Source organism: Salvia miltiorrhiza, chromosome 8 (genome assembly GCF_028751815.1).
Source record: "Salvia miltiorrhiza cultivar Shanhuang (shh) chromosome 8, IMPLAD_Smil_shh, whole genome shotgun sequence".
Classification (NCBI taxonomy): Eukaryota; Viridiplantae; Streptophyta; class Magnoliopsida; order Lamiales; family Lamiaceae; genus Salvia; species Salvia miltiorrhiza.
Genome location: NC_080394.1, coordinates 27,746,253 through 27,818,341, shown reverse-complemented (window position 1 = coordinate 27,818,341; position 72,089 = coordinate 27,746,253). Strand labels below are relative to the sequence as shown.

Below are 72,089 nucleotides of genomic sequence, written 5' to 3'. Positions count from 1 at the left end.
ACTAAATCTCCATTGAATAATTACATAAGTTAGAAATGTGGTACATAATTTCATAGGCCTATGCCTAGCTAGGCAGCTAGAATATATCTCTCAGCTCTTTATCTCTTTGGCCAGATTTTTCATATGTTACAAACCCTAAATATGTGCATGTCAGTCGCCGATAACGACCATTGTTTGTAAAGGCACGTGGGATCATAGAAATATATATATATTGGATTAACATAAAAATTAAAGTTATTACGAGAACTAAGAACTAAATTTGTAAATACACCTGGTTGCATTTCAAAAATTTTATATTTGCATTTTTACACTTTTCACAATACCACTAAAAATTTGCTCATAGCCTATAATTTTAAACCATAGATTATATGTGTTCCGCACTATAGAGAAATCATATATATATAGGGAAAGGCTAAAATAAGAGCATTTCTTAAGATATAAAATAAGAATCATTTTCAGCCCTTAGATCATCAAAATTTACGGTTGATTCGTAATCCTGTTGGATGGATTTATGGTCCTGAGTTCGAATCCCAAAGGTAGCAAAAATTTATTTTTCACAATTCATACCTTTATACAGCGAATTCATACGTGTTCTAGATAAAATTCATACATTAAAAATTGCTCTTATTTCTTATTTTAAGATGTGCTCTCACGGTAGTCCACCCCTATATATATATATAAGATGCAAAATATAAGAGTGCAATAAGATACAACAAGAATTATGTTACTGTGCATTTAAAAAATTTAGTTCTCATTTCTCACAATAATATTGATTTTTATTAAAACTCCTCCTTATATATAGAGTATATATATTTAGTGTGATTTCATGGAAAATGCTATATATCGAGAGAGTGAAGAATAATGAATAAACTCATGAACATACGTTTCTATTTAATATGTTAAAAATCTCGCTCCCTCGAAGATTTGAACCCCAACGAAAATATATGTTCATACGGAAATTCAGAAAAATTATTGACTTATTCGCACGTATTCTCCATGAAACCTTTATATATATATATATATATATATATATATATATAGTGTTCTTAGCGCGTCACATGTACAAAATTTGTGGTCCAGATTTGATAGTAATGCTATGTAAGGACATGAAACTACAAGAACCTTATTATTTACGTATGTGTGTGTGTGTGTGTGTATATATATACACGTGGCAGAGGGCTTCCAAAGCCTTCCAAGGTAAAATGTATGCATGGATAAAATACAAATAAAATTTTAGATATTAAAAAAAATATTAGTATTATTTTTTTTAAACTAACGTGTATTTCATACATAACTTTGCACGCAAAAATACATATGTATAAGCACAATTACAGAAATATGCATAACATTGCATACAAAAATGCATGCATTTTATGCATGATTCAAACGTTTGGAGGGGTGGGGAGGACAGCGGCGAGAAGTCCCTGACCGGTTGCCTAATTCAATGCATTTCTATGTGTAATTAATGTTATGTATTTTTGTGTAGGAATAAAAGTTTTGGATGTTAAACAAAATCGATTTTTTTAATTATAATTTTATTATTATTTTTAAAGGCTACATTGATTTCATGCATAACTTTATACACAAAAATGCATATATATAAACACAAATATACATAATATTTCACACAAAAATACATGCATTTTATGCATGTTTACGTCTCGGGGGGAGGGGGTCAGTAGCGAGAGATACCTGACTGATTGCATAATGTAATGAATTTTTGTTGGCAAAGTTATTCATGAAATCGATGTCAACTTAAAAAAAAAATCAAAAGAAAAAATAAAAAAAATTATTTTCAAAAATGATTTTTTTTAATATACGAAAATTTTATTTCGATCTTACTGCGTGTATTTTTATTTGAAAAGCTTTAGAAGCCCTCTACCACGTCTTACGTTCTTGGTGCTTCACATGAACAAAATGTATGGTTCGGGATTGTGACTACATACTATCTAGATTTGAGTACTATATGATCTCAAATATGGATGTATATAATTAAGTTCTATTGAAAAATTTATTTTTTTCGTGAAAACTAAAATAATAAATAAATTAATAAATTACGAAGAAATCAATATAATTGATGAATAGACTTATCTACGTAATATTTTGAGAATTTTTGCCCTTCAGAATTGGAGCCCATGATATGACCAACATGTTCATTTATAAAAAAATTAAAAATTATCAATTTATTCATAATACCTTCTCAATTTCATAAAACTATTTTCCTCAAAAAAAAAATCATAAAACTATTTACTTTTTCTAAAAGATTTTATTCTTGTCCCAAAAGTGTGAGAATCGAAAAGGTAAAAATTACTACATAGTATATAGGAGAAGAAAAATGTTGTCCAATTGAAGATCATGGGCGTTGAAAATATTCGGATTCACAGTCTCGTGATACATAAATGTGCAGAGAAAAAGAATATTCGGAGAGTCACATAACCACAAATATGTAGAAATAAAAGAACAAAATAGAAATGAAAAAAGCTGCATGAAAACTGAAATGAAAAGATAGTATATATATAAGGGCTCCCCCAACATTAACCTTTGATGTTTGCAGAGCTGGGAGCATCACCAACCCTTTTTCTAAGATATGATTGGAATATTGATTGTTGACCCCTCGTCTATATCTACATGTATTGATAAGGAGTGGTGCAAATTACTCCAGGTTCCAATAATATATGAATTTATTCTGAAAATTAATAAATTTTTAAATTTTAATTTTTTGTATTTTATATTTTATATGATAAGCATTTACTCATTTGAACCAATAATTTATTAGGATTGAGTTATAGTAAAAACTTGATTTTATATAAAAATTATACTCAATGTATCAAGTAAATTTTGTTCTTCTTTTAGTTTAGGGTTAATTGCATGAAAATACACCAATTTTGATTAAAATTTATTTTTTAGGGGGATAATTGCGTGAAAATACACAAACTTTGCCAAAAATTTATATTTGACGCAAAGTTAGGATTTTACATTTCAATACACCAACTTTCGTTGTTGTCCAAATTTGACACGACTTAATTCTTAAAAATTCAAAAAGCAACCTCTTTTTATAAATAATTATACAAAGACCCACTTATGTTATTATTTGGGACATTTAAACCAAAACAAGATATTTCCTTATGATGTTTTCTTTTAATCTTTGATCCGCGCCTAAAATGGTTTAAAAGAAAACATCATAAGGAAATATCTTGTTTTGGTTTAAATGTCCCAAATTATAACATAAGTGGGTCTTTGTATAATTATTTACAAAAAGGGGTTATTTTTTGAATTTTTAAGAATTAAGTCGTGTCAAATTTGGACAGCAACGAAAGTTGGTGTATTAAAATGTAAAATCCTAACTTCGCGTCAAATATGAACTTTTAGCAAATTTTGTGTATTTAGGTGCAATTTTCCCTTTTTTATGCATACCTAGGAAAGTTTAATAAAATATATAAATTTTATTATTTGTTTAATTTTGACTCTGATGAGCCACATAGACGCCATGCGAATGTCACGTAGACGCTATGTCATTTTCAGTGAGCCACGTAGATGCTATGTAGTATTTTAACTTAGGGGAAATGAAATTGAAATCAAAATTGAACAACTAATAAAGTTTGTGCGTTGTATTGAACTTTTCTAAGTACGCGTTAAAAATAAATTTTGGCTAAAATTGGTATATTCATATGTAATTATCCCCTTAATTTATAGGTCAAATACAAATATTTTGTTATCTTTTGATTAAATGATATTTTTATTTGATCCTGATCACCCTATTATATACTCCATCCGTCCCCGAAATAAGTTCTTCTTTGGGGATGACACAGATTTTAAGGAAAAATGGTAAAGTGTATTGATAGTAGAGAATAATTAGTATTGAGAGTGGTGAAAATGTGAAAACGTGTTATAATTAGTATTGAGAGTGGTGAAAAAGTAAAAAGTAAGAAAAAATAAAGTATTATTAGTGATGGGGTAGTTGTCCAAAAATAGAAATAAAGAAAGATGAACTTATTTAGGGGACGTGCCAAAAAGAAAAAAGATGAACTTATTTCAAGGACGAGGAGAGTATATAGTACAAATTATATGTAGAGAGAGAGAGAGAGAGTGTGTGTGTGAGGTCCAAAATAGGGTTCACATCAGAATAGGAAGCATGTACCACCCAACCACCATGCAAAAGCATGTTATTCATCTTTGACCAAAACAAAAATTGAATGGAGTTGAAGAAGAAAAGCTTTTGCTTCAAGGATTCCTTCCCTCTACAGTCCTACAATCTTTGCTGTTTGCAGGTCCTACATCTACATTTATGCGTACTCATTAATGATACATAAATAATTAATACAGGAAATATTCACAACTACAAAAATCGAAATAAATTAATGGAACAAAATATCTAATGTACAAAAGTAACGGTATCGCAACGACTGACAGTCAACGTCCCTCTTCAACCATCTTTTCCATTTTGTGGATTACATTAAATGGCATCGTCCAAACAACAACTTACCAATTTCTTGATTTCTCTTTTATTTTTATTTTGGAATTACTTGAAATAACTTTTAAGAAAAAAAGTGATTATTTTATTTATTACGTAGGTAGGTAAGACTTTAGGATTTTGAGATCATTTCCGAAACTATAACCAACTTTAATTTATTAATATGAGCACGCAGTAGACAAGACATTTAACAATAGGATATATGTAGTGTACATCAATTATTATACGCAATATTTAGTGAAATTAAATTGAATCGCAGTGAGAATAATAAACGTAATTCAAGTACCAAAAAAGGGGTCCAGTGGAATGAATGCTTGATTGATTTTGCTTGTTTGGCTCCCTAAAGTAATATCAGAAGCTCAAGTTCAACTTTCAATTATATGTACACCCTTAATTCATGGGCCTCACATTTCAATTCATTAGTTTCCTACTCACAGTTCCGTATGTTATAATTTTTTATTTGGTCATGAGTTTGACTCGCACAGATATTCCAAGTGTATATAGGATAAATTTTGTTCTTAATTAATTACATTACATATATTTATAAAAGCTCAATCATATGTGACTGAATCTAATGTGACATATTCGATTTATAAGATGTTAGTGGAATTTAATTTGAGACAAATGGTCTTAAGAGTACGTAGCCAATTCGCCAACTCATATTTATAGGGTTAATAGCCGGAAAATACACGAACTTTCATCGAATTTGTATATTGCACGTGATTTTAAAAAATAGTCCCAAAATACACAATCTTTTAATTTAATTGCAAACTACACCCGCATTTACTACCACCTTAATCGGTGGTGACGTGGTTGTCGGATTTTGTTGACGTGGATGATTTTCCAATGTAGGAATACGACGTTGTTTTGTTGTTACATTACAACAACCAAAACAACGTCGTTTTATCAAGTTATTTAAAATAAATAAAAATTAAAAAAAAATTTAAAAAAAAAGAAGAAGAAGAAGAAAAAAGTTGTTGCTTCACGCCGTTTTGCCAAGTCTCCTCCGCCGCTCACTTGCTGCTTCACCCCCACTGCCTCCGCCGGGTGGTCCCACTCGGACATGGGGCTGAAGGTGATTGTTGATTGTTGAGTGATTTGGGGCAAGAAGCCATTGTTGTCGCGCCGGAGTGTGGAGAGAAAAGGGAGCTTTGGGCTGGGCTGGACTGGGCTCGGCGGCGGCGGTCTTCCGGTTGTGCGGTCGCCGGGAATTGACGGGCAGGAGGCCACGATTTGGGGATCTAAGGTGTTGACGGCGGAGGTGGTGGTGGTGCCCTCGTTTTCTCATTCCCAACCACCGCCGCCACTGGTGCTACAACTGCAGAGACTCGCGATCGTCGGAGTCCAAATCTGGTGCGCCTCTCGATTCATACACGAGCCATAGAGCACCCAAATCCTCCGCTACTTCCGCTAGGTCGCCGCGTCGGCGCGCGGCGGAGGAGGATGAAGGAGAGGAGGGTTTGAAGAGGAACAGAGGAGGCCAATCGCCCCTGTCACCGGCGGCTGGTGTTCCAGGTGGTCACGAATCTTCGGCCATCACAACATCATCGCCGTTGCCCCAAATCGGGCAAGAGATTGAAGAAGAAGAACAATGACGTGTTCAAGACATTTTTCTTTATTTTTTTTCTCCCTGTCAAAACGACGTCGTTTTAAACGTGTGACTTGCCACCGTGTAATAAATGCCACACGTAATGCCATGTAGTTTAAAATAGTTTCCACGTCATCGCCGGTTAAACATAAGAGTGGTTGAATTTTCGCCAGGTGCAAATTGCAACTAAATCAAAAGGTCATGTATTCTGGAGCTATTTTTGAAGGTCATGTGCAATATGCAAATCCGAAAAAAGTTCGTGTATTTTTTTCGACTATTAACCCCATATTTATATATTGTATTGGGAAAATAGCGTCAAAATCCTTGAATTTTGGCGTGATTCTCGTTTTTTCCTTGACCTTAAAATCTCGCGTTAAAATTTATGACCGTTGCTCCGATCATTAATTTTCCCTTAATGACGTTTTTCGGCCACTAATTACATGATGTGTCGCCTACGTGGTACACTTATGCTAAGTAGTTTAATTAAGGGCAAAACAACGTCGTTTTACGTCTGAATTAAATAACTCTATTTTACTCTGAAATTCAAAATATTATTTTCAAAGCCTTAAAATTAAATAGTCGCCTCTCCAATGGCTTCCCAGGCAGCCCCAAGGAGTGCCAAACGAGGGCAGAATTCACGGCTTGGGCGCGCCTGAGGACGTGGCCAGAGCCTACCCGAATCAGTATGAGAAAGATTTGAGAGATTTTATGAGCACAAGACAGAGGAGATTGTGAGTGGAGGGCTCATGTTTCCCCTCATGCCTGCAACTCTTGTAGAGAAAAGCGTGATAGACGCGTTTAACTTGTCGATCCATAAGCCAACAGTGGGAGAGATGAGGAAAGTGATAGAGAAGAATGAGCGTTCTAGCAATGAGAGAATAGAGTTAATAAATTCCAAGGCAAGGATTGGGGAAGTGGCTGATGCAGCTATCATATTAGTGCAAATGAGAGTTGTAATGGAGGAAGACATGACAATTCTTCGTATTCAAATCTGAGAGTGTTTTGGGTATTTTTTTTTGTGAGAAACCCTAATTTGAAAAGGGATTTCAGTTGAATTTGATTTAATCCCCAAATAAAAGATAAGACAACCACGTTTTATGGTTTTACTGAAACATGATCGTTCGATTCGCCGAAAAAATTAGCTTACGTGTATTTTCGATTGCCATGTCAGCTTTCTTTTGGGGAAATTTTAACTTTATGGGAAAAGTATAAATCAGGTACAAGTTCATGAATTTTAACGCAAAATTTTAGGGCTAAGAGAAAAATGAGAATCACGCCAAACTTCAGGGATTTTGACGCTATTTGCCCCATTGTATATAGTTATCTATAATATAGCCATGTCAATGGGTGAAATGGTGTGTGGGCCATTTTGGAAACTAAAGCATTGTAATTAAGAATTAAGATAATGCAAACCTAAATAAACATTGATGGGAAATGGACTCAAAAGTAGCTCATTCTAGTAATTGGTACATCCGTGAGCCCAATTTTTAGGGAGTCATGATTATTTATCTTATCTTTTAATTTTTTTTTGAATATGCGATAAGTCTGAAATGAAAATTTTATTGAAAAAAAGAAGTTTGGGAAAAACCCTTGAGAGCACAGGCGCAAACAAGGAAAGGGCCTCAAAATAGGAAGCCGAAAAGAACGTAAAAAATAACAAAAACATAAGCTAAAAAACGGGCAAACAACGCAAAGCCAAAACCACACAAGGAAGCGCTAGCCATCCCTGCATGCAAGGCTGCACCAAGAAGAACAGCAGAGCAGAGCCGCAAAGTCAGATCACGAAAAAGCCAGAGCAGCCAACACCAGAGATGCACAACCAAAGCAAACGCAGTCAGAGCATGCAACGCCAGATTAGATAACTCCAGGGCAGACCATGCCAGGGATGAGCAGACAGAGCAGTCCTCGCCAGAGGAGAGCGGCATGGCCCGAGCAAGCGCCAGAGCAGAGCAGCATGGCCAGAGCAGGCGAGCCAGAGCTGCTGAGAGCAGAGCTGACTTCGAAGTAGAGCTAACTCCAGAGCAGAGCATACCTTCAAAGCAGAGCTGACCTCCAGAGCAGAGCTGACCTCTAGAGCAGAGCAGAGCCGACCTCCAGAGCAGAGCAGAGCTCCAGAGCATATCTGACCTCTAGAGCTGACCTCCAGAGTAGAGCAAACCTTCAGAGCAGAGTTGACCGCCAAAGCAGGGCAGACCTCCTGAGCAGAGCAGAGCCGACCCCCAGAGCAGAGCTGGCCTCCAGAGCAGAGCAGAGCTAACCTCCTGAGCCGAGCAGAGATGACTCCAGAGCTGAGCTGGCACCCAGAGCAGAGCAAAACTCCAGAGTAGCGCAGACCTCCAGAGCAAGCAGAACCGACCTCCAGTTGTAGAGCTGACCAGCCGATCCAGAGCAAACCCGACCGGCAGCTCTGGCAGATCCAAAGCAAGCCCGCAACACCAAAGAACCAGAGCAGAGCAATGACCCGAAACCCAGAACAGCGCCAGAGCAGACGCGTACACACCTGCCAACCAAGAAGCGAAAAAAGAACAGACAAAGCAAACCAAAGCGCCAAAACCACCAAGTAAAAGGAAAAACGACAGAACAGAAAGTCTCCCCCCCAGGGACGCTAGCCAAGGGAAGATCACCACTCCAGTCCGATCACGCAAACCCCAACACATCCTCCGGAACAGCGTAGGCTCCAAGAGGCTCCACCACCAAACCAACTCAAACCAGACCAGGCCTTAAGAACCGCAAACCACGAGGAAAGTGCAGAGCAAGGTCCAGAGAAGCAACATCAAGAAAAACAACCAATCCGGTCAGACCCGATTCTCCACTAGCAGTGAGTCTCCTAATGCAATTACTTTTATGAATCTCAAACTTAAAATTGAAGGCCATCTTCACGGGATGTAGTAGTTGGGGTAACCAAAGACTTCCCGCGAGGTTTCCCATGCTCATAACGGTACGACCATCATAGGAGCAGAGAGCAAGAGTTCAGAACAATAAATCACATTGAAGGCAATCTTCACGGGATGAAGTAGTTGGGGTAACCAAAGACTTCCCGCGAGGTTCCCCATGCTCATAACGGTACGACCATCATAGGAGCAGAGACCAAGAGTTCAGAACAAACAAACCATACAAACCAGAGATAGTAAGCCTATTGCAATGAAGACACTCCTGCTAGCATCTACCGGACAAATCACTTCAAGGAAAGCTGATCAATCCGTTGCCTCCCAAAATCTTAGACTCCTTGCATCACCCCAGGAACGCGCCGAACTTAAGGACCAAGCCAGCCACCAGAACCCAACACAAGCCAGAGCCCCGGGAGCCAACGCTAAACCAAAGCACGGTAGTAGCTCGGAGACACGCAAAGAAGGGACCACCACCCAAGACCAGCGGACCCAGGAAACCAAAGAACAAAAACCAAAAACCAAAAACCAAAAACCAAAGGGAACCGAAAACAAAAACCAAGAAAAGGACAGTAACTTCCCTGGAAAGCACAACACAATTAAAGGACAATACTAACATAAGGCAGGCCTCTTCTATCATCGCTAACCAATTGAAGAATATCCGGGATCGCAAAAGGCCAGATTCCATCCTCCACCACCGAAGAGGCCATGAAGTCAGCAACACGATTCCCTTCCCTGTAAATGTGAGTGATAATAATATGAAGCTCAGCAATGGAAGAAAGTACCTTCCGCCAACGGCTGAAGAATCTCCAAGGAACCGTGTGGGAACGCAAACGGAGGAGATCGACCATGTAAGTGCAGTCCGTCTCAATCCACACATAGTCCCAACCCTGAACCACAATCTGCTCAAGAGCAATGATGAGGGCAAGAAGCTCTGCTTCAAACGCCCAACCACGGCCTGCAGAGAAATGGAAGCACCCCAAAACAGACGAAGAATATGCGATAAGTTCATACACGAATCTAAGGGTATTATTTGGTGAAGTTCGATGCCAAAATAAAATCAAATTAGAGGCAAAATGAGATATACCATTTTTAAAAGATAAAATTTAAAAAATACCCACCATTTACAAAACAATAAATTATACTCATTTAGAATATTTTTACCTTATGTACAATTCGTGCATTGCTCGACACTGAAGTGTCGAGCATTACTTTCCAGTGCTCAAGCGTCGAGTGTCGAGTTTGTCGAACATCGAGTATCGAGAATGTCGAGCAACTATTGTTGTTCTATATCGCTCGACTTGCAAACTTTGCTCGACATGTATGACTTGTCGAGCATGTCGAGCAACCGTCGTTGTTCTATTTCGCTCGACTTACAAACGTTGCTCGACATGATCAATAAGTCAAGCATGTCGAGCAACAGTTCTAAATGCTTAATGGTCGACATGCTCGACTCCAAATGCTCGAGCATGTTGAGTATTTGTTCATATCCCACCTATATATGCTCGACATGCTTGACTTGCCGAGCATGTCCAACGAAGTTCGCGATTCGAGCAATGTAGAACAAACACACGAATCTTCGAAATATATCAACTGCAATTCAAAAATATTGTTCATAAACCATAAAATAGTTTTAATAACAATAACTACTGTATAGAAGAACTCAATATACCTTTCAACCACTGGATTAAGTACGAATCGAAGAAACCCAATATTGAAGAAGAAACTTTCTAGGTTTTGAAGATTATTATTTTGTGTTTGATTTTCAATTTGCAGAAGAAGGAGGTCACAACGAAAGCACGATGCAGCTGGGCGAAGTAGGGGAGGAGAGAGAGAGAGGCGTCTAAGGCTGTGCAATTTGGGGGGAAAGGGGACTTGTTTGAAATTTCTTTTTTTTTTCTAAGGACATCTTAGTCATTTCAACCTCAAAATAGGTACATTTTATATATTTCTTTATAGTGAGTATATTTTTATTTTTGTCTTCCAAATAGGGTAAAGACTACAATTGACTCATCAAATAATATAGTACTGGTTTGATAATTTTGATAAACCAAATCAAATGCTCAAATATAATTTGATTTGATTTGGTTAAATTTGTGATTTGAACAAAATTGTGAATGCCTTTACACGAATTTAAATGAGTAAAAATTTAAAATGCCCACTTCCTTATCATTTTTTTTGTAAAAATGTCCTTTTTTATTATACAAATCATTCTATGCCCTATTCTTTAAATACCCTTTGATTTGATGGGTTTGTTTGGTTTTCTGTGAAAGTCTTACACATTTGACCGATTTGACAACTATCAATCATAAAAGTCAACGATTTGACAGCTATCAGTCAAGAATATATATGAACGATAGGTGGCTAGATCATATATCCGGCCGGGTGGACACATAATTTCACCGGGCGGACACATGATTTTATCGATCGGACACATGATTTGGGTGGCAGATCATATGTTCGGTCGATAAAATTATGTGTCCACCCGGTAAAATCATGTGTCCGGCCGGGTGGACACATAATTTCACCGGGTGGACACATGATTTTATCGGTCGGATACATGATCTGGGTGGCAGATCATGTGTCCGACCGATAAAATCATGTGTCCGCCCAGTAAAATCATGTGTCCGGCCGGGCGGACACATGATCTAGCCACCCACCGGTCAAATGTACCCTTGACTGATAGCCGTCAAATCGTTGACTTTTATGACTGATAGCTGTCAAATCGGTCAAATGTGTAAGACTTTCACAAAAAACCAAGCACACCCATCAACATCAAATGGTAAATTAGGTACTTCACATAATTAGGGCATAGAATGCTTTGTATGATAACTTAGGGCATTTTTACAAAAAAACTTAAGGAAGTTGGCACTTTTGCCTATTAACACAATTTAAATTGTGATTGCTTTAAGAATTCATCACGAATTGAAATTCAAATTACCAATTAAATATTTTATATTAGCCTTGTTAGATTGAAACATATTTGCCCTATAAAAGATTGAAACAAATTTAATGTGCTAAATCTATTAAAATTTTATTTAAAGGTTGTCGACCAACTCCAATTAATAATAACACTTTTACTTGAAAAAATTAGTCTTCATAGATAAAAAATAATAAGGTTAATCTCTTTTTTACTTTGGTGAATTGAAATTTGAGTTAATTTTGCTCGATTCATATGTCATTAAAATAACGAAATTGAATAAATCCTACTATTGGCTATAGCTCTACTTTATTGTCCAAAAATATATGCTTATAGTTATGTAAATATTTTCATAAATAGAAAAAAAAGCTTATTATTATTATTATTATTATTATTATTATTATTATTATTATTATTATTATTATTATTATTATTATTATTATTATTATTATTATTATTATTATTATTATTATTATTATTATTATTACTACTACTTAAGTAAATAAAAAAATTAAAGACTTTATTATTATTTTTTTCTTGAGAAATTACACAAGTAAATAAAGAAATTTAAAGATCGTATGATGGTGGACTCGAATCTAGGACCTATAACCTTGGACATTAACCACTTACCGTTAGGCCAACACACACGCGCACACACAAACCTGCATATTGTTTTTTTTTTTAGAGAAAAGGCGTATCATATAAATCAAACCATATCAGAGTTTACAATATCAAGAAGCCAAACAGGAAAGTCTGACGTCCACGTTTGCTCACCCTGAGAAACCACAGCAGAAGCAGCTAAAGCATGAGCCGCTCTATTTGCACTTCTTCGAGCATGACAAAACTCCAACACCACGTACTTGCGCGCATGCTCAAAGACCTCCCACAAATCATCACAGAGAGAATCAGACCCTCCCCTCTCATCCTGAAGCACATGAATAGCAAGAAGGGAGTCGGAGAAAATAAAGACTGGACCGATATCTTGTTCAAGGCAAAAGCCAATAGCAATCATCATAGCGTGGAGTTCCCCAAGTAAAACCGTAGGCGTGAATCCAATCGGTCGGGCACCGGCAAAAATGATTGTACCTGAGGAGTCTCTGACAATGAAACCCGCTCCCACCTTCTGTCCATCCTCACGGAAAGATACATCCACATCAAGCCGGCAGCTGCCCGGAGGCGGCGCGTACCAGTCCCTAGCACCTTCGTTAGGCAAAATCCGTTGTTTAATAGTCAAAGAGTGCCGAGCATCTTTGAAGACCTTCAACATGGCATCGCTCATTTGGATATCCCTAACAAAAGAGACGCCATCAGTGTTATGCTTGAACTCGCGCAAGCACTTCCACGACGCCCAAAGCTTGAACAACCACTTCTCAACTCCCTCCTCACCCATGTTGTCCCAAATCGCCCCACACATATCCTCCAACGAAAGCCACTGAATTGGTTCGATGAAATCCTAAAACTCGGAGTTCTTCCATGCGTCACGGACTTTCTCACAGAACATAAGGCAATGCGTGGTTGAGCCTTACTCCTTCCAACACCAGGAACAGATTCCGTTAGTCGGGACGTGGTGCCGCAGCAAGTTGACGTCAGAAGCAATAAAGCTCTTAAGAGCTCGCCACGCAAAGTGTCGCACTTTGGGCGGAATGTTGAGGCTCCACACACGCTTCCACAGCTGGGAACCTCGATCAATTCAGGTGGAAGCCGGAGCTTTGTAGAAATCTAAGGAAAGAAGGTAGCCTGATTTCACATTGTATTGTCATTTCTCATCAAAGTTCCAGTAACACTTGTCTGTTCTCGGTCCCTCCTTGAGGTTGATACTCAGAACAGCATTCACCCAGTGTGGTGAGAGAGCCTCCGAGAGCCGTGGGATATTCCATTCCCCATAAACATCAATAAAATCAGAAACCAAAACATTTTCTTTCGTTTACACAGCTTGGCAATGGGAAGAAGTGCACTAAGTTTTTGAAGTCTCTTTGGGTGTGCACAATTTGGATTCTCTGGAGACAAAGAAACGCAAGCAGATTCGAAGGTAAGGGAGGGGATCCATCCAGTTTAATCTTGGAGATCATTGCTAGAATGTGGAGTTGGAAAAAGTTTTTTAACTATTGTGAGTGGGAAACCAATTTCTCTTCTTGGTTCCTCACCGGCCCTCTGGCCGTTCTTGTGTAGCCTCTGACTTTGGTATCTCTGGTATATTTTGCTCTTTTCCTGATCAAAAAAAAAAAGAACAAATGATCAAGCTTCGAACAGATCCCTGCACCTGGCACCCACGGGTCTTTAAAGACGTTAATCTGACTTCCATCTCCAACCTTCCAGCGCAGCCCATGGCGGATCAACTCGCGACCCCAGCAGATAGAGCACCACGTAAACGAGCAGTTGGGATGGGTAGGAGCATTAAGGATGTTGGAGTCTTTATAGTACCTTTCTTTAAGAACTTTGGCGAGCAAGGAATCCGGCTTGTGAATAAGTCTCCAAGTCTGTTTAGCGATCATGGCCTGATTAAAGTTGGCGATCTTTCAAAAATCGAGACCTCCCTGAGATTTAGGCACACATAATTTGTTCCACGACTGCCAGTGCATCTTATTTTTACTTTCTGAATCACCCCACCAGAATTTATTGCATATTCGCTCAATATCCTCGCAAATTCCAACAAGTATCCGGAAGTAGGTCAAAGCGTAAGAAGGGATCGCCTGTAAAACCGACTTGATAAGAGTCTCCTTGCCTCCCGAAGAAAACCAGCGATTGTTCCAGTTGCTGACTTTCTTCTGAATCCGATCTCGGATGTATTCAAACTGGAGCTTTTTCTTTCTCACAATAAAAGTAGGGAGTCCCAGGTACAAGGAATGGCCATTGGTCTCTTTAATTCCCAACCTATCAGTAACCATCTTGATGTTAGCTGGGGTCGTGCTTCCACTGAAAGAGACGATTGATTTGTCGAAGTTAACAACTTGTCCAGACGCCCTCTCATAGATCTTAAGAACGGAGCCACAGCTTTCCACCACTTGTCTATCCACCTTAAAAAACACCAAACTATCATCAGCAAAGAAGAGGTTCGTGATAGTTGGACAAAACTTTGCCATTTTAATCCCACTAAAGAGCCCTTGATTCTCAAAACTCCGGAGTAAAGAAGAAAAGCCTTGTGCACATATGACGAAAAGGAAATGAGAGAGCGGGCAACCTTGCCTTAAACCGCGGCCAGGCGTGAGTAATCCGTAAACTTTCCTATTGACCACAAAGGAGTATTCCACGGAAGAGACACAATTCATAATAAGATTGACAAGTTTAACCGGCAGTCGCATCACAATCATCATAGCCCGGAGGAATCGCCATTCTACCCGATCAAAAATCTTACTCATGTCCAACTTAGCTGCTGCAAAACCCTCTTTTCCGAACTTTTTAGACCGCAACCAGTGCATGCATTCATAGCCCAACAAAATATTATCGGATATCAGCCTACCCGGTATAAACGCGCTCCGAGAATCGTCCACTAAATATTGCAGAAACCCTCTAAGCCGATTAGCCAACATCTTGGCCACAATCTTGTAGCATGTGTTACATAGACTAATCGGCCTGAACTCCTTCACGTGTTTAGGCTTATGTGTTTTCGGGGTCAACACAATTAGGGTCTTGTTCCATTCCCAGATGCTAGCTCTGCCATTCAAAATGTTCAGCACATTACTTGTAACCGAAGTTCCAATAGCACCCCATAATTTCTGATAAAAGAATGGTGGATAGCCATCGGGGCCAGGTGCTTTATGTGGCTGCATCTGGAAGACCGCTTTTCGAACCTCAACTGTTGTGAACTCCGCATCAAGCTCCTCTCTTGCCCCCACACTCAAGAAGGCCGAGAGAGTGTTAGTGACAACATCAATATGCTCGACTAGCGGAGCGATGTGAACAAATCTGCAAAGAAATCTTGAATAACCTCAGCAAACTCTTCATCATTCTTTCTCTCAATGCCATTTTTGTCAATGAGTTTTGTGATAGTATTCTTCTTTTTCCTTTCACTCGCGAAAGAGTGAAAATACTTGGTATTTCGATCGCCCAAGCCGAGCCAGTTAGCCCTCGAGCGTTGCTTCCAATGAATCTCCTCCGCTTCAGTAAACTTATCAATCTCTTTATCTAACTTTTTCAGCTCCTTCGCCAAACTCTTTCGGTCTCCATGGGATAGTAAGTGTGTACGCTTCTTCCGTAGTTTCATGAGCTCTCTCGTGGGAGATTCAAACTTATTTTTTGCCCAAGCCTGTAGGAAGCTCTTGCTCCTCTCAAGGTGGTCATGCAGCTGCATGGGGAGGAAGGATCGCCAATTAGTAAGAAAATCAGCTTCAAAAGATTTATCTAGAAGCCATTTTCGCCAATATATTGGACTTGTTTTTCCGTTTTCTTTTTCGTTGAGGATATACTTAAGCGCATATATAAATATATGATTTTTATCTTTCTATTGGATGATCCCGAAGGGACGAGTTTTATCTTTTCTATAATAGAGCTTCTAAATATCCATTTGCGTTTATATTTTCGATGTATATGTATACGCCTTTAATATCCTTTTTATTTGATCATGACTCATGATTAGGATATAAATCTATTTTAAAATATAAACTATAAATTATGAATAAATGATATCTTTTATGTGAAATATGATGAATTTATTGTAAAAAATAATAAAGTTTAAAAAATAGATTATTTGTCTTCATAAAATTTAAACCCAGGGCCAAAAATTTATTCAAGAAAGTGATGAATTCGCCATAAAATTTCACATCTTAAGACTAAAAATAATTCCAAATTTATATTTTAAAATAAATTTTTATTTAATTCAATTCCCTTTCATCGTAGTTTTGTGTTGGCCAAATTATATTATCGGTTATAATTAACTACGAAACCTATATAAAAAAAAACAATCCACCCAAATGGCCATAATGAAGAATGAAAATCAAATTTTGTCCACCATTTGAAAAAACATAAATTTTGGCCATTTTTTGTATGTCATGACTATTCTACCCTTCTCTCTCTCTTCTCTCTCTTTCTCATCTCCCTCTCTCTCCAGCGGCGCCGAGCTTGGAGAATTCGCCGGAGCTCTCGCGGCTTGGGCAGACTTCGTCGGAGTAGAGAATGAGGCGGCGGCGGTGGAGGAGATCCGGTCCTCTGAAATCGGCGGCGTGGAGGAGGTTGGTCAGGTGGCGGAGGATGAGGCGGCGGCGACAGATCTGATCTGATGAGGCGGCGGTGGATCTGATCTGATGAGGTGACGGCGGTGGATCTGATCTGATCGTTGCGCCGTCTCCTCCATCGGCAGATCTGATCTTCGCCTCCTTCGATTTCAGCCATCGACAGATCCGATCTGATCTGATCTGTGCTGCACGTATGGCACTTATGGCACTAATAGTGCCATAAGTGCCATAAGTGCACACTTCCCCCTAGGGTTTAGATATTCCATTTAGGGTTTAGATTATTCATTTGGGGTTTAGATGTTCCATTTAGGGTTTAGATTATCCATTTAGGGTTTAGATGTTCCATTTAGGGTTTAAATGATGTTGTTGTTTCTGTATTTGTGCTGATGACCATTTTACTTAGTTTTATTTTGAATTTCGTTGGCACTTATGGCACTAATAGTGCCATAAGTGCCAAAATGACTATTTTACTTGGTTTTATTTTGGATTTCCGATGACACTTATGGCACTATTAGTGCCATAAGTGCCTAACCCGACCCGGCACGCGACCCGCGTGCCTGATCCTGCCCAGTCCGCCTCATTAAGGGCAAAAACGTCCAAATGAATAAAAATGGCCAAAATTTGTGTTTTTTCAATGTGTGGCCATAAATTGTGTTTTATGCTTCATTTTGGCTACTTCAAAATTTTACTCTAAAAAAAATACCGATCTTGAAATTTCGTATAAGCCTATTGTCCTAATCTGGTCCTTACACTTTAGGCCTAATTTATTTTCAACTCTCTTTAAAATATCCAAATAAATATAATTATATTCTCAAAACATACTAGTATTTAACTAACACATGCACCCACACATAATTAGTGAAACAAAGCAAACATATTGTTTGATGCATACTGCTACTGATGCAACATGCAACTATAAAAGTTGCATGAATTGATTATTAGAAAAATTATATACTAAAACATGGGACAAAGGAAGTAACACTTATGAGATTAGAAGTTCTAACAATACCACAAATTGACAAACATGGTTTTCGTACCTCAATTCCACATGTTTTGTTGTCATTTCCCTTCATGTTTTGCTTGTGAATGCTTGTTTGTGCCCGAATATTTAGTTTTATGAAGATTTGATATCTTTGTGTAGTTTTGGAGTAATTTCAGGACAAATCAAGGATTAATTGGAGGATTTTGAAGATATGATATTGAAGTACGTCTCGAGAGGAATCCGTGAGCGCAAACGGCGACCAAATCCGAGTCCGGACGAGGGAGAACGGAGCAAAACGAGCGGACTGTGCAAAACGCCCAGTACCCCGCGGTCACCACCCGCGGCCGCGGGGTAAGACCGCGGGTCAGCTGTTCCCGACTCAGGAGACACCCGCGGTCACCACCCGCGACCGCGGGGTGGGACCGCGGGTCCCCTGAGCATCCCCCACGTTTGAAGGCCGCGGACGCGGGCCGTGACCGCGGGAAAAGAGCGGAGCATCCCCAAGTGGGCCCCAGTCGCGTTTTTCAGCCCTTAACCCCCATTTTTCCCCTTATTCCCACATTATTCATCATCCCCAACATTCAACACACCCATTTTCCATCTTCCCCAATTCCTCCACACCAAACCCTAGCCTCCATTACCACATCTTTTTACCAAGATTGAATGCATTGAAGAGGAGAGAAGATTGGAGAAAGCTCATTAATAGGATTTGTCACTTCTTACTCTCTCTTTCATTTATGTATTTCTTTGATTTAGGTTTGTTGTTTGTGGACATGTTTGGATAAAATCCCCCATTGGTTTGGGGATTAGGCTAGTTGATTATGTGATGGATTGATTATTATGCTTAATATATGTCTTGATTATTTCCTTGTTATTATCTTTTCAAGCCCTAGCTTTAATTCTTGTATGGATTGTTGGTCACTTTCTATGCATTTCTAATTTGTGATTTGAATTGGGAGAGGATAATCATAATAGATTAGGAGCTTGAAACATATTGACTCAATAAACCGGGAGGTTGAGAGTTGGGTGAGAGTTTACCGATCCTTTGTGCTTTTGGGAGTTATAGGTTAGAAGTTGACCGGGGACGGCAACTATGACCCGTAATCTACCGTTTTAGTCGTCCGGGAGGGGGCTAGAACTAGTGGGGAGATCACTCTAGATAAATAGGAATATCAAGACTAATATTGAGCTAATTTGAAGTCCATTGCTAATCCATCGATGCCTAATCCCTAAACCACCTTCATCACTTAATTAATCCACTTTGTTTGATTGTTCTTATTTTGTCTTTGAATTTGTTAGTTAATCAAACCACTCACCTCCTTGTTTAGTCTAAATAGCTCTAGCATAATGAATTAGGATAATCACTAGATTGAACTACTAATCCTTGTGGGATACGACCTTGCTTCCATATATTACAACTACCCGTATACTTGCGGCGTGGTGAAAATATTAGCGAACAAGTTTTTGGCGCCGTTGCCGGGAATTAGTTTAGTTTGATTACTTGTGATATTTTGAATCATTGTGCTTAACTACTTTAGACATTTTACTTGATTTATTTTTGTTTTCTATCTTAAGATGTTTGTTTTGACTCGTTGTTTTGTTGGTTGGTAGGGTGATGAAAAAGAAAATTGTTACACAACACCAAAAATATTAAATGGATGATGGAAGGAATGAGTTGGTTGAGCAACTCGAACTACAATTGGCGATGATGCAACTTAAGTTGCGAGTTTTAGAAGCAAAAAGAAATTGTAGGCAACCATTTATTCAAGAAGCCTTCCAACCCACACCTTCTTATGGCGAGTATTATGACATGGGGTGCAATGCCATGGAGTGGCAATCACCATTGGAGTATGAGGACCATTTCAATAGTTGGAATTATGAAAATTCTTATTTCACTAAAGAAAGCTTTCAAGGGGGAAATCGGTACTATCAAGAGGAGAAACCGAATGTTAGAGACGATCTTCTACAATGCTTCATAGCTACACAAGCTTGGATAGAAAAAAGTATAGCAAACTCGGATGTTATGCTAGAAGAGCAAAGAAAGTCTTTGGCTACCACTATGGAAAATCAAAAGCGAATTGATGATGTGTGCATGGCCATTAGCCTAAAAAATGGAACCTTGTATGAGGAACCAATGCCAATGCTAAGTGAAGAGCCTCAAGAAGTTGAAGAAGATGAGGATCAATTCTCCAAATCCCTTGAAGTCAAGAGCCCAACTTTTCCAATGCAACCTCTACAATTCCAAAAAGATGAAGACTGCACAAGCTTCAAAGAATGCAAAGTCATAAATTTTGTCGATCCTTACCTCGACACGAGTGATTCTATGAAGGCTTGCTTCTTTCACTTTTATTTATCTTCATCTTTTGATTTTCACTTTGAATTGTCTAATAAGGAATTGTTTGAGTGTGGTGGTACTCTAGATGGTGAACGAGATTACCATGACGCCCGGGATGTCTCAAGAATTGCAAAGCCACCATATTTTTGGGTCGCGGTGGATGGAGCATGCAAATTTGATGAGAAATGGCCACCGCCTAAGCCTCCACCTCGTTTGTGAGTACGAGACAAGTAACCATTTTCTCCTTCATCCAAACTTATTTCTCCTTTGTGTGAAATAAGTTTGGGGGGAGGGTGAAGATGGGTTACTTATCTCATTTATCCGTTGTTTATTTATTTAGTTAGTTTAGTTTTCGAATAATGAGATTTTGTCTATTTTCTTGAGCTTTTTCATGTCTCTTGAGTTTGAGCTTGATTGTTGAAAAACATGAGTTGGATGAAATGTGTGTTGGGCTTATGATATGAATTTTGTTTTTGGAAAAATTGTGTGTATCACTTGTGGATTATGCATGAAAAGTTTGAACTTGTGACAAGTGAGCTAAATGTTGTACCTCCAAGAACTTGAAAAAGAAAATGAGCTTGTGAGAATTGAGCCTTTGATTGTCATACATTTACAATCTCATTTTGTTCTTGAGTGTAAATCATTTGAGCATGTGTGTTGATCTCTAGAACTTGCCATGAGTCCTCTCTTGAAAATAAAAGTAGATGTGTTGTTAATATTGAAGTGATTTAAGGCCATCCTTGTTAGCCACTTGACTTAAATTGTGTCCAAATTCTCATGCGATCCTAGTTTACCATCTTTGTGCCTTATAGCCTTTCTTTGAATTAACCAATGATGGGTAGAACTTAGATTGTTAGTGGTTACTTTGATGAAAATGTATGAGAAATGATTGAAATTACTTGTCTAACTTTGATTGAGTGAAAATCACTAGTCCCATATGAGCTCCAAAAGAAAAGAAAAGAAAAAGAAAAGCAAAAAGAAATGTTGAATAAAAGAAGTATAAAGGGGATTGATTTGCCTTTTGAATCATGGTCTTGATAAGTATTCATAGGGTGAAAAAGAAGAAATGTGGGGATATTGGTTGATTGATTAGAAAAGAACAATGGTGAATATGACTTATTCAATTTGGAAATTGTATGGGATATGAGTCACTTTGCCTATAAACACCTCACCTCACCAAAGAGCTCTCATTGCAACCTAAAAGAAAAGCCCTTGTTGATCATTATTTATAACACATTGAAGTATAGAGAGTTAGGATAAATGGCAAGCCTATGGTAGATTGCATACATGATTCAATTTGAGTGCAAACACGTCCAATCTAAACACTTGAGAGTTGAGTGCATCATTGAAACATCCACCTTTGTGAGGATTCAAGCTTGGAGGCTCTAATGTTGAACTCTTTGACACTTGTGATTTCTTGAAATGCACATCTACTTGTGATACTCATTTGAAAAAATTGTTGAAGCCCTTGAAATGACACCAATTCATGCTTACATGTTTGTTTACTTTTATTTCTCTTCTCTTCGTCGTTTGGGGACAAACAACACTTTAAGTTTGGGGGGGTTGACAAACATGGTTTTCGTACCTCAATTCCACATGTTTTGTTGTCATTTCCCTTCATGTTTTGCTTGTGAATGCTTGTTTGTGCCCGAATATTTAGTTTTATGAAGATTTGATATCTTTGTGTAGTTTTGGAGTAATTTCAGGACAAATCAAGGATTAATTGGAGGATTTTGAAGATATGATATTGAAGTACGTCTCGAGAGGAATCCGTGAGCGCAAACGGCGACCAAATCCGAGTCCGGACGAGGGAGAACGGAGCAAAACGAGCGGACTGTGCAAAACGCCCAGTACCCCGCGGTCACCACCCGCGGCCGCGGGGTAAGACCGCGGGTCAGCTGTTCCCGACTCAGGAGACACCCGCGGTCACCACCCGCGACCGCGGGGTGGGACCGCGGGTCCCCTGAGCATCCCCCACGTTTGAAGGCCGCGGACGCGGGCCGTGACCGCGGGAAAAGAGCGGAGCATCCCCAAGTGGGCCCCAGTCGCGTTTTTCAGCCCTTAACCCCCATTTTTCCCCTTATTCCCACATTATTCATCATCCCCAACATTCAACACACCCATTTTCCATCTTCCCCAATTCCTCCACACCAAACCCTAGCCTCCATTACCACATCTTTTTACCAAGATTGAATGCATTGAAGAGGAGAGAAGATTGGAGAAAGCTCATTAATAGGATTTGTCACTTCTTACTCTCTCTTTCATTTATGTATTTCTTTGATTTAGGTTTGTTGTTTGTGAACATGTTTGGATAAAATCCCCCATTGGTTTGGGGATTAGGCTAGTTGATTATGTGATGGATTGATTATTATGCTTAATATATGTCTTGATTATTTCCTTGTTATTATCTTTTCAAGCCCTAGCTTTAATTCTTGTATGGATTGTTGGTCACTTTCTATGCATTTCTAATTTGTGATTTGAATTGGGAGAGGATAATCATAATAGATTAGGAGCTTGAAACATATTGACTCAATAAACCGGGAGGTTGAGAGTTGGGTGAGAGTTTACCGATCCTTTGTGCTTTTGGGAGTTATAGGTTAGAAGTTGACCGGGGACGGCAACTATGACCCGTAATCTACCGTTTTAGTCGTCCGGGAGGGGGCTAGAACTAGTGGGGAGATCACTCTAGATAAATAGGAATATCAAGACTAATATTGAGCTAATTTGAAGTCCATTGCTAATCCATCGATGCCTAATCCCTAAACCACCTTCATCACTTAATTAATCCACTTTGTTTGATTGTTCTTATTTTGTCTTTGAATTTGTTAGTTAATCAAACCACTCACCTCCTTGTTTAGTCTAAATAGCTCTAGCATAATGAATTAGGATAATCACTAGATTGAACTACTAATCCTTGTGGGATACGACCTTGCTTCCATATATTACAACTACCCGTATACTTGCGGCGTGGTGAAAATATTAGCGAACACAAATCCATTTGTTTTCACTGCTACATATATTATCTAAATTCTGATTATTAGAAAAATTGTATACTCTTTTGATCTCTCTATTTAGAGTATCTGCAATGGACTTACTTGATAGCTTATTTGATAGTGAGGGACCACATTGAGTAAGTAGTATTGCATTGAGGTTACTTGATATATAGCCTACTTGATTTTTTTAGTTTTAATAGTGGGGGACCACAAATACGCCTCTCGCTCGAGTATACCCGAAGACTCGAGCAACCCTCGAGTAACCCCCCCCCCCCCCGCAACGCCTTACTCGAGTGCAACGCTCTACTCGAGTAAATGATCGAGTAGAGCGTTGCGGGTGCTCTTAGTATCAATTTGAGAATGACACAAATTTTAATATAATGGTTGAATTTTTTTGTAAATGAAATAAGAATCTCACATTTTGAACTCTCAAATTTGAGCTGATATTTATATAGAGGTTTTGGGTTAAAAAAATTGAAAAGAGCCTCTAACGAACGACATTTTGAATTAAAAAAAAAACAATGGTCGAATTTAAAAAAAATAGATTTTTTTTAAATAGACACATGCAAGCATGCACCTGCCATCTCCGCCTTCAATTCGGGCTTGCTTCTTCAAGTTTCTGATCAAGTCATGGGTCATGGTAGCGCGGCAAAGCTCGAGCCCCGCTAAAGATGCCCTTACAATCTAAATAAAAAGGGTTAACATCGTGGACATTTCATAACTTACAAGGCAAAACTCCAAACTACATTATTTTTTTAAAAATAAAAAATAATAATTCAGAATTGTCGGTTCTAGAATGATTTAAAAAAAAAAATGGATGGTTTCAATTTGGAATTGTGAACATCCAATTCAGAAAAACTGGACTGGAACTAATAGTGTTCAAGGTTTCGGTTCGAACCGGATTGGAATCGAATCTAGAGAAGGGTTCAATAGTTACTGTTCGAACTGTGAATCAATGATTATGGGTCGGTTCCTAACCATTCAAATCGTTTTTTTTTCTATGTTTTTCGGATTTTTGACTTGGAATTATTGAAATGTACATCAAAACAAATAAAACAAAGAGTTTATTACAAATTTACAATGACTTGATTGAAAATCGTATTACAACTTCATGATCAAATTGCAATAAAACAATGAGTTTATTACAATTTACAACTACAAAAAAGAAGGGAAAAATCTACTAATTTTAATCTCGGGAAAAATAGAAGTTGAGCTTTATTATAACATTTAAGTTATAATTTAGTTACACAATAACTTGGGTACAATCGGGTGTACCGTATAACCGTATTGACCCGCACTCAGGGTCTGACCTGCATCCGGATCCAAACCCGCATCCTGATCCAAATCGTGTAAATGACATTATTCGGTTATACAAATGACACTGCCTAAAATTTACACTATTCAGTTATATAAATGAAATTGTAACATTTTAAAATGTTATAGTATCATTAGAATATTACAGTGTCATTTACAATTTTATAGTGTCAATTATAGGAAGTGTCATTTATATTTCTGATTAGTGTCAATTATACACAGTCTCATTTACAATGTTATAGTATTTTTTATATGCAGTGTCATTTGTATAACAGAATAGTGTTAATTACAGGAAGTGACATTTGTATAACCGAATAGTGTCATTTACACAATTTGGGTCATGATGCGGGTCAGGATCTGGATGCAAGTAAACCCGGTTGTAACCATGACTACCTCATTTAGTTATAACATTTAAGCTATAATTAAGTTGCATTATATCCCAAAGAAATCAAATGTCACAGAGTTCTCTTACCTTCGCCTTATAATTAAGTTGGATGGCACTGCATAATCTTAGCTATGGTTCATGTCGAAGTCGAAATCATCGATAACTTGAAATGATTCGGAACAATCAGCGAATGACACCTCTTCATCATCTCAGTCCATGGCGACAACAAGAATTTCCCCTATTTTTCAATCGACAGCAATTTGATACTAATTATTGAGCATCCTTTCATACTCCATTTCTTTCATTTGATGTTGATTGGGGACCTTTCAGAATCGTCGCATTGGAGAAATATCCTCACCAACATAGTAATTCTCACGAGGATCTTCTTGGATAACCACACCACAGTTTCTGCGAGAGCCTCATACAAGAACCATAAGCTATTTGGAATAAATAAAAATGTAGGAAATAGAAATAGAATAGTACTCCCTATGTCCCATCTATTTTGAGACAAAAAGTTTGGGCACATGATTTAAGAAACTACTCCCTCTGTCTCACTTATCTTGACACATTTTCCTTTTAATTTGTCCTATTTATAATGTCACTTTTCAAAAATAGCATGTGGTGCATACCATCTCTACACACATAAAATAAGTGGTCCCTACTCACTTTACACTCTTAACCATTTATTCTTAATTTTCGTTCCTAAAATGTGTCAAGATAAGTGGGACGGGGGAATAGTATTCAGTATGTTAAGTGTGGTAGGTGAAAAAATGAAAAAGTGAATAAAAGGTAAAACTTTTGCAAAATAAAGAAATGTCTAAAGATAAGCGAGACTCAAAAAGAAAAATGTCTCAAGATTGGTGAGACGGAGGAAGTGGAAATTTAAGCAGCACAATAAGAACAAAAGGAATTTAAGTAGAAGAGATAATAGGAATGGTGTCAGGAAATGCGTTAAGATGATATAGTATTTATAGCAGAAAAACAAAAGATACATGAGAGTTTCAAATTCGAATTTTTAAATTCCTAAAAGCACAAATAATTACTAAGGAAAAGACAGAGAAAGCAAAAGGTTGAGATGGAAAGCAATCGAAGCAAAAGAGGTAAAACTTAAAATCTTGATAAGAGTCTCATTTTCACAGTAAACTCTTGCAAGTGGATAAAGGGAACTTAATTTTCTAGAGACTCAACGACTAAATAATTTCTCGTTCGACACACTCAACTGAGACGAGCTTCCAAAAGTCTCCGAGTTATGGCATGATTCTTAAATAGATGCACCTATGGAAACTGTGGGGAAACACTCTATGATTGTATGCGAACAAAATCGAGATAAAATCTCTACAACGTTCGAGTTCTGGTTCACAGTAAAGCCTGACGTATTTTCGTCAACACGCAGTTTACATATTGAATGGTTACATATATTATCCCTAATATCTCACAACACTTAAACTGGAATGGCAATATTTTCCATGAGAATACTGCAAGTCTGCAACGATGTTATGCAAGAACAATAAATTAGATAAAGAGAAAAGCATACAAAGAAATAAAGTTGAAATCATCAACTATGATTTTACCTCAACTATAAAAAAAGATCGCCACATAATTATGGAAGAATTCATTCTAAACCAGCAACTCTGCCCCTCAACCTCATAATTATGATTCTCCTACACAAAATGAAACCCTAATATTACATCAAACAACATTCTCCTCAATTCATCTCGAAATTTCAGTAGCTTGATATCAACATTCCAGAAATTCAATTGATGCAAAAAAGTTGAAATTTCATCACCTGCTCGAGAACTTTAGCATTGGACTGCTCAACCAATTTCAATAGGGTATCATTTTGGCCAACATTTTGTCATATAAATCCTCCATCTCCGCCGTGTACGCCGCCTCGGAGCCCATCAATTTATCCAGCCGCCCAATTTCAAACCCTACCGCGCAAAGATCCAACTGTTTCTGATTCCTCAATTGATCTCTCTTTCTGGCCAAGGTCCCATCGATTTCGTCATCCAATCGCGTTCGGACCTCTCAATTCGCAATTCATAATCAGAAACTGCGAATTAGGGCTGAAAGAATCATATTGCGATCGAAAGAAGGGCCCGATGTTGACAATCGACAAGCTCTTGGGCTCGAATGAGCTGCCTCTGTACCGAAATGCCTTGTATTCGTGTAGGTAGATCAGCTGATCCTAAAACGGCGTGGTGATAGGGATGAAGAGAGATGGGGGAGAGAGGGGGTTGAGTTTTGGGAGCTTCGGCAGTGGGGTGGTCGGAGAGGGGGGTTGAGATGGAGAGGGCGGCGTGGCCAAAGATATAATCGTGGGTGTCGCCAACGGCGGAGGAGGCGCGGTGGAAGAGGGAAGCTAGGCAGGCGCCTAAAATTTGGATCTTGTCGATCGGAAAGTTCATTGTTGAACTATAAATGATTACTCGAACTTAGACTTGTTGACAATTGAAACAACAGGTAGCCGTTATTTCTATATCCGAGGAGAAATACTAGTGAAATCATATAGAACAATGGGTGAAATCACAGAGTACTACTATACCGTGAGATTACAACAAAGAACACTAATACAGTTTTTCATCGTCACTCGGATCCGCTCCCTCATCATCGCTCGGGATCTTGCGGCGGGCATAGTCTCCATCACTGGTCTCGTCAAAAGACTTCGGAGAGGACTTCTTCTTAGAAGTTGGTACCATTCTAGCAAATTTTGCTTCATGGTTCATCACTCTAACCCTTGGACCTAAATGGACATGAACTCTGAAGCATCCGTGATGATGATCCGGTCACCTATGGCATTGACAAGATGAGCCCTTTCGGCGACAGATCTACCAACAACGACACTATTCTTATATTATTCAAACTTAGACATTTTTCAGTATAAAAACTAGTATTACTTCTGTGCGATGCACGCTGATACCTACTTAATTAAAATAGTAAAATAATAATATTTTTTAGAATATTATATTTAAAAAATAAAATTCTATAAGTTACTTATATTATTATATAAATAGTTATAATAAAGATAGTAGCGTTCAAATGAACATGAAACCATCTTATAGTTGGAGGCGTCTCAAATGAATGACCAAGATTTTGATAAAATCTTTTTCTAATGATTATTATTATCTATTTAAAATTTCTATCAAAATATCTAGATATTTTTCTTTCAAATTTTCAATTAGTCTTAAAAGAGCTTTTGGAACTTTTAATTATTCTTTTACTGATTTGCATTTCACAATATATTTTTTGAGTCGTTAATTGACTGTAAATCCACAAACTATTAGTGAATTTTGGTTTTTTTTTTCAACTATGTAAAATTGTGATATAAATACATAAACTTTAACCCATTTCGAAATTTTTCCTGAATTTTAATTTCGTCCAAACCAAAACATAACTGAAAAAATTAAAGATGATTCACATTATATTAAAGTAACTTAAACAAAATTTATACTAAAATATATACATATGTATACTTATATATATACATATAGGAAGAGGATCATACAGAAACCCCACCCTTAGGTAGTATATAGATCCAAGTAAGGACCGCACATTTTCTCCATGTGGAGCACTAAGGGAGTGACACACGGCAAAAAGCTTCCAAGGCATTCCAAAGCAAAATTAGCGCATGGGTAAAATCGGAAATAAAAAAAATTGAATATTAAAAAAAATTGATTTTTTTAAAGAGTTTTGAAACTGGCATATTTTCATAGTCAAATAGTGTCAAAATCCCTGTAATTTGGCGCGATTCTCGTTTTTCCCCTGATCTAAAAATCACACGTTATAATTCATGATTGTTGCTCTCATTCTCGTTTTTCCTTTAATGACGTTTTTCGGCTATTAATTAGATGACGTGTCATCAACGTGGCACACTTATGCTAAGTAGATTAATTAGAAGCTAAACGGCGTTGTTTTGTGTCTAAATTAAATAACCTAATAGCGTCAAAATACCTAAAGTTTGGCGTGATTCTCATTTTTTCATTTCACCTTAAAATCTCGCGTGAAGGAACTACAGAGAAACACCTACATATTCTCCGACGCCAGACCAGATGCCCGTTGGTTTGGAAACTAGAACGAATCCGCCGGAAACTTTGCAACAATTTAGAGCAGCGATCAACACTATCTTATACATCTTCCATACTGTATAAAAACCCTAGTATAAAAAGAGAGAGAGAAAGACTAGTGATAGGTCCGCTGTCCTTAACATGCCGCCCTCTCTTTTTAGTCATCTCTCAACCGCCGGACTTGCAACGCTCCTCCTATCCCTACGATATGCTCATCTTCCGCCCCTCCGATTCCATTGCCAACTATTGTTCTCAGCTTCGAGGGGGAATATTTTGGCAATTCTTCGTATTCAAATCTAATAATGTTTTGGGTATTTTTTTGGTGAGGAACTCTAATTTGAAAAGGGATTTCAGTTCAATTTCATTTAATCCTCAAATAAAATATAAAACGACGACGTTTAATGTTATAACTTAAACACAGTCATTCAATTCGTTGGAAAATTAAGTTTACGCGGATTTTCGATTGCCATGTCAGCATAAGTTTGGGGGAAAATTAATTTTATCGGAAAATTGATAATCGACATCAAGTTTATGGATTTTAACGCGAAATTTTTAGGTTAGGGGAAAAATGAAAATCGTGCCAAACTTCATGGATTTGACGTTAATTGCCCTATTTTCATGCATATTATTACACAGAAGCTTGCATTATTTTACACACATAAATGCGATAAATCTATTTTTTTTGTCGCCACCCCACATCCCCCCCCCCAAAAAAATTAATTTTTGTTTTTTTGGAAGGCTACATTAACACGAGATGCATGGTTCGGTTTTAATTACAAAAGAAACAATGTAGTCAAATGACCATAATGATGATTGAAAATCAATTTTATGGGTGAGTTGCGCGCTTGCGGGGAAAAAGCCAGCGGCCGTTGCGCGTATGGCACTAATAGTGCCATAAGTGCCATACGCATCATTTTATTACTTGGTTTTATTTTGGATTTTTATTGGCACTTATGGCAGCACTTATGGCACTAATATTGCCATAAGTGTCAAAATGACCATTTTAAACACTTTTCCGTAGGGTTTAGATGTTCGATTTAGGGTTTAGATTATCCATTTAGGGTTTAGATGATCCATTTATGATTTATTAATTCTATTGTTGTTGTTTCTGTATTTGTGTTGCACGTATGACACGGCATTATTAGTGCCATAAGTGTCAAAAGAACCATTTGACTTGGTTTTATTTTGAATTTCTGTTGGCACGGAAATCCAAAATAAAACCAAAGTAAAATCTTGGCACTTATGACACTATTAGTGCCATAAGTGTCTAACCCGACCTAGCACGCGACTCGCGTGCTTGATCCTACCCCGTCCACCTCATTAAGGGTAAAAACGTCCAAATCAATAAAAATTACCAAATTTTATGTTTTTTCAATGTGTGACCATAAATTGTGTTTTATGCTTCATTTTGGCTACTTCGAAATTTACTCTTTACAAAATGTAATGTTCAGTTTTGCAATGTGCATGGTTTACTGATAAAATATGCATGATATTTTTTGTCACCCTCACCCACTACATAAAAATACATGAGAGTTTCAAATTCAAATTTTTAAAGTTTCGGGGTTGTGTGTCGATTTAGACGGTTGCGATTAGGGGTGAGTAAACCCGAACTGGACTCGCCGAACTCGCCCGGACTAACGGGTTCGGTCCGGACCAGACTGACCCATTGTATATGTATGGTCCGGGTCGGGTCTAATTCTTAGGATCGATTTTTTTTCGGGTTGGTCCGGATCGAGACCCGGTCGAACCCGCCGAACCCAGACCGACCCATATCATTAAAAATTAATTATTTATTATATATATTTAATATTTATAATAATATTATTAAATTTCAAAAATTTCTAAAATCTAAAGGATGAATGATTTTGATTTATGTTTTTTATTGTGATTGTGGATTGTGAATGGTGAAACTATGATATTAATATGTGTTTGTATCGTATTTATTATGTTTTATGTATGAAAATTAAGTGCGAAAACAGGAAAAAAAATAATTTCGGCTTTGGCGGGTCGGACCCGGACCCATTGCTCGGGTTCGGTCCGGGTCCGGGTCGGCCCGCACACATTTTTCGGTCCGAATCGGTCCTTCATTTTAAAATTTTCGGTCCAACAAACCCGACAAATCGATCCGGGTCGATTCGGGTCCGACCCGCTGCACACCCCTACCTTGTTGGGATAATTCGAATTGTGGAATTATCAGTTCGCGCACATCTTTTTTTAATAGTTAACGATTGCGATTCCAAATCGTGGAGCATCGATTCCGAAAAAGAAAAAAAAAACCGGAAACCAGACCGTTCCAAAGATTCAGAAGCGCTGAGTGCGATTTGGGTTCTAAATCGATTCAATAATTCCGGTTGGATTTGAACTTGGAAGCTGCCTTGATAAAGACGGTTACGATTTTGACTTAAAACTATTGATCGCGATTCCGATTTTACAGTTCCGGTTAGGAACGAATAGTGTAGGCGGAGGGAGGGAGAAGAATTCCTCGAATGTATAAAAGGGAGTGACGTCATGACGCGAGTAAGCGACCAATCGGTATTTGTTTGGACCGAGGTGGGGCGGCCCAAAGACCAATGGCTATTGTCCTTTCTTTCTTTTACCTTGATAAACTCAATTCTTTTTTTTCTTTTTTTTAACTTTTTATTCCTACATCTAGCCATCTTGTCACATGTTTTTTTACTATATCTTTCACTAATATAACTTACAACCCTAAAACTATGCTCGCTCCTATAAATTGTTGTATACTTTATGTGGTGAACTAAAGACATAATGTAAATGCTCAGTCCCAAATTTAATACACGAACGTGACAATCTATGTTTCCATTATTTTCACACGTCGTCACGAATGTATAGTGTTAAAATCAAGAGTTTGGAATAAATTGAAGCCACGGCAACAAAAAACTCAATGTGAAGAGAAAAGATTAGCAATTAGAGTACCTTTAAAAAATAGTACTAATATTTACTACTTTTCTATAAAGAGAACTAAACTGTGTAAGTACGACCTCACTTACCAACCACAATACTATTCATGTATATATTTTTTCCCCAAAAACTCTACTATACCAATTAAGCATCTATAAAACTAACTAATAATCATAATAAAACTAGAGGGTGTTTGGCTGAGCTTATAAGCTCCTCAAAACAGCTTATAAGCTGTTTAAAAGCTTATAAGCTCCTTCAAAGTGTTTGGCAAAATAAGCTTCTCAACAACTTATAAGCTTAAAAAATAAGCTCCCAAAAAATAAGTACCCAAACTTATTTTTTTATAATCTCATATGTAACAATTTTTTTATAAATATTTTTCAATTATAATTTATTATTTTCATTATATATCATTTAAGTTCATTTTTCTTCAATTTTTTTTCTCTAAAAAAATATTTTCTCTCTCTAACTTATAAGTTCAATTATCCAAACACTTTGACAATTTATAAATTCTTAAAAATGATATCTCATAAGCTGTTGAAATATTTTACTCCCTCCGTCCCTGAAATAAGTTCCTCTTTTTCCATTTTGGGACGTCCCCCAAATAAGTTCTTCTTTCTTTCTTTTCTTCCATTTTTGGACAACTACCCCACCACTAATAATACTTTATTTATTCTTACTTTTCACTTTTTCCTACTCCCAATATTAATTATAACACTTTTTTTACCTTTTCACCACTTCCAATACTAATTATAACATATTTTTCTCCACTATCAATACAATTTATCACTTTTCCTTAAAATTCGTGCCGTCCCCAAAGAGAAACTTATTTTGGGACGAAGGAAGTATAAGTTTCAAAAATTTATAAGCTTTTTAAAATAAGCTCCTCTAAAATGAGTGTGGCCACAAAACTAAATACGACTTGTTTAGATTTCCATGTTGAATATATCGATATTTAAGAATGGGGGTTATTGCCAGAAAATACATATACTTTGTCAATTTTCTGGTTTATATCATGACTTTATAATTTGGCCAGAAAATACATCAATTTTCAATTTAATTATAATTATAACATGACTTTACAGTCTGGCCAGAAAATACACCAAGTTTCAATTTATTCTCAATTATAACATGACCTTATTTAGATTATTTTTCATCATAGATGTATTAATATTTATTGTATTTATATTAAATTGTTATGTACAAAAAATTTATAATTGATTGATTAATTTTTATAAAAATTAAGTTAGATGATTAATTATTTCATAATATATATATATATATATATATATATATATATATGTGTGTGTGTGTGTATATATATATGTATGTATTTTTAAGCCATCAATATAATATCTTGTTATATATATATATATATATATATATATATATATATATATATATTTGATTTTAATGTTCTATTAATATATTATATATATAATAAGTATTTATTTATTTAAATTATGAAATTATAAAATATTAGGACCAATTACGTACATATATAATAGAAACTATGTTAAAAAGTAAATAATATTATATATTATTTACATATAGATGTATATTTATCAAATATATATGTATTTATATATAGTATATTGTGAGATGAAAAGAAAATTAAAAATATTTAATGTATTAAACTTGATATTATTATACTAAATTAATTACAAGGTCATGTTATAATTGAGAATAAATTGAAACTTGGTGTATTTTATGGCCAGACTATAAAGTCATGTTATAATTGCAATTAAATTGAAAATTGATGTATTTTTTGGCCAAATAATAAGGTTATGATATAAACCAGAAAATTGACAAAGTATATGTATTTTCTGGCAATAACCCCATTAAGAATGTGTAGGTTGTACTATGGTGAGACGTGATCCTCTATCTCTCATGTTTCTCTCTCCTGTTTCTCTGTGCGTCCGAGTCTCTATCAGCATCCATCACGTGACCAACTTTTTAATCGACAGAGCAACGGCAGCAGACCAAACCCCAAAGTGAAAAACCCCTTATTTATTTTTTTCCTTCTTAAATTTTCAATTCACTCAATAATGCTGCTGCTGCCTCTGCTGCCTCGGTCCCTCCCTCTGTCCTTTGCAGATTCTTTTCTCTCTCCTACACCTCACACACTGACAGCGACACACCACACAAACAATCCTTTCATATATCTACGAAAATTGGGTAATTCCGATTCTCTACACGACCTAAAAATCTTTGCATCACCAACTTTAATTATATACGAGTATTTGAAATTTTTAGTGAATTAATATGATTATCACTAGTTCAAGCTAGTAATAAATTAATTGATACTACTATTCTGACCAACAGAAGTGTACACGATCATTTTATGTAGATATATATTTTAGATAGCATTAATTCGGGACAATCGATAATTATATACTAATATAAATTAAAATAATTGAATACAAAAATTTGATGAAAATTCTCGAATCTAGCTGCAATTACTGCTATGTACACATATTCTTTTTTACATTAGTTTTAATCCATCATATTATTCACGTAGGTGCAAATATCCTCAGCCACTAGTACCTATGCCACTGCTCGCACTGCCCTCAGATTATATATATACACCCATACATATTTACTTACACCTTCGCTTAATCTTGTTTATTGCGCAGAGAGAGAGAGAGAGAGAGAGAGAGAGAGAGGGTTTGGGTTGGGCTCAGTTCTTGAACTCCAAGTTACAAATATAAAGAGGGTGTTTGTGAGGGAAGGGATAAACCCAAAAACAGGAGGGGCCAATTTCTCCCTTGCAGTTGCAGTCTTCCTTACTTATAACAGTCAAACTTACAGAGGGATAGAAAGAGATAGTAGAAATCTGATATTTTAGAGAGAGAGGGTCAGGTCTGCTGCTGTGTGTTTTGTGTGTGTGTGTGTGTGTTTTTGTGTGGTGGGGTGGATATAAAAGAGAGAGGCATGCAGCAGCACCTGATGCAGATGCAGCCCATGATGGCAGCCTACTATCCCAGCAACGTCACTACTGATCACATTCAACAGGTTTCTCTTCCCTTCTTCCTCTTCTCTTCTTTCCCCTCTTCCTCTCTCTCTCTCTCTCTTTCTGCTCTTATCTGCTCTTTCTCTTTCACTTTTGTCCTCTGCCTGAATACCTGCTTTGCTCTTGCATTTCTGCCAACTTTTTCTTCTGCTCACAAATCTTCAGATCAATGAGTTTGCAGATATATATATGCTCCCACTCTTTTTACTCTTTTTTTTTGGGGGTGTTTGCTGATTAGTTTGGTTTGTTTGATTTTTATAAAAGTCTGCCGCATTTTGTGTGTGAAACTGCAATCTTTTTCCCATTTGTTGGTGTTTTGGGGTTGGTGGTTTGCTGCTCTGCCCTTTTCACACTGATTTTGTCAAAAACTTTACAAAGACTTCTTTTTTTTGTCTCTCATTTGAACTTTTATTAATCTTTCTTGATTTGCCAGTTGTTTTGTGAGATTCTTGCACTTTTTTCATTTGTTTAAATTTGTAATCTTTGTGGGGTTGGTTGGCTATTTCTTTCTCTGACTGTTGTATATTCAAATAGCTTGACTAGAATATATGTCATCTTTTGGGGGTGGGGATTTATCAATTTTTGCATTTTAGGGTTTTCACTTTTCTGATCACATGATAATCTTTTTGTCTCACTTTCTTCATGTTGCCTATTATTTTACTTTGTTGTTGATCCTGAAAGATGAGTTCTTGAAGAGAGTGTATTTTAAAAAAGATTCTTTTTGGCAACTAATTCATCTTTTATTGCATTAGGCGTTTTATTTCTTTTCTTGCACAAGGTCTATGGAGTCAGTCAGTCTTCATTAATCTCATCACTTCTTTGTTCTGTCCTATTCATTAATTGTCTTCATCCCCATCTTTTTAAACATTTCCAAGAATCTCAAATCACTTGTAGATATGTTTTCTTGAAATATTTTGTTTAATGGTTTTGTGTTGTTGTGTAGTATCTTGATGAGAACAAATCGCTGATTTTGAAGATTGTGGAGAGCCAAAACTCGGGAAAGCTGAGTGAGTGTGCTGAGTAAGTATCTTTTGTTTGTATTTATTTAATTTTTTTATCGATGTAACTTGCTATTTATGGATGAAATCTCTCTTTAATAGTACTTGTTTTATTTGGTTAATTTAGTCTGTTTTCATGATTTAGGTTTGTAGTGAATTGAAATGTGTTAGTAAATGTTTGTGATCCTTTGTCCTAACTTGTATAAATATGCCGCAATAATGTATAATTACACAAGTTTTTGTTGAAAAAAGTTTGTAATATATTTATAATTAATGAGTCATTTTCATTTAGGAACCAAGCCAGACTACAAAGAAACTTGATGTATCTCGCCGCCATTGCTGATTCACAGCCTCAGCCACCAACCATGCATTCTCAGGTATTATTTTTTATTCCAATTCCCGGAATGTTTTACCAACTGAGTTGCGCTTTTATATTGACAATGCGTATATTTTAGTATCCCGGAGGCGGGATGATTCAGCCGGGCGCGCACTACCTGCAGCAGCACCAGCAGGCGCAGCAGCAGATGACGTCTCAGTCGCTCATGGCGGCGCGCTCCTCGATGCTGTATGGGTCCCAGCCGTACCCGTCGCTGCAGCAGCAGGCCCTGCACAGCCAACTCGGGATGGGCTCGGGCGGCCTGATGCTGCAGGGCGAGCCGGGGGCCAGCTCGGGGGGCCTGGGAGGCGGCGGCTTCCCGGACTTTGTGAGCCGCGGCGGCGACGGGGGGATGCAGTCGAGGGGGATGGGAGGGAAGCAGGATATGGGGGGCAACGGCGGCGGAGGTGAGGGGCGGGGTGACGGAGGCGAGACGCTCTACTTAAAAAGCTCCGAAGATGGGAATTGAGGTTGAGGTAAGCGTGGTTTGGTTGTTTAGGTGTGAGGAAGAGTTGCTACTTGTGAACTTGTAATCTAATTAGCGGAAACAAACTGTGATTTGGTATGGAATGTGACCATCTTATCTTAGACCTACTTCTGCTACTATCATATAATGTAAATTTCTAGTTTTAATTCTTGTTTTTCTTTTTGAACATGCATGGCATCGATGCTTTTTTGTCTACTTGCTTATTATGTTTTAAATTTTTGGTTTGGACTAAGGTGACTTATCAATTTAGCTTCGTTTAAATGTTGTCCATGATATAAATATCACGTATGTGTTTTTTATTAAAGCATTTTATCAATTAAGTTGCACCATGTTCATTGCACTAAGTTCGTATCAAGACTGATGTGTTTTTATGCTTTTTGAATTTGCTCCATATTTTGTTAGTTAAAATTGTGAATGTGTTTATAATTATGCCTATAGTTAGATTCTTGCACAGGACTAATCGGTTCATGTTTGGTTGGAATTTTTTTACAAGTGATCTTAAATTTTTCAATTTTGGGGTTGAGTCTTTCGTACTTGCAAAATGCCGTAGAAATTGTTCGACAACCTTTTATTTCAACAAATTAACGCTCGTACATGGATCAGAAGGCAAAACCAAGTAAAAGTAAATGAGCAAATTATCTACTCCCTCCGTCCTATTATTGTTGGCCATATTTTTTTTTCTGTTTCATTATTGTTGGCCACTTTCTTAAAATAGAAATATTTAACTTAATTAGAGTCATTAATTAAATTACTAATTAAATCCTAAATCATGTTTAAAATAAACACACACCATATTCACACACAAACACACGCAGCAGCCGTTTCTTCCTTCTCTCTTCTTTTTCGGCGGAATGCCACCGTCGCCGCCGCCTCTCGCATCTCCCTCTGTCTGTGCCTCGACCCCATGGCCGCTGCCTCTCTGGTCTACGCCGCGACCCCATGCATGGCCGCCGCTCTAGTCTGCAATCGAAGTTATCTCCTGCGGTAATTCCAGCCAGGGCGCCGCCTTCCCTTCTCCTCCCTCTCCCCTTCGTCTCCGACCACCATCTGAAAGTGCAACATCAAGAGAGCCCTAAGCTCTCCTCTGACCACCATCTGAAATCGAAATCGCCGCCGCCTGGTCTCTGTAAATTTGGAGCCCTAAGCTCCCCTCTAAGCTCCGACGACACTGCCCTATTTTCCCCTGAATTTTCTGGCGAATGGCAGCTCGTCGATTTTGACGGCATCTACGATTTAGGGGTTGGTGATTGTGGATTTTAATTTGGGGTTGGTGATTGACGGCATCTACTCTGCCACACACATTGTTTTTTCATGAGATTCCTTTGTGCTTGATTTTAATGGGGTTGGTGATTGTGGATTTTAATTTGGGGGTTTAATGTGTGGTTTTTGTTAATGGAAGCGGCGGCACTGCTACCTTGGATGCGCTGCTGTTGGCGTCGTCGGGCTGTGGAAGCAAGAGAGAGGTGATGAGGGGCGACGTCGGCCTGGAGAAGATGGAGCTGGCCGGCGGCTGCTCTCCGGAGATGAAGGCTGCGCAAAGAGGAGATAGAGAGGAAGAAGGGTTTGATTTGTGAGGGAGAGAGAGAGAGTTGAGAGAGAAGGGAGACAACACTTTAATTAGTTTTTTTTAATTTTGATGAATCATGCTTAATTAAAACATAACAATCTCCTTCTTAATCTTCGTGCCGAAAAGAATGTGGCCAACAATATTGGGACGGGGGAGTATATTTTTTTTTATCAATTATGTGTCAAGTTCTTAAATTCAAGTACACTAAGATTTTTCATATAGTGATGCACGAAAAATATGTATATATATATATATATATATATATATATATATATATATAGGGAAGGGCTATAATAAGAGCATTTCTTAAGATATAAAATAAGAATCATTTTCAGCCCTTAGATCATCAAGATCTACGGTTGATTCGTAATTCTGTTGGATGGATTTATGGTCCTGAGTTCGAATCCCAAAGGTAGCAAAAAATTATTTTTCACAATTCATACCTTTATGCAGCGAATTCATACGTATTCTACATAAAATTCATACATTAAAAATTGCTCTTATTTCTTATTTTAAAATGTGCTCTCACGGTAGCCCACCCCTATATATATATATATATATATATATATATATATATATATATATATATATATATATAGGGAGATGTTCAAATAAGAACCACTAAATAAAATTAGAACGGAGAACCATTTTAAGCCATTCGATCATCAAGATCTACGGTGGATGCATCATCTTGGTGGATGAATGCAGATCCTGGGTTCGAATCCTGAAGGGAGCAAAATTTTTATTATTTTCGGATGCATTAAATTTAATAACGAATGCATTAATTTATATAGCAGATGCATTGATTTTAATGGTTCTTATGTTCTCACGATAAGTGTGGTTCTCATTATAACCACACCCTATATATATATATATATATATATATATATAAAGGGTATGCAAGGAAGTTAAAATTATATGAATGGTGTAATCTTATAAGAAACCTAAAAATTATAATTTTTTGAATTCGATAGAATATATAATTTCCAACCATCTATTAAATGTATTAAAAATTTACCCATCTATAATTTTATAATTTATGCCTTATTATAATATATTTACATGGAAATAATAAAATGGAAGATTATAGGAGTCCCTACAAAAGAAAATTCACGGGCTAACGACAATATCGAACGGTTCTTTTTTACATAACTAATGAATGGTAATTTTCGATGAACGTAGCTACTTGATTTTTTCATAAAGTATGACTATAATTTCTTTATAATTTACAAAATTTCCATACAAATCATTGATTTCAAATTAAAAGTTGTCTTTTTAATATATTATAGATTAAATACATAATTTTCATTTTTGTACAAAATAAAAAGATAAGTATGAGCATCCACAACATATCCCTCAAAAGTAATCATAACTTCAAATTTGAGCTAAAATAATAAAAAGTGAGATAAAATTATCATCTAACAGATCACTTATATTAAGTTGGACCCACCAAAAATTTTCACCCCTCAAATCTAATCCTAAATCTATACTCACTTTTGTTTGGCATAAACATTTTCATTCTTCCGCCATAATTTTTCAATTCCCCGCGCCAATGATTTTTCTGTCTCCCTCCAAAATCTTTATCATCTCCCTTCACTTTTCTTCTATCATTCAAGAAAAAAAATGTATGACGTTTATTTCCATTAAGAAAAGAGAAGCCCTAGAAGAAAATTTCATCTCAAGGTATTTCTTATTAGTCAATTATGCTTATTAATTGTTCATTGGTAAAGGAGAAAATTGCATGATTATTTTTTTGTTTTTTGTCACTTTGCTACCGCCGGATTATGCAGCATTCTTATATATATATATATATATAGGAATGGGATCATATAGATCCCAATGCTTATAATAGATCCGTAGATCCAAATCTAGACCACACATTTATGACATGTGGCGCATCAAGATGGTGACACGTGGCAAGGATTCCAAGGCAAAATCTGGAGGGGTAAAATTGGAATGTAATTTTCGGATTTAATAATTAAAAAAAATATATTTTTTTTAGATTTTCTCAAAATAGATATATTTTAGATGCATATAGTTTCACACAAAGATGCATAAAGTTTTCACATGAAATGCATAACTTTGAACAGAAAAATGCATTTAATTTTTTCAGTTTTGGTATTTTAATGCATAAAGTTTTCACATAAAAATGCATTAAATTATACAAAAAATGCATTTCATTTTAATAAATCTGGTAGTTTCGCCACCCCACCCCTGCCCCTGCCCCCCCACCCCACCCACCCCCACCCCCCCCCAATTTTTTTTTTTTTTTTTTCAAAAACTGATTTTCTAATTGCTGGCCCACCCCCACCCCCACCCCCACCCCCACCGACCCACCCCCCACCCCCCACCCCCACCCCCCCAAAATTTTTTTTTTTTTATTTTTTTAAAAACTGATTTTCAAAAAAAAAAAATTTTTTTTGGGGGGGGGTGGGGTGGGTGGGGGGGTCAGTGGTCAGAAAATCAGTTTTTGAGAAAATAAAAAAATAAAAAAAAAAAATTTTTGGTGGGGGGGTGGGTGGGGGGTGGGGTAGGGGTGGGTCAGTGGTCAGAAAATCAGTTTTTAAAAAAATAAAAAAAATTTTTTTTTTTGGGGGGGGGTGGGTGTGGGGTGGGGGGTAGGGGGTGGGTGGGGGTGGGGTTCTGGGGTGGGGTGGGGTTCTGGGGTGTGGGGGGTGGGGTTGGGGTGGGGTGAAATCTTATGCATATTTATATGAAACTTTATGCATTTTTATATGAAAGTTCATGCATTCTCGTATGAAACTTTATGCATCTAAAATATACCTATTTTGAGAAAATCTAATTTTTTTTTTTTTTTTGGAATTTCGAAAATTACATTCCAATTTTACCCCTCTCCAGATTTTGCCTTGAAATGCCTTGCCACGTGTCACCATCTTGATGCGCCACATGTCATAAATGTGTGGTCTAGATTTGGATCTACGGATCTATTATAAGCATAGGGATCCACCGGAACCCAACCCTTATATATATATATATATATATATATATAGGGGGCGGTTATTCAATAAACCACCCTTATTTTAAGAATTACGAACCAGCTAAAATGCATGAATTTTATGTATAACAAGCATGAATAAACTGTATAAAGGCATGAATTGCGAAAAATAATTTTTTGCTACCTTTGGGATTCGAACTCAGGACCATGAATTTATCCAACAAGGTGATGAATCAACCGTAGATCTTGATGATCTAAGGGCTGAAAATGGTTCTTAATTTATATTTTAAGAAGCGTTCTTATTTTAGCCTTCCCCTATATATATATATATATATATATATATATAAATAATATGTTGATTTGTTTGTCTGTGTGACGGTGAGAAATTTATGATTGGATCAAATACATCAATTATGCAATTATGCGTTCATTGATTTGTTTACAATTACATGTTATTAGGTTAATTATGACTTTTATTTTTATGGGTCTGTGTAGAATATTGAAGTTGATATTAAATGTGTGAACATTTAATCAATTCCTTATATTATACTTTTGGAGCCAGCAATTCCAACTATTCCTTGAATGTAATTATATTTGTGAAAATGGTTACTTGTAGTTGGTTATATTAAATCAATGAAACTATATTTTGCATTCAGAAATGGAGGATGACATTTCCAATTTCACCACTCTGTTGCAACAAAGCTCACAAGTGTTAATGGAGAATGGCTCATTTGATATGTTATCTGATGTTACAAAATCGAGTTCAATTGAAAAACATGGAAAGAACTTTAATTCGGATGAAGATAAATTACTAGTATCAGCTTGGCTTAATACTAGTTTGGATGCAACATATGGAAATAACATGAAAGGGGATCGCTTTTGGAAACGAATAGAAACTTACTACACCCAATGGGAAAATGTTGATCGGCCTTCCCATACTCGCAGCTCTTTAAATCATCGTTGGGGTATCATCCAACATGATGTCAATAAATTTTGTGGTTTCTTAACTCAAGTTGAAGGACTACACAGAAGTGGTGTTAGTAATGAAGATAATGTAAGCATTAATATATTAGATTTATGTTATGTTAGTCTTGTTTATTTTTCTTGAATTGTATGTCTGAAGCAAATGTTATTCTACATATTCAAGAAGCATGAAGATAGTATCTAGGTATCATAAAGCAGCCTTATAAACATTGTAGAATATGGATTAATAAAATTGGGGGGATTTAACAAAACTTGGGTGAGACACAACCACTATTTTAAGTTCCACATATTTAAACATCGGCACCTATAAACTCCATGGCCATAGATAGAATAGAGACTAGTTCACATATTTATGCTTATGGCAGATAAGGTAGCAAGACTGAATTTATAACATTACCCATACTTCATCTAATGTTCAAATCAAGGAGCCAATAGATTTCGGGCTAGAATCAGTGAAGAAAAGTAAAAGAGTTGCCTCCAAAAGGTGATAGAAGTCAAATAAAGAAGAGACTAACAGAATTGCATATCAATTCTTGGTCTCATGGTGTATAAGTCATGATTTTTAGAATTGCAATTTTGATATTAGAAAATTCAAGAGAAATAAGAGGTATTACACCAAGATTCAACGTTCATGACATACTATATGAATCCATCAAAAGTTTAGAGCAAAACGAAAAGATAAATCTTTTCAACAAATTAAACTTAAAAGTTTAAAAGTATATATACACAATTTATATTTTGGTTCAAGTATTATGCATGAGACAGTTTGTAGGCATAACTTGAGATATTATTCAATGATCAAATGTAATTCAATTGGAAATGACATATTATATAGGCATAATTTAAAATATTATTTAACGATGAAACATAACTTAGTTGATAAAGCATTTTTCTACTCGTTAGTAAGTCGAAAGTTCAAGACACGCACTTAGCATATATAAGTACGAGTGTGCGTGAATTATAAGTACAAAAAATATTTGAAGATCATTCAAGATGAGTCTAAAACAATTAATAGATACATTCATGTATATATATTAATGCCAATAAAATTGATAGGAATGGGCATAATAACTAAATATGTAATGAGTGATTAATAAATGAAGTGTGTTGCGGTAAATATCAATATGTTATTGGATCTTCCAATTCTCGTACCAATGTAGCAATCTGAAGGTCCCTATTTTTTAAGAATCTTTTATATAATTAACATTTTTTAGTGTTGTCTTTTTTTTGTCAGAAAGTTAAAATAACATATGCCATCACACCTTCTAATTCATACACGAACGAGCAAAATTCTATGGCAATTCATAGCTATAAGACATTACTAGTGGGACATATATAGTAACTGAGACATTACTAATGGGACGAATGGTGTATTTATTTATGGGGTTAATTGCTTGTAAATTCACGAACTTTAGCGAAAATCCATTTTTAACACGTTCTTTCAAAATTCGAATTTAATACATCAACTTTGACCCATTGTTCAATTTTAACAACCATACAATCTCCGGCGACTTATAAACACACGTGGCACTGACGTGGCTTCCCGACACACGCTTTTGTAATTGTTCGCCGATGAGTAATACGCAGCGTTTTAGAAAAGCTTAAAATATCATCGTTTTTCGCGGCCCAGCCGACCCTCCCTCTTCCCCCACCGCCTCGCCGCACTCCCTCTTCCTTCCGCCACACTCCCTCTTCCTCCACGTTTTCCGCCGCCCCGCGGCCTTCCTTCTTCCTCCATGATTTCCGCCGCCCTCTTTCTTCCTCCACGATTTTCAAATCTAGGCCTGTGGCCCTCCCTCTTATTCCGCCGCCCCACCGCACTCTCTCTTCCTCCCGCCATACTCCATCCTCTTCCACGATTTGCAACCCTCCTTCTTCATCCGCGGCCCTGCGGCCCTTCCTCTCTCTCTCTGAAATTCTTCTTCTCCTATGTTTTACACATCTCTCTATTTGCAGATCTTGTGAGAAAATGAAGTCTTGTTAGGATTTGATTGGGGTGGCTGTATTCAGGCGGTGGCGATGGATTGGGGTGGCTGGATTCAGGTGGTGGCTCAAAACTAGAAGCCACATCATAGCCACGTGTGTTTCTAATTCACCGGAGATTTGATCGTTGTTAAAATTGAACAACGAGTTAAAGAATTTACAAGCAATTAACCCTTTATTTATGTATATATTTTTTAATTTTCTGTAAAAATCTAATTTGTTTTCTTTTGTTTTGTTCTTATATTGTCAACTGTCATTTTGTTTGTTTTTCTATTTTGTTACCAATTGAAAGGGGTTTTTTTTTTCTTTCTTTCTTTTTTTCAAATTGTGACGTATCAATTTGCTTTTTAATATTATACGCATGATTTTTTTTTAATTTGTAGACCGCAAATAAACTTTGGTTAAGGAGTTTTGATCACAAATAAATTTTGGGCACAAGGCGAAAGAAATTTCAGCCTCCAAATAGTACAATTGATGTTGGAGTCTAGGTTGGTGGCTTTGATTATATGATTAGTCGAATTAGGTCTTTCTAAATCTTAATGTTTTATGGGCATTAACTGATAATTTCTGGATTTATACACTAAAAAGAAAGATTGGGGTAGTGGCTTCAGTGCGTGACGCGTGACAATATGAACGTTATTGCTTTTGACCTATAACCAATTGACATATGTATGTAGTGAATATGATTGCACCTATGATCGAGGAATATTCATGTTTAATTAATGATTCAAGTCCAAGTGAGGTTATCTTTATTTATTTTTATCAAATCCTATTTCTGTTTCCGCTTAATTTTATTTATTGTTTTGCCCACAAGAGTAGTCATAGCAGATAGCAGATTTCAACTCATTTTTAGTGACAACATGATCACATAAGTTACAATCAGTTTCATGTGGATTTGACATTGGACTTTTCACTAACTAAAGTAAGTTGTAGGCACAACACTACAAATTTATTTGTGTGAAGTTAAACGACGACTTCGTTATGCCTATTTTTAAGAGAACTAGTGTTTTACCCGTGCGATGCACGGGATTACATATGTTGTTAAAGTTTTATTGTAACATTCTCGAAGACATTTTTGTATAATCTTTAAAATAAATGAGTTTTAAAAATATTTCATTAATATACAACTGTTATACCAATTATATTACTACTAAAATATATTTAAGACTATCATTTTTAATTACATAAAAATCAATGTAAAAATAATAATACATGAAAAGACAACTGGAAATTTCTCATCTTATTATTATAAATTTTGGAAAATTTCTTTATATACAACATTTGTAGTAGTCGAACATTCTACTTTGTCTTCATTACATATCAAGATTTCAGACCCCTTCAACTTGTCTTCCATCATTGCAAAATACAATTTTGACTACTTTGTGATAAACCACACCAATTACATCTACATATATAAATGCATACCAATAATGTAGATATATCAAAATGTTGAGTTTATAAAAATATGAATTTTGAGATTATCAATTGAATATGCATGTATAAGGAAATAATGAAATAAACACATTACCAAATAGCATATTGTCATTGCAATGGAGGCCACTTCTTCAAAACTTTTAAAGTTAAATAGTTGGCGTGGAAAACCTTCTTCATAAATTTCAACTATATGACTACTATTAATAAATTTAATATAGTAGACATTTGTCGTTGTTCTATACTTTTCGTTGGAATCATGCATCACCAAAAAAAATTTTATGGCATAAACACTGTCTTCTTTCAAGATATGTTTGAACTTGGGGATCAACGTGCGATCAAGTGTAGCATGGATGCGGTCACCCTATATTAAAAAATAACTAAATTAGAAAAACATAATAATGTTGCAAAAATGCTTAAATACGCAATAGTTTAGTGAATAGAGAATTTTTACCTCACGATCATGAAAAATACACTCATAGCTGATAACATTGTTGGTGCTTTGAGATGAGCGGTTGTATGCACGCACAAGTCTCATTTTAATTGTAGATCTGGCATTATTTGGTTGCAAGTTTTTTACTAAAGACCACATGGTCGGCATGCTTGTGATTAGAGAAATGATGAATATCAAAATGAGAAGGGAGTGTAAGTAAAATTTTAACACAAAAAGTTAGTTTATATAGGCCATGGGGATTCACATTTCATGGGAGATATATATGAAACTTATATATTTAATATATTATATTAAATGAGATGCTCAGTAAGAATTAATATGAGATATTGCTAGAGTTCGTAAATAAGTTCTTATTCTCTTGAATTGAAAAATAATCTATAGTCAAAAATTGCGTGTAAATGAAAAATAATATTCACTTTTGCAAATGACTACAAGATCTCATGTAATTTACATGTATTTATATTATGAATTTTAAATATTGGATGTTTTTCACAAAAGATTTAATTGAAATTGATAATTTTTCACAAAACTATAAATTTATATTGGATATTTCAATATAAATTTATCTAAAATATATAAATTCACAAGAAAAGGATATTTTTCAAAAAAATATAAATTCATAAATTTACTATTGGTGATTTTAAATTTTAAATATTGGATATTTAAATCCACACGGGTAAATTCACAAATATATATATATATATATATATATATATATATATATATTTCAAAATCTATATATTATATAAAGAACCAGTTTAACAGCATTTAACTTACCGTTAATTTTTTAACAGAATATTCCTCAAGTTTAACTTACCGACAATTATTCTCTCTTATTCAGTTTTTCCACACCCCATATTTTCTCAATTTTCCATTCGATGACTACCAATGAACAACCCACTAAGCCAGTTAGCAAATAAACTGCAGCAGCCCACTACTCAAAACCGTAACAAACTGCTATAGAGCATCAAATTTACAATTTATAAATACCAATAACGTTCATCTACCACTTCACAATTTTCTCTGCACTTATTTTCTGAAAAAATTATACACTTCTAAATTTTTACAACTTTTAAGTATTCAAAATTCGTGGATGGAGAAAGAGAAATAGAAGGAAAAAGGATGTTTGAAGGCATAAATTACATGTTGGCTGCTGATTTTAAGGCCGCATGGAGGAGCTGAGCGTGAGGTGGAGCCATGGTATGCCTGAGCGGTATCGTTGCTACTGTTGTAGAAGGCATGATAGTACGTACGGCGATGAGTGATAGACGAGAGAGATGCGAGGCTACAAGAGAGACAAAGAGTGAAAGAAAGGCGGAGAGAACGAGAAAAGAGGGAGACGTGCCGTGCCTGCAGTTGCTGCTAAAGAAGAAGGGAGCGGAGATGACCGCGCGGCGGCGAGATGGCTGCAATAGTTCTGCGAAATGGACTTGAGGAAAAGAAGATCAATGAAGAGTGGCGAAATGGGTGTGAAGAGTGAAGATGAAGAATAACGGCACCGGCACCGCCTAAAATTTGGGCGTGAATAGTTGAAATTAGGTCTTCCTTTTTTGGTCTTTTATTGTTGTAGTTTAATTGTTATACTCTTTAATTGTTGGGCTTATTGGCGGTGGACCGCAGAGAGAAACAATATAGAGGGAAACATAGGGTATAAAAATGGCGATACATTTAAAAAGTCAAAGTCTTTTTGCAGTGCAAAAGGCCTATTAATTAGGCTTTAATCTCTATCTTTTGTTTGTTAATAAGTTTTTTATAATTTCTTTGGTATTAGGGAATTAGGGAATTGTTGGAGGCGGTGGGGGAGCATAGTTTTACTGCGCTTTGCTTTTCTTTTTGGGTCAAATTAATTCTTTAAATAAATTTGTTTTGAATTTATGTAACCTTTCATCATTCCACTCCATCTATAATGTATTATATTTTCTTAGTGTTGTAATAAATTTAATATTTTTTTGTTTATTAAGAATATAATTAAATAATTAATATAGAAAGTGACATAATCTAAAATAAAATTGAGTTTGATGTAATTATATGGTTGGAGATAATCTAAGGAATGGTGAATATATACTTGGAAATAAATTTAATATTTTAATTTATTTAATTATTTAATAACTATAATTATCATTATCATTGCACTTTATAGTAAAAGTTTAAAATTTACGTTTTCGAATTCAGGGTGGGTTTTATTGAGTAATTGATGTGACTTATTAGTATTTTTTAAAATAAATTTACATTTACTTATATTTTAATTCTATTTAATATTTATATTTATTTATTTAAATATTTCATTTAATTTCGATACTCGCCGTGCATCGCACGGGCGGGCGTACTAGTTTATATAAATTCACACTGAAAAATATTGGTGACTTTAAATTTTAAATATTGGATATTTATATAAATTTATCTAAAAAAATATAAATTCACAAAAATAAAGGATATTTTTCACAAAACTATAAATTGCATGATATAAAAGAGCACTGTATAGATTGTAGCAAGTGGGCCCCGCAACTTATATATATCAGCCTATGAATTAGTGAACTTTCTAAATATAAATCAACATTCCAAAAATAGATTGAGTAAAAGAGCGGGAATTTTTTTTTGCTAGATGGACCAGCTTTTATATATGTATAGATATCGATCAACATTGTAACACCCCGCTTTTTCCTAGCTAAATTTAGAGTAATTTTGAACTTATAAGTCAGGATGATTCACGCCGGATATAAAGAAAATGAATTTATTTTTAATTCCAACAAAAAAAATGATTTACTAAAATATTTGTAAATTTAGTTATTAAATTTATGTGCGACGCATATTTATTTAATTTAGCATTCAAAGCATTTTCACGAGCTTTTAGTCAGCAAACCCTGAAGAATTATTACAGTTTTCATAGTACAACCCGGAAGACTTTTTATTTTATTTTATTTTATTTCACCCACCTACTCCCACACCCACTACTCTCCAACAACTATGCCCCTTTAATTTTTATATATCAAAACACTTTCAGCAAAAGTTGCATCCTCCAACTTTCCCACTTTCAGCAAAAATCCCATCCTCCACCTTTCCCTTTACACCACTATACCAACTAACACATTTTATATCAGCCAAAGAAGCCACTAACACATTTTATATCAGCCATGTTAGTGTCACTCAATCAAAACAAGTTCACCAAGAAAACACTTACTGCAGCCAACTCCAAGAACCCCATCTCATTGACTCGCAGCAAATTTCCAAGCTCGAATCACCACAAATTCTAAAGGTTACATGCTTAAACCTTCTTGCCTATTTTCATATTTTTTTTTTATAAAATATGATTAATTGCATTCCATATTCTGAAAATTTTGATTTCATCAAGCAAGCACACACGCATACATTTTTGCATTAAATCAACAACAATAATAATAGAGATGTTTATACACAACAAAATATGATTGGAGTGTGTATCATTTAAATCTGTTTATGCAACTAAGAATGTTTTAAGTAGAAAAACTGTAGATACATGATGCATGAAATAGCAGGAATGGGTTAGTAAAGGAAGAATCTTGATTTTCTTTGTGATGTTGAGACTCGTCGACCATCGGGAACTGGGTATTTGTTGAGGTCAGAACAGCGGCGGCCTGAGAGTCACCGGCTGTCGGGAACAGGGAATGGGGCTGGGGCTGATCAAAGCTCGGCGGTGGCAGCGGCGGCCTGGCAGCTGCTGTCTGTCGAAGCCAGTAAGGGAGAGTAGAGAGGGAAGTCGGGGGAGATAAGAGGAAAAGCGATGGTGGCCGGCTCTTCGCCGCTGCTACCGTCGACTGTGGAGTTAGAGAATAGGGGTCGATGGCGATGGTGGTCTATTGACTGCTATCGCCAGAGATCGAGACTAGGGTGGAGGTTGAAGGAGATATAGGTTGAGGGAGAGGAGAGTCGGAGTCGGCGGACGGCGGTGGTGGCCGTCTGTTTTGCTCGCTGGAGACCGAAGAGGGGTGACGGCCGGCGGCCTTGCTGCCGTCGATCTGAGGAGGGAGAACCGAGTGTCGTCAGCGGCTGTCGCTGCTCCCCGGCGAGCTTCCACGGCGGTGCGGCTAGTTGTTGCTGTCGGCAGCGACCTCGTCGTTTGTCGCTGGGAGTTTGATGGGGGCGGCTGGTCATTGTAAGTGTCGGGTAGGAACAGGAGGCGGCCGTGGCATCGCTGCGGTTGCCGGAGGTGAAGGCGGCGCGGCATATAGCTGTCATTCGCCGGAGTTCCAGGAGAGAGGAGCGGCTGCCTCGCCGGAAGGAGCCGCGGCGGCGGGACTGATGGCTGAGAGAGAGGGGTCGAGAGAGAGATGAATGATTTCGTTTGTGTGTATGTGATTGTGTCGTGTGTGCGTGTGATTGGGGAGAAGAAGGGAAGAGTATGGGCTAGGGCTTAGTTAGAGTGTTGGGCTTTGGGGTTGGGCTTGAAGTTGGGGAGTGGGCTTGAGTGTTGGATTTGAAATTGGGCTAGGGCTGCTATTGGGCCGATTTCTTTTATTTACTTGGGCCAAGTCAGTATTGGGCTCAGTTTATTTAATTAGTTATGGGCCGATTTTTAATTTGAAATTGGGCTAATTTTATTTCATCATGGACTCAGTTTTAATTAATAGTTGGGCCTTTATTTATTTAATTATTTTGGGCAGTCCATATTTTAATTAATTAGACTTCTTTGAGTTTGATTAATTATTTTCAAAGACTAGTTTTCATAATAATATTAAATTATTATTATGTGCATATTTTAAGTAATTACTTAGTATATGTTAAGCATGACATGAAATTGCATTTATTTTGCAATAAAAGTATTTATGATTTAATTGGTTTTAATTATAATTCCAATTTTTAAAGAAAATCGAGTAAGGATATTGTTGGTGTCCTTAACTCAAGAAATTTAGTTTTCAATTATTTATTCATCAAATTTTTGAAGACCCGGCTAAGTGAATCATAGAATATTAAGCACTACACCATGACTTAAGATTAGCTTCACGAGACCTATTAAGAATAGAATTTCTTGTAGGCTTTGTGACCAGGGGGATTAGCGCTGCTTTCCCAAGACAGGTTTATATGTGATTATGATCTTCAGGCTTTGCCTAACCAGGTGGGCTTACTTTCCAAATGTATAAAGTATGATTGAGTTATTAAGCTCTAAATGTTTCAATGAAATGCAAATTGTTTATTCTATTAAATGCAAACTGTTTATCCATTAAAATATTTTGTGCACTCTGCTCCGTTTAAGGCTCGCAACAATGAATCGATCGAGGTTCTCTCTTGACCTAACACATTATTTGAGAATTGTGTACACCTATTAGCTGACCTGGTGGGTTGATCTCCATCGGGCACTAATCATGTATGAGGCGTTATAAGGGTGCTCGACGGGATGTGTTCCGGAGCATTGGGTCCCAAATGGGAGCTTGGCTGGGTTACGCCCTCAGTCCAAGTAAAGCAGGAGTAATGGATCCGTCGGTGGCTAAAAGGTCCGGGATCACAGCGAGTAACGGAAAGGGAGTGTGACATGTGCGCACAAATGAAAATTATTTTAACATGCTTAGAAGTTCTTTCAATTTAAAACCTTCTAAGTTATGTCAAGTATGATTGGATAAACTGTCTTTACAAAAATATGAAATATTTATGAAAATGCATGCCCACTAAGTACATTAGTACTTAGCCCAAAAATACTTTCAAATATTTTCAGGTTGGCTGGCCGGTGCTGACGGGACGGAGCTGAGGCTAGAGATAAATTCCTATGTTAGACTTCCGCTGTAGCAATTACTCTTATACATCTTTTGTTTTCTCAACTTAAGATGACTTCATTTGAGCTTCAATTTAAAATTTATAGTTTTATGTTAATGAACGTCGGTTGTCAGAAGCATGAAACAAAACTTGTGATCCAAAGGGGCCTAGCCTGACTTTCTATCCTATTTCGGGTTTTAACAAGGTATTTCCCTTGTTTATTTCTATGAATTATTCACACCTCGATTATATTTATTCCTTCAAGAATTTGGGTGTGACAAACATCATTACAAACACGGTCACCACCATCACCATCATCATCATCACCATCACCATCACCATCAAAATTGTCCAACTGTCATCAGCACATCATTATAGCCCTGATCAACACTATGTCCATCATCATATACATTATTGGTAATGCTATCAACATGATTGGCAACACCATTTTCAATTTTAACAAAGTACAACAAGTTAATCCATATTTCTTTGAAGAATTTGTAACGTTTGATACATTTGGTGATTCACATTCACATTTGTAGCTTGAGAATTGAGCAAATTCACAAAATTAAAAGAAAGAACATTTGACCTCTGAATAACTGATACAAATATCTTTGACACTTCAAAAGAATCAATCACTAATTTTAAATCCTCAACTTCCAGTATCTTGATGCTCAAAGTTTTATCCTCGAGAGTTTTCATATATGGATATATCTAATAATATTAAATATTTGTATCTCAACAAACAACCTCTTGAATCTGACTTACTAATGTATTATTAAACGTCATGTCCGATGATGGAAATCGAATATATTCACGATGTTCCATTTCATACTTGTCGTTATTCCATACACCACCATATGATACAATCATACATAATGGAATCATTTGAAAATAACAATGAAATATAATAAATATCAAAATGACATTTAAAAAAAAAATAAAAATATCTACTATACTCGACATGCTCGATTCGAATACTCGACATCCTCGATTCGAAGTGAGTTGAGCATGTCGAGCAATTACCGTTGTTCTACATTGTTCAACTAGCAAACTTTTCTCAACTTACTCGACTTGTCGAGCATGTCGATCAATTGTCGTTGTTCTACATTGCTCGACTAACAAACTTTGCTCAACATGCTGGACAAGTCAATCATGTCGAGGAACAATTGTAAATGCACTATTGTTCAACATACTTGACTCGAAGTGGTCGAGCATTAATTCATATACCACCTTTGTTCGATATGATTGAATTGTCGAGCATGTTGAGCGAAGTTTGCTAGTCGAGCGATGTAGAACAAAGACACAAATCTTTGAACTATAGTAACTACAACTCAAAAATGTTGTTCCTAACTATAAAAATAACTCTAATAACATTAACTACTATGTGGAAGACCTCAACATACATTTCAAACTACAAGATTACGTATATATCGAAAACACCCAAAATTGAAGAATAAACTTTTTAAGGTTTGAAGATGTATATGTTGCGAAGTTTTATTTGTGTTTGATTTTCAATTTGCCAGATTCAATCTTCAGTCAATTTAAATTAAATAAAAGGTAAAAAAGCAAAAATAAAAGAAACAACAAAAGTAAAGACAAATTTATCATTTTAAATTCAAAATGAATACTTTTTAAACTTTTATTTTATAATGAGTATTTTTTTTATTCTAGTCTATAAGAATGAGTAAAAGTACAATTAATTCAATAAAAAATTTGTCTCATGTATTTGTTTTTTTTTTTATAAATTATATAAATAAATAAGGGTTAAGGTGCAGATAGGCCCTTCAAGTGAAGGCTCTTAGAGCATTTCAGTCCTCTTACTAACTGTAGGTGAACTTGGATTCAAAACTTCAAAGCTGACATTAATTATATAGCGCTAAGCCAGCACATAGACACGTCTCATGCAATTTTTGTGTAATGTAACGTTAGTTCCAACTATAAAAAATGTGAGAGAGAAATTGGAAAGGGTGCGTTTTTTGTAAGCCACTAATTTCCAAGGAAGAGTTAAGATCCGAAGTTGCAGGAGCAATGCCATGCAAAAACTATGGAGACTGAGAGAAACCCCTCCTCACTCCTCCCCCAAACAGAAAGCTTCACTATCAATCGCAGAAATTATCGCCCAACAATTCTCGCACTTGCATGCTACTTTTTCAGTTTCTCTCCGAACAAAACTTCTCAAAAGGAACCGGCAATTTCACGCCGTATTCTTCAACCGAATACATGCAGACGCCACCAGCGTCTCCGGATTGTTACATCAGATGGGAAGCCCACTGATCCCAACGAGGAATTAGAGATTTAAGATTTAGAAATGGTACGTACGCCATCAAACGTTGTGAAGATTTGCGTAGAATTTATGAGAATCAGCTCTGGATTGCTGTAGATCGTGTTGATGTAGTTGTGTAATTGACATGAAAACGACGGAAAATTGAGGGACTTATATTAATCGAATTTGATAATTTAATACGTCTTAAATCAATACATTTCACGAGGTCCTGATTTTATTTTATTTCTCTGTATGTGATGATCAATTGCTTAGCATTGTTTACAATTTGTAAGTAAGCTCAATAGGACCTATCGAGAATTTAGTCAATGATTTAGGTTTGATTTTATGATTTTGTTTTTTGAAATGTCAGATTCTAGCAAATACATTGTTTTGCCCATGTCAAATTTGTATTACCATGTCATAGTTGCAATTTTCTGCTACTTATATTATGGGTTTTTATTGGATCAGTATGTTAATTAGACTATAGTAATTGACGAGGATGCTCTTTAAGAAGGTTCAGTTTGAGGAAAGTATTAATGTGGTAAAAATCTGTTAATTGAAATGCAATTTGGTTGAGATTTGGATGATCGTAAACTCGAAACAGCTACACTTAAACTCACTGCCTTTGCTTATGAACCTCAAATCACACGGATTCTTTAACAGTTGCATTAGAAAGAAATTTCCTTGTGAATATGCTTTAGGATTGCTATAGAATGTAGCATAAATACTTGATTCTTGATAGCATAGTACGATTTTAGAAATCTAGGTATCTGCTCAAAATTCGGTGTCTAGGGAACTTAATCTTCCAGAATACTTCGTAGGGTGATGGGGATTAGATTACACATCCTTTTCTGTCATGGATCATTTTTTTCTTCTTATTGAAGTCATGAAAGGGCTGGCAAGCACAAGCGCCCTTAACTTGTTATAATGGGATGTAGTAACATATTATTGATTGCTTCTCAAATTCAAAATCCCATAACCTTTGAATTTCGTCTGAAACCTTTTCACTTTATCTCATTACATCCATCTAAACAACTGTTTATCCTCCAAGTGAAGAGGCTTATTTGAAGTTTTCTCTTGTGCCAAACTTTATCTCTGAACAAATCCGCCATTGAATTGCAATTAGAGATTCTCTGGTCAATAGTCGCATACTAGTTATTCTTTGAGCATTGAAATGACTAACTTATCTAAGTTGAAATGTTAAGAGTATTCAGCTACTTATGTTAAAGTATTTTTTAATTAGTGAACTCGTATGTGCTTTTGAAGTGATAATTATATTAACTATGTCAGATGTATGAGATCATCGTCATTAAGTTCAAGCACTCTCATCTACTCAGATAACCAAACTGATGATGTGAAAATAAGGCAACTAAGTTAGTGATAGTGTTTGTCTGCACTAGAGGTATACACATGTTACTTTTAGAATATGGCTCGGTTGATCTTGTCATCTACTCAAATCTATTTATTTCTATGTAATAGTTTCTTTGCAATTCCAAGCTATTATCATTATATTTAAGAATGTACCTATTAACACAATGTTGAACTCCTAACAGGGTACTCCAGTGAACATAATTGTTGGTTCCCATGTCTGGACTGAAGACCCTGCAGTGGCTTGGATTGATGGGCAGGTTACCAAAATCAATGGCCAAGAAGCTGTGATCCAGAGGAGTGATGGGAAGGAGGTATGTTTTGGATACCTGGTCTCTGTTTTATTTGCTTATGTTTTCCTTCTACATGTAGTTAATGGTGCTGTATATAGGGGATATAGCATTTGCCACAAGTCATTGCAAGACATGCAAATTTCATCTTCCATTACGACATTAATCTACATACACAAATCATATACAGTGTGTTTTATCACATTTTTATTCTGGACTTGTTTTTCTATAACCATTCCACATTGAACTTGCCACAAAATATGCATCTTGCCTTCAACCTTGGCCTGTTAGCTTTTTTTTCTTATAACATGTACTCTTAGTTTAACTGTTGGCTTTTCATGTAACTTTCAGTATACTACTGTTATCCCAGCTGCTTCATGTGGTGCATGCTTTGTTCTTGAGTAAGGCAAATAAAACATTTGGGAGTGCCTAGTTGAGTTTGTAACTATGAATTTAATGCATTTCTGTACATGGATAGAACTCTATTTTTGCTTGCTTGCAATGCTTGTTACAGAAAATAATATAGGAAGTAGCAGTTGACATAGATATATGATGGTGGGACTTTACTAGGATACGAGTCCTTGAAGTGACTTCAACAATATCGCTTTTATATATTAACTCTTGTTCTATATGTTCACATAAGATTCCCAACTCAGCACCTCATGCATATGGACTTTGTTGGTGAATTATAGCTGTGAAGTGCAAAACGATTACAATAGAAATGTTTAGTTAACTTTACTTTTCATATCCACCAAGTTTGGTGATATGAACTTTGATATATAGTTCAGTTTCAAGACTTTCCTTGTTTATTCTGCAGGTTGTTGCCAAGTTATCAAAACTTTATCCTAAAGATACGGAAGCTCCTCCTGCAGGTGTTGATGACATGACGAAGCTGTCTTACCTTCATGAGCCTGGGGTGGTGGCCAATCTGAGAACTAGATATGAACTCAATGAAATTTATGTATGGTTCCTCAGTTAATTCAGCTGTTGGTAATCATTTCACTTTTTCCTAATTTGGTCTAATCATGGTAAGTGTATATGCAGACGTACACTGGAAATATTCTGATTGCTATAAATCCTTTCCAAAAATTGACTCATCTGTATAATTCACACATGATGCAACAATACAAGGGAGCTCCTTTTGGAGAACTAAGCCCTCATGTCTTTGCAATTGCTGATGTTGCATACAGGTTAAATTTATTAAATTTCATCAACAGATGAAGCAAAATTATGTAAATGTGGCTAATAAACTTCAAAATGACATTTTCTCTGCAAACAGGGCCATGATAAATGAAGGGAAGAGCAACTCTATTCTGGTTAGTGGTGAAAGTGGAGCGGGTAAAACAGAGACCACAAAAATGCTTATGCGGTATCTAGCCTATTTAGGAGGCCGCGCAGCTACAGAAGGACGCACTGTTGAACAACAAGTCCTTGAAGTATGATACATGATACATCTATTTGGTGATAGCCACTTTGATAGTGTTAGCATTTAGTCACTTGTGGCTTGCTAGATTTTGTCACTGGTGTTAACAAATGTAGCATAATTAACTCTCAGCTTACTATACTGTGAATGCAGTCGAACCCTGTTCTTGAAGCATTTGGCAATGCTAAAACTGTTAGAAATAACAATTCCAGGTGAAGTCCTTTTAACACTTCTGCAGTTGTGGTTTTCCTGTTCTCCTCCTAATAAAATTACTGAATTTCTGGTGGATCAGAATCTTTTTGGTAATCAATTTGGCAAGAAGAACTGTGTTTCTCAGAACATTGTTCACTAATTTTACATAATCAATAATCAAGTCAAGTTCCCTAATGCATGTTTTTTTGTTAACTGATACTGTCTTATTTATTACACACTGCAGCCGTTTTGGTAAATTTGTAGAGATTCAGTTTGACAAGCATGGGAGAATTTCAGGAGCGGCTATCAGAACCTACCTTCTTGAAAGATCTCGAGTTTGCCAAGTTTCTGATCCTGAGCGTAACTATCACTGCTTTTACCTCTTATGTGCAGCACCAAAAGAGGTATCTAGTTCTTTTGTTAGTGATGAATTCTTTTGGTAATGCTTTCCTTCACCATAATTGAAAAGAAATTCTTATACCTGTTTGAATTGCAAACCCTTCCAGGAAATTGACAAGTACAAGCTAGATCATCCTAAATCATATCACTATCTTAACCAATCAAAATGCTATGAGCTGGTTGGCGTAAGTGATGCCAATGATTACCTTGAGACTAGACGAGCAATGGATATTGTTGGAATAAGTAAAACTGAGCAGGTATGTCCTCTGTAGTTTATGTGCATAGCTTCCAGTGAAATCTCTACTAAGAACTCTATCCATCATCTCTCTCTCTATCTCTCACAGTCTCACAGTCTCACTCACTCACTCACTCACTTCCTTGCTCATGGTCTCAGGAAGCAATATTCAGGGTAGTTGCTGCTATTCTTCACATTGGTAATATTGAATTTGGAAAAGGAAAAGAAGTCGACTCATCAATCCCAAAAGATGACAAAGCCAAGTTCCATCTGAAAACAACTGCCGAACTTCTAATGTATGTAAGCCTCTAAATTTCATGTGAGTCCTCCAATATTGCATTCTAGATGGTGAAATTTTTACTATTCTCTGTCTTAGGTGCGATCCTGTGGCATTGGAAGATGCGCTTTGTAAACGTGTGATGATCACTCCTGAAGAAGTTATCAAGAGGAGCCTTGACCCTCTTAGTGCTACATTTAGCAGGGATGGATTAGCTAAGACGATATATTCTAGACTGTTTGACTGGTATTCAGCTTTTTTGCTTGTCAATTATTGTTGAATAGATTTTAGAGATCTAAAATGAAGTTAATTAAAATTCTATATATTTTTTCTTGTTTGCTGTGATTCATGTTTAGGCTGGTGGATAAGATCAATAACTCAATTGGGCAAGATAAAAATTCAAAATGTCTGATTGGGGTCCTTGACATATATGGTTTCGAAAGCTTTAAACACAACAGGTAGGAAATTTATCTGATGTACCGCTGATTCCCTTCCTGTTGACTTCCATTAAAACCCAACAGTTTTGCAGTTCCCAAAGTCGGAAATGCCCTTCTTCTGCTTTCTTATAACAAAAACATACTATCTATGCAGTTTTGAACAGTTCTGCATCAACTTTACGAATGAGAAGCTGCAGCAACATTTTAATCAGGTAATATTGATATCGTGCTGGTTGAATAGCTATCTTCTATTATATGCATGCTAAGTCTGCTATTTTCTTGCAGCACGTTTTTAAAATGGAACAAGAAGAGTACACGAAGGAGGAAATTAATTGGAGCTACATTGAGTTTGTCGACAACCAAGATGTTTTGGATCTAATTGAGAAGGTACTTCCCTGTGAGATACACAACATTGAAATGTTAAGCGGCTGAAGAGAATCTTGTTAAGCTTAATGTCATTAACATCTTGTTTTCCGAAGAACTTCACCTTCTCTTCATTTCATCGCTTTGCACACTGATCTTTTTTCTACAATGTTATTTTTCTCTCATTTCCTAATCGTCTTGATCTTATCTTCTTTAAGAGTCATAATTATAAGCCTAAGACCTATGGTTTTTCTTCTTATGCAATATGCATTTTATCTTTGATTGTTAAGGTTAAGCTCGATACTCAATTCTCTTAATATCTTGTTTACATCCAATCTTTGATTTTGTGTTGGACCAGAACTAAGACTAAATGTTTTGCAGAAACCTGGTGGCATTATTGCTCTCCTCGATGAAGCTTGGTAATGATTTTCAATTATCCTACAGTCCCCCCCGCCCCCCGCCCCCCATTACTTTCAGTGGATAGTCCCCTAAGCTTGCTTTCGTTTATTTTCTGGAACAAATTTTTGGCCTATGAATAATTATACATTCCATTTTCTAATCTAATGTCATTATATTTGCAGTATGTTCCCAAAATCAACTCATGAGACATTCTGTAATAAGCTCTATCAGACTTTCAAAGTTCATAAGCGCTTCATCAAGCCAAAATTATCCCGTACAGACTTTACTATCGGACATTATGCTGGGGAGGCACGTTATGTTACAGTCACTCTTTTTACCTTCTCTTTGTGCTTAAAAGCCAAGGCTTTCAATTCCCACATTCAATCATTTGCAGGTTCAATACCAGTCCGACCATTTCCTGGACAAAAATAAAGACTATGTTGTACCTGAGCATCAAGATCTTTTAGGTGTTTCCAAATGTCCTTTTGTAGCAGGGCTTTTCCCTCCAATAGCTGAAGAGAGCTCAAAATCTTCGAAGTTTTCTTCTATTGGTTCGCGTTTTAAGGTCAGGAGGCTTATGATTTCATTCCTGGTGAAATTTTACTTTTATGTGTGTGCACCAGCAGATTAAAAAGTAACAATTTAGTTTATGAATATCTAATTGTCTAATGTTTGCTCTGGAAAAATGAGACATTTCTATTCATTGAACTTGTCATGCAGTTGCAACTACAACAATTGATGGAGACTCTAAATGCTACTGAACCTCACTACATTAGATGTGTAAAGCCAAATAATCTTCTTAAACCAGCTATATTTGAAAATCAGAACATCTTACAGCAGCTACGTTGTGGTGTAAGTTATTTTGATCTTTTATTTATGATCAAATCTAGGGTCTTCTCATTCTCATTGGCTGCATTAGATCAATCTAGGTTTACGGATGTTTATTTATCTGATCACAAATTATTGATTCAGGGTGTTTTAGAGGCAATCAGGATCAGCTGTGCTGGATATCCTACTCGCCGTGCTTTCTTTGAATTCTTGAACAGATTTGGGCTTCTTGCAACTGAAGCTTTGCAAGGCAGGTAGTGTACTTTATAGTTTAATGAATTTGAGGCCCTCTCTGTACTCAGTTTCATACTTAGCACGGCTCATTTACTCTTGTTTTATTGCTGATATGAGAAAAGATATACCCTTGTTCTTTATTCTGGTGGCAAATTGTTGTTATTTATAATACCTTATTTTCTTGGAAGAATCATATTGGTAAAATCAAAGTTCGTTCTCATGCACAGTTATGATGAAAAATTGGCATGCCAGAAGATTTTGGAAAAGAAAGGGATAAAAGGTTTCCAGGTATAAGGATAATTTTTTATATAAAATATTCCTTGTTACTAGTATGCACTGTTTTTGTGGGTAATCGTTCCTCTCTCCTCTCTCAGTTTTCTCTGTTAGAAAACCAAATGAAATAAACCACTAAACATTTTGTCCTCACCTAAAAGATATTAGAATTGTTTAAAAATGGGTGTGCATTGATGTTTCTGTGACATAAAGAGATTTCATAACTTTCATTGGAGTAGAACTTTATTTCTCAGCAAAGTCCAGAATATCCTTAAATGCTAACATCTCTTTTGAGCTCCCCTCCACTTCATTACTTCTGCAGTACACCTCTCCTTTGTGTTCAACCTTCCTCCAATTTGCATACCCCTCACTTCTCTGCTTCATTCACTTTGGCTACTCCTTGCACTGTTTCTTTGCTCACCATCAAATCCTATGTCACCACCAGCCACCAGTGTGCCTGCTTTTCTCCTTCATCTTTGCCAAGGACTTGGAGTCTAGAATGAAAAACTAATGGTTAGAAAACGAAAGAAAAGATTTGATTAATAAACAACAATGAGGCACATTCTTTATTTATTTCTAAAGCTTTGTTTCTGGTGTTTCTAAAATATATGTACTTAAATTCATTGTTAATAAATTTGAACAAATTAATTTAGAAACACAATTTTGGCTGTTAATCTACCATTTTTTTATGCAATGTCCATAAAACCATATTGTCCAAACCCAGCCCCACCCAATTGTATGGTACACCCATAAAACCATTGTTACCTTGAGAAATTTTCATGAACCTAATGCATTTTTGTCTGGGCTTACTGGCATCTCTTGACTTAGAGTTCTACTGCACACCCAATATTATATGTACTTTGAGGAACTGCCATGCACCATGTACTTCCTTAATGGAATAGAGGGAAAATTAACTTTTTTTTTTTTCTATCACCATTCAGTTAGGCAAAACAAAGGTCTTCCTAAGAGCAGGTCAAATGGCTGAACTGGATGCTCGTCGAACAGAAGTTCTTAGTTCTGCAGCAAAAATTATACAACAGCGCAGACGAACGCATATTGCTCGTAAACGATTTATAGCTATGAGAGAAGCTTCCATACACCTGCAATCATTTTGCAGAGGTGAGACACCTAAAGCTGTTGAGCTTTTGATAAGAGATTCTGCAGTGTGAAAAATCTGTTAGATTTACTTTGTATTTTAAAGATGTTATTTGGTGTTTTACAATTGTGTCACCCTCTCTTTTTATTTTTTTTTTTATCATTTTTACTAGTTTGTCTGCTTTGTAATTTTTGTGCTGTTTTATTCTTTTAGGCAGATTAGCGTGCAAACATTACGTGGGCATGAAAACAGAAGCAGCTGCATTGAAAGTTCAACGGAACACACTCAAATTCCTAGCTAGAAAAGCTTATAACACACTCCGGAGATCTGTTCTTGTTATACAAACAGGTTTACGTAGCATGGATGCCCATAACAAATTTAGATTTATGAGGCGAACTAAGGCTGCAACTATTATTCAGGTAACAACTTATTTCTTTGTGTCACAACAAATTTTGGTGTATCCTATGAAACCTTCAGCTTACGGCTAAAATTTCTTAGACACGGTGCCGGAGTTATAGAGCTTCATCTTACTATAAAAAGCTAAAGAGGGGAACGATAGTTACGCAATGTCGATGGAGAGGAAGAGTAGCCAAAAGAGAATTACGGAAGCTTAAAATGGTAGGCTTCAATAGCATATCACTATCTCTTACTTGTATACCTGAGGCATGATATACTGTTGAAACTGCCTTCATAGTCAATGAAAAACTGATTTATGAAGTTTAAATCAGCATTATCAGTAAGTTTAACTTTCATATTTATGGGAAGAACACTTCGTACAGTCTGGAACTTCGTGCATCGGTATGAGAAATATGTTTTAATATACAGTTCTGTAAGTTAAGTGGTAGGGCAAACAGGATTTTGATATTATGATATATTGTTGCTTTCCAGCTTATGTAACACTTCTTGCAATTGTCTGCAGGCTGCAAGGGATACAGGTGCACTCAAAGAGGCTAAAGATAAACTAGAAAAACAGCTAGAGGAACTCACGTGGCGTTTGCAGCTTGAAAAGCGATTGAGGGTATGCTATTTTCTTGCGAAAGTGATCATCTTCTGGATGTGTGTGTATAGATAGCATCCATTGCATGGCAATGAATGATGTATGGCTCTCATGTCATTACATTCATCATGCAGGTTGACTTGGAAGAAGCAAAAAATCAAGAAATAGCAAAGTTGCAGAGCTCTATGGAAGAAATGCAGAAGAAAGTTGATGAAATGAATGCTCTGGTTGTTAAGGAACGGGAAGCTGCCAAAAAGGCAATTGAAGAGGCACCTCCTGTTATCCAGGAAACCCCAGTTTATGTTGAAGATACCGAGAAAATTGAATCTTTAAAGGGAGAAGTTGACAATTTAAAGGTTAGACACTGGTAAATATCAGTCATATTTACGTACAGATTGGTTGATTACATATCCTTCAAGTTTTTGCTTTTGGATCTCACTTCCATAATGTGGCTGAGCCTCCTGTATTGTGGTTTTCTTTGACTTCTTTCAGTTCCCAAGGGTCATGTCTATGGTAATGTTTACGAAAATAAGGTTGTCTCATGGCATTATATTGTGAATTAGGAAGGTTGATCATTGGCTGAACTATATCATTTTCCTTCTGGCCTGTGCACCATGCTGATGAGGCTTCACCAAGATGTGCTAAAATAACTGGAAAGCCTGAAATAAGGAAAATATATTACTGAATCGCATACTAAAAATAGACTTTTTGTCAAGACTCTAGTCTCTGTTATATGAGTATCTGCTTGAAGTAGTTACCTGTGAATGATCTGCTTACACATAACCACAGCTTCTGCCACTTTGAATGGATCCTGGAGTTAAACTAATTCAAAGGTGTCTATTCAGAATGCATCCTGAGTTAGGATATGCTTGAAAACCAGCTAAGGATTCAGTAATAATGCCTCTTCCCACAGGCTTAAAATATTTCTGATTAAACTATTTTCTTTGCAGGCTTCTTTGCAAAATGAACAGGAAACTTCTGAAGAATTGCGAAAGAACTATGCTTTGGCACAGGAATCAAGTGAGGAGAGGCTTGCAAAATTAGAGGAGGCAGAAAAGAAAATTCAACAACTGCAGGAATCTTTGAAAGGGTAATCAAAATGACAAAGAAGTATTTCCTCTTTGTGCTTACATAGGAAGAGCATATTTCATTTTCATCTATTTGCTGTTATAATCATTACTCCCTAGTGTTTAAAGCGCGAGACATAGTCTATTAAATTGGTTATATGGCAACACAGTGAATTATTTGGAATAGTATTAGTCAGAGGAGTGGAATGAGGCATTCATTCTTGGGTCATGGACATGTGACGATCAGTTTTATTTGGAAAAATTCCTTGACTTCGTCGCCCACTAGAAAACAAGGTAATTTACCAGATTGAGGTTGCGGAATATTTATCTACCCTTGCTACCATCCTCCACTATTCTCTCACTCCCTTGGCCACCTTTATCTTCTGTTTCTTTCTCCTCATTTCTTTCCAAACCATTGCAATAGACTGAACCCTCTACTGTTGTTGGTTTCATCTCTCCATTTGTCCCTACATCTTCCTTGAAGCCTGTCTTTCATTTCTGTTAGAATACTGTGAAAACAACCACATAATTGTCAACAAGGAGTAGTTATGATCTGGTCATGACTTCCAGAATTGCCTATAACTATCGAGCACTTGTGATGGTCTATAGTATTCATTGAGATAGTGGGATCTGAATTTCTCCTATTAGGAAGAAATAGGAGGGTAATAGCTGCAGGACGTAGCAACCATTTTATAGTATCATATAGCAAATATGACAAATGTTGCATATTCATCTAATGCAATAAATGAACTTTTCCATCTACTGTCAGGGTGGAAGAGAAGCTGAATAATGTGGAGTCAGAGAATAAAGTTCTTCGTCAACAGGCTGTATCAATGGCGCCAAATAAGTTTCTCTCTGGACGCTCTAGATCAATCATGCAGGTATTTGCATGACTCCTTGTGGTTCATAGGAGACCTTTTAACTATGCAGTCTTATGAAGCTATTGTCATTTACAAATCGCAGAGGACCGATAGTAGCCATGGATTTGGGGATGTTAAGCTGCATGTGGTAATCAGCATTCCTTCATTAAATGTTTTTTTCTTGTAAATGCTACCTACCTCTCTAAATATCCCTTTAAACTGCATGCACTTCAAATTGTACTAGGAGGTGCACAGCCCGCGTAGTCCAACATTTTCCGAAGCTGATGACAAACCTCAGAAATCACTTAATGAGAAACAACAGGAAAATCAGGAGGTGCTCATTCGCTGTATATCTCAGCACTTGGGTTTTTCTGGAAACAGGCCGATAGCAGCTTGTATCATCTACAAGTGTCTTCTACAATGGAGATCATTTGAAGTTGAGCGGACAAGTGTGTTTGACCGTATCATCCAGACTATAGGTCACGCTATTGAGGTTTGACCATTCCATCCTTCTCTATACCATAGGACTAATATTACTTGGTTCGCTCATTTCCCACTTAAGTGTTCTGAATGACCAGGGAATCAATCGATAGAGATAAATTTTTGCGAGTTTCTGCAGGTTTACTAGTGGAATCTGGTTATCCATATCTCTTACTTATTTCATTGTGATAGTTAGCTTGTGTTGTCCTTAATTGAGCAAATCATCCAGAATTAGAATAGTAAAGGATGGGTTGAGATGTGAGGCATGTTTGCAAGTTCTAGATTTTTCAGTCTTTCATCAAAAGAGAGCCAATAGTGTAGAAAAATTATATATTTGAATTGGTAGATATGCTGGGATTGGGATCTTGTAGACTCTTGTTTTCATTCTTTCAGCATTATTTGCTTGTGAATCTTCTGAAGATTTCTTTGTTATTCAGTTATTGGTTATTGTTACTTCGATTTTCAGTAGTTAAGTGAGAGATTTTCTCCTTTTATTGCCTTTTAATACCCTTGACTCTAAACAAATTCTCAAATATACTACTATTGCCATTTTCAGAAAATCCAGGACAACAATGATATGTTGTCTTATTGGTTATCAAATGCTTCTACCCTATTATTGCTTCTCCAGCGTACACTGAAAGCAAGTGGAGCAGCTGGAATGGCTCCTTTACGTCGTCGGTCATCCTCAGCTACTTTATTTGGCAGGATGTCAATGTCACATGTAAAAGATTCCTTTCTCTTTCTGTTATTATTGAAAGAGTACACAACTGGGCTTCAGAAGAACTTTTTTATCATTTCCTTATGTTCTGTCTCTTACTGCTCTTCTTCCAGAGCTTCCGAGGAACTCCACCAGGAATAAATCTTCCTGGCCTGCCTGGTGGGGTAGAATCCTTACGCCAGGTGGAAGCCAAATACCCTGCTTTGCTGTTCAAGCAGCAACTTACAGCATATGTTGAGAAAATCTATGGAATGATACGAGATAATCTAAAGAAGGAGATATCTCCATTGCTTGGTTTGTGTATTCAGGTATTGATATGTACCTACTCCAAAGGTGCCACATTTTCTAAAAGAAGCCAATGCAATCTTTCTCTAACCACATTCTACACCTAATACATATCCATTAACAGGCACCAAGAACTTCTAGAGCAAGCTTAGTCAAGGGATCGTCGCGTTCAGTTGCAAACACAGCAGCTCAGCAAGCTTTGATTGCTCACTGGCAGGGAATAGTGAACAGCCTCGGGAACTTTTTGAACACTTTGAAAGAAAATCATGTCAGTAAAGACTTTCTCCTATGAATCATCTTCCCTGTTGAATCTGGATAATTCATAGATTTTATTTTTAAGGTCAAAGCAGGTTTTGCAGATGTCGATCTTCAAAATTTTGTTTGATATTCTTCTCATCTAAAAGTTACCTGTTCATTGTTATTATGTTTCTTTCATCTGAAAGTTATCAATTTTATTTATTCCCACTTGTTAATTTTTCCGCATCTTTTCAGGTACCACCTATGTTAGTCCGTAAGGTGTTCACACAGATATTTTCTTTTATCAACGTTCAACTATTCAACAGGTTTGCTGCATGTTTGCTTTTCTCTCTCAAGCTCTTGCGTGCACATTAAATTTAAATTCCCTCCATTAAATTGTTTTCTGGTTGCAGTCTTCTATTGAGACGAGAATGTTGCTCATTTAGTAATGGAGAATTTGTTAAAGCTGGACTGGCTGAATTAGATCAGTGGTGTAGCACAGCAACTGAAAAGGTTCTTCCAAGTATCTTATAGTTCTTTTTTAGTCTAGCAAATCCTAAGAGATTAATATCTTTAGAAATATTGCAGTATGCAGGTTCAGCTTGGGATGAGCTCAAGCATATTAGACAGGCCATTGGATTTCTGGTAATGGTTTTAATGCTGTTCCAGATCTGATAAGCATTAAGAACTTTTCCTCGGACACCTTCTGATTTCTTTAAAATCCAGGTTGTACACCAAAAACCGAAGAAAACATTGGATGAGATAAGTCATGAACTTTGCCCGGTGAGTAGAATGTCTAATGGAAAAGCTTAAAGAAAGGTTCATATACCATAAGTTTCTAACGTATTCCTTCTATCAATGAACAGGTACTGAGCATTCAGCAGTTGTACCGGATCAGTACGATGTACTGGGATGACAAGTATGGGACACATAGTGTGTCTTCAGAAGTAAGTTTCTTTTGATTTAACTCATCTTCCAGTGAGAAGGACTTCAATGTAAAGGTTCATCTTAGTTGCATTACTTACAAAACTATTTGTTTGCTACTTCAATCAGGTTATATCCAATATGAGAGTATTGATGACGGAAGATTCAAATAACGCCGTAAGCAGTTCATTTTTGTTGGATGATGATTCCAGGTTAGCACCAAATATCTGGTAGTCTGCCTATACTTCCTGTTGGAAGAAAAGAAAAAGGTTATACTTGAATGAATATAATAAGATTGAAAGAAAACTTAACCGAACTGAGAGGTACAGAAACATGTCCCACAGAGTAGTTTAGTCGTTCTAGATTAATTACTCGGTGCTAGCTTCACTATCATTACTTCCCATGTTTCGACAGTGCCATCTCATCTGTCACACAGTCAGATGGCTAAATCAATAGATTGCAAAATGACTTAAAATCCTTGACTTAGAAGGAGCCACGAGTTTTAAGGAATTTATGTGCCGGAAAGAATAAGTTTCACATATAGACTGCTGGCTTTTGTAATATACTTTCAGAGGAGAATGGACAAGAGTAAAGAATTATTAGCAATTTGGGGGGCTTGAACAAGCCTAGAATTTGTAGCTAGATGGAATTAGATCAAAACAAGATTCTTCTTGTCTTCTATCAATAGAATATTCTAGCATAAGCTCTTCTATGTATTGTGGATATGCAAATTGTAAGACATGTTGACCGGAAATTCTATTGGTCAGAGTGAAAACCCCAAACTTTCTCACTGAGAGTATAAGCTCTTCAAAAGTCTTTCGCAAAATAGCTCCTAAACAACTTATAAGCTATAAAAATAAGCTTCAAGAGCTTATAAGCTTCCCAAAAAGTAAGTTCTTCAACCCCAACTTAGTTTTCCATAATCATATAAGCAAAACCATTTTTACAAAAATTACCTACTATGATTTGTTATTTTCATCATATACCATTGCAATTTCATTTCTCTTCAATTTTCTCCATCTAACTACGATTTTCTCTTTCAATTCTCAATTCTCCCTTATAGCTTATAAGATCAATTATCTAAACACTTTGACAACTTATAAGCTATAGAGATATTACATCTTATAAGTTCTTGAAACATTTTATAAGTTGTTGGAGCGTGTGAGCTCTTTTAAATAAGCCTAGCTAAACACCTCCTAAGCCGCACGAACAATATGTGCACAACATCTGGGCCACAGTTCAGTTCTGAATGTCTAGTGACATTAAATATAGGCAGGAGAGCTGAGATACAAGAGATGCAGCCCTTTGCTTTAATGTTATGTTCAATTGTTAGCAGTATTTTACCTACTGAATTTTGGTATGCTCATGATTGCCTGCTGTCTTCTAAGGCAACTTTTGATGAAAATCGATGGTCCATTGCAGCATACCTTTCTCAGTGGATGAAATATCGAAGTCAATGGAACAGATAGACATATCTGACATCGATCCTCCTCCTCTAATGGGCGAAAACTCGGGCTTCAGCTTTTTGCTACCCCGCATTCATGAGTAGGATGCTGAACGACATAAATTCATGGTCTTCTCACTTCTCAGTTTAAGGAGGTATAAATTCCAATTATAATTGTAATTTAGTTTGTGCAGCAGAACTTTGTTTTAGGATGCCGTTTTCGGGTAAGTCAGGGCTGGTTTATGGCATTCCAAACCAGCTTAAATTTAAAGGCATTTGTAAGTAGAAGATTTTAGCTATGGCAACTACGATACATTCCTCTCCTAGTAAGAGATAGTTGAGGGATAAGCTGTAACTTTTGTGGTTATTTGAGTATTATTAATCTAATTTTCCAACAGATTTTACTCACATTGTATTCAATGCTGCTACACATTTATTGAAATCTGCCGCTGTACGGATTCTTTGAGTTCACAGTTATGTTTGATTTGGTCGGTGCTAGGTTGAATATTCACAATTTGTTTCCAACTTTTTTAATGGAATCGACAATCATCATCATATAATTAACGGTTATTATTTTCATTTTTAGGACTATATTTATCGTGTCATAATTCAAATATATCTTGAAATGTTAAATAATTTTGTAATAGTCCTACTATGTGTTTTGAAATACTGATACACCATCTACAGATGTTTACCGATAAATTCAATTTTTACCTTCTGCATATGGTGGCCGGTTTACAGATTGAGATATACAACAAATACACCATCTTCACCAATTTTTATTTTAAAGATGAGATATACAGCTTTTAATTGTAAGAGAGAAGCTGGTCACTGCATCGGTGATAAGTTTGCCAAAAAATTTGTAATATATGTCGAAAAACTGTTTTTTTATTTTTATTTTTATAATTCCATTTGAACTCTAAGTTCTAGCTAATTTACTTTTTCTTTTTAGTTGTATAGTTTATTTAATTTAATTTCTTATACTTCTTGAAGAGATGCAGGGTCAATTTTAAAAGTATCAAATTGTGTATTTTCTTACCAATTTCATAATATATGAGAAAAAAAATGAAATTTGTCTATAATATATTTGAAATTACAGCACTAAGCAGCCAACTGGGCAGTTCATGCCACATATTAAAAATTCGGTGTCAGGTTAGATTTGATTTGATCGGAATTTTAAGTTCATGGTAAATCTAAAAAAATACTATTAAAGTATGTATTTTGTTACCAATTTTATAATATATAGGAAAAATCAAAATTTAACTATAGTGTACAAATTTTTAGTCAATTAACCATATTATAACCTAATGGTGTGGTTCTAGTGAGATTTCTATTTTTCATGAAAAATGAGAATAATGAATAAATAGATCCAAAATGGCTAAATTGTCATACTTTTCGTGGACGGAGAGAGCATACAACAAATTACATATAAAAAAGATAAGTTAGTTAATACATTTGGTCCCGATGCGAGTATATACCGGTGTAAAAGAGGGGAGGGAGAATACACTAGTTTGCATTTTTTCGGTATTTTCTCAGAGTATTGAACAATAAGTGAAGGAAGTGCCTCTTGACGAATAGCAGTCTTACTGATGCATCAAGTAAGTTGACTATAATCAGTTTCAATTAATCATGCGGACTTCGGTGGATTACGAGACTCACTTTGTAAAAAATCTTTTCTTTGAATCTCACATCAAAAAAAACTTGAGTCAGTTTGATGTAGTTTGATAAACAGTTTGAGTAGGTGCAGTTTGTCATGCATGAGGTTAGCTTGCTAAAAGATTTTACAAGTAAGCGAAGTCTGAAACCTAAGTACAGATCGTAGAGCACAATTAGTTTTCTTTTATCTAACTTTTATCTACTAGAGAACAGTCAGTTTATCAAGATATAAGCAAGTAGACTCCAAGACAGTAAAAGAAAGCTTAAGTACAATACACAAACACTTTTACTTGGTTCGGAGCAACTCCTCCTACATCCACGACTCTGAGTCCATAAAGTAATCCATTAACTTAGTTAAGCAATTTGTGTGGTTGTGATCCTGTTGCTTAGCAATTTACACGGTTGCAATCTTGTACTTAGAAATTTTCACGGTTGTAGTCTCGTTGGCAATTTACGTGGTTGCGATCCCGTTCTTGGCAATTTGCATTGTTGCAATCCCGTTACTTTACCAACTTTCAGGCTTCTCACTCGAAGCTTACTCGTCGACTTTTCCTTACTTTTTCACTTCGTCTTTACAACTTTTGTGAGAGGTTACAAGGGGATGAGAGGTTTATCCAACTATATGAACATGTTCTGAAGATCAATGTGTTCAATGCTAGGCTTATGATGTTTACATTAAAAACGATTAGTCTAAGAATTACAAATGTATTCGCAAGTTATTCACTTGAAATTTACAATGAAGATCTAGTTCCTATTAATGATAGTTTTTTAGTTTCTCAGGATGTTTCCTAACAATACACAACAACTTCATGTTTACCACCACCACCACCACGCGTCTGTTTCTTCCATTGTATATATAGACCGACGAATGAATCTAGCCGTTGGACAGAGCTTTCTTCAGATTTTGATCCGTTGTTTATTTTTAATTCTTCTCGTTGTAGCAAGAAATGCCTGAGATGAAAGATCTGCACATCTGTACAGGATGTTGACGTCCAGCAGTCATCCTTGTACTTTCTTCTGAAAAGCGGGATTCACATTTGATGCACATTCTGAAGCTTTTAATGTTCACAAGAGTATACACTTTAGGGATTGACTTTGCTTTGAGTCTTTTGACCAAATGGCTGACGTGGCTTGAGTGAATCTGGGCACGAGTTAGCATGTTGTCCTTTAGTCAGTCTGCTAGGTCAAACTGATCCCCTCAACATGGCATTCAGTACAACAAAGTCCTCATGTGTTGTGTCCTGGACACGAACCCCGATTAGCTCAGCCGCATTGTTGATCCTTCAGGCTGGGATTTTCCCATTAGCTTGGGACTCCAGTTGGATCTTCAGTTGGGTCAAGCAGCCT

The 72,089-nt window shown here is 36.3% G+C and overlaps 2 protein-coding genes and 1 long non-coding RNA gene across 3 annotated transcripts; all 3 read left to right on the top strand.

Annotated features, from left to right (window-relative positions):
- The first annotated feature begins 34,493 nt into the window (after positions 1 to 34,493).
- On the top strand, positions 34,494 to 37,044 carry LOC130997439 (GRF1-interacting factor 1). The gene is made up of 4 exons (XM_057922765.1): positions 34,494 to 35,039; positions 35,981 to 36,057; positions 36,328 to 36,412; positions 36,491 to 37,044. Exons 1-4 carry the CDS (start codon positions 34,959 to 34,961, stop codon positions 36,878 to 36,880), a joined length of 633 nt encoding a protein of 210 aa, XP_057778748.1. The 5' UTR covers positions 34,494 to 34,958; the 3' UTR covers positions 36,881 to 37,044.
- A 14,164-nt stretch (positions 37,045 to 51,208) lies between these two features.
- LOC130997458 (uncharacterized) lies at positions 51,209 to 52,249 on the top strand. The gene is made up of 2 exons (XR_009093096.1): positions 51,209 to 51,362; positions 51,957 to 52,249. It is a non-coding gene; the product is annotated as an uncharacterized LOC130997458 (long non-coding RNA).
- Positions 52,250 to 55,795: 3,546 nt separating this feature from the next.
- On the top strand, positions 55,796 to 69,506 carry LOC130997419 (myosin-11-like). The gene is given in 37 exon segments (XM_057922727.1): positions 55,796 to 55,942; positions 56,736 to 56,879; positions 56,963 to 57,108; positions 57,198 to 57,354; positions 57,495 to 57,553; positions 57,778 to 57,937; positions 58,040 to 58,189; positions 58,327 to 58,463; positions 58,544 to 58,690; positions 58,801 to 58,902; positions 59,036 to 59,093; positions 59,167 to 59,268; positions 59,626 to 59,663; positions 59,826 to 59,952; positions 60,038 to 60,208; positions 60,364 to 60,495; positions 60,616 to 60,725; positions 60,933 to 60,993; positions 61,920 to 62,097; positions 62,288 to 62,493; positions 62,573 to 62,692; positions 62,994 to 63,092; positions 63,206 to 63,427; positions 64,022 to 64,161; positions 64,908 to 65,019; positions 65,102 to 65,146; positions 65,243 to 65,491; positions 66,035 to 66,199; positions 66,310 to 66,504; positions 66,606 to 66,749; positions 66,974 to 67,044; positions 67,132 to 67,231; positions 67,307 to 67,363; positions 67,445 to 67,501; positions 67,585 to 67,665; positions 67,772 to 67,854; positions 69,065 to 69,506. Coding segments are annotated over 37 exon segments (4,599 nt in total). The 3' UTR covers positions 69,192 to 69,506.
- Positions 69,507 to 72,089: the final 2,583 nt, after the last annotated feature.

What these genes read in the sequence shown, in the direction of transcription:
- LOC130997439 (XM_057922765.1), top strand. Translation starts at nt 34,959, where the DNA reads ATGCAGCAGCACCTGATGCAGATGCAGCCCATGATGGCAGCCTACTAT. An exon ending in CTACTGATCACATTCAACAG is followed by an intron (nt 35,040 to 35,980) that starts GTTTCTCTTCCC and finishes GTTGTTGTGTAG; the next exon opens with TATCTTGATGAGAACAAATC. An exon ending in AAGCTGAGTGAGTGTGCTGA is followed by an intron (nt 36,058 to 36,327) that starts GTAAGTATCTTT and finishes ATTTTCATTTAG; the next exon opens with GAACCAAGCCAGACTACAAA.